The sequence below is a fragment of the Mesoplodon densirostris genome, chromosome 3 (genome assembly GCF_025265405.1).
Source record: "Mesoplodon densirostris isolate mMesDen1 chromosome 3, mMesDen1 primary haplotype, whole genome shotgun sequence".
Lineage (NCBI taxonomy): Eukaryota > Metazoa > Chordata > Mammalia > Artiodactyla > Ziphiidae > Mesoplodon > Mesoplodon densirostris.
Window position 1 is genome coordinate 145,777,110 of NC_082663.1, and position 69,961 is coordinate 145,847,070.

General features: G+C 50.5%; 2 protein-coding genes and 1 non-coding gene across 12 annotated transcripts; 1 reads left to right on the forward strand and 2 right to left on the reverse strand.

The window, feature by feature from the left end:
• Positions 1-241: 241 nt before the first annotated feature.
• Positions 242-29,349, reverse strand: ILF3 (interleukin enhancer binding factor 3). 8 transcript variants are annotated; one of them, XM_060094141.1, is made up of 21 exons: positions 29,165-29,349; positions 25,751-25,894; positions 16,204-16,301; positions 15,414-15,643; positions 15,042-15,219; positions 13,029-13,176; positions 11,534-11,625; positions 11,049-11,144; positions 10,286-10,397; positions 9,766-9,863; positions 9,103-9,214; positions 8,888-8,998; positions 8,336-8,535; positions 7,811-7,978; positions 7,234-7,371; positions 6,950-7,126; positions 6,699-6,852; positions 6,497-6,550; positions 2,714-3,082; positions 1,795-1,923; positions 242-922 (listed from the first exon to the last, which is right to left on the reverse strand). In XM_060094141.1, exons 3-21 carry the CDS (start codon positions 16,204-16,206, stop codon positions 786-788), a joined length of 2,706 nt encoding a protein of 901 aa, XP_059950124.1. In that variant the 5' UTR covers positions 16,207-16,301; positions 25,751-25,894; positions 29,165-29,349; the 3' UTR covers positions 242-785. The 8 variants fall into 8 exon arrangements, with proteins under 8 accessions (XP_059950124.1, XP_059950123.1, XP_059950125.1 ...); XM_060094140.1 differs by lacking the exon at positions 25,751-25,894 and adding an exon at positions 28,288-28,422; XM_060094142.1 differs by lacking the exon at positions 25,751-25,894 and having other exon boundaries at positions 7,234-7,359.
• An 8,775-nt stretch (positions 29,350-38,124) lies between these two features.
• SLC44A2 (solute carrier family 44 member 2) lies at positions 38,125-68,587 on the reverse strand. Of its 3 annotated transcripts, none has more exons than XM_060094149.1 (22): positions 68,459-68,587; positions 52,539-52,587; positions 48,686-48,759; positions 48,478-48,562; positions 47,810-47,894; positions 47,505-47,615; positions 47,367-47,427; positions 47,156-47,279; positions 46,953-47,036; positions 46,747-46,859; positions 45,023-45,154; positions 44,824-44,923; positions 44,647-44,739; positions 44,385-44,469; positions 43,511-43,773; positions 43,331-43,425; positions 42,653-42,756; positions 42,474-42,547; positions 42,315-42,385; positions 42,049-42,137; positions 40,234-40,318; positions 38,125-39,359 (listed from the first exon to the last, which is right to left on the reverse strand). In XM_060094149.1, the coding sequence occupies exons 1-22, from the start codon at positions 68,487-68,489 to the stop codon at positions 39,253-39,255; spliced, it is 2,115 nt and encodes a 704-aa protein (XP_059950132.1). In that variant the 5' UTR covers positions 68,490-68,587; the 3' UTR covers positions 38,125-39,252. The 3 variants fall into 3 exon arrangements, with proteins under 3 accessions (XP_059950132.1, XP_059950131.1, XP_059950133.1); XM_060094148.1 differs by lacking the exon at positions 68,459-68,587 and adding an exon at positions 53,059-53,207; XM_060094150.1 differs by lacking the exons at positions 38,125-39,359; positions 68,459-68,587 and adding exons at positions 39,396-39,768; positions 53,059-53,215.
• TRNAE-UUC (transfer RNA glutamic acid (anticodon UUC)) lies at positions 63,027-63,098 on the forward strand. The gene has a single exon. It is a non-coding gene; the product is annotated as a tRNA-Glu (tRNA).
• Positions 68,588-69,961: the final 1,374 nt, after the last annotated feature.

Here is a 69,961-nt window from a genome sequence, read left to right on the forward strand (position 1 = left end):
CCTTACAGCAGTGTGGGTCTCCGGAAGTCTCTCTGCAGCCCAACAGGAGAGCTGGGACTATGGAGCCGCTGGGACACCGGTTCTACAAGCTGCCAGGAAACTGGGTTGCTGGCCTTGGCAGTTCTCTGGTGACCAGGGACTGCCCTGCCCTCCACACCTTGCCTTCCTGTGCTGGGAACAGAGTGGAGGAACCTGCCCATCTTGCTGCTGGTGGCCCAGACACCCAGGCCTACGACAGGCACAGAGTTTTGTTTTTCTTTATTCGTCTACATTCAGCTCAATTCAGATGTACTGCCTGAATGATCCAGACATACAAAAAAACCCCCACTCTTTCCCACTGGTTTTTAAAATAAAATCTTCACTTATAAAACTGAAACACTAAAGCATTAAAATACAGAAAGCTCGTTTAACTCACTTCACAAAAGCATTAACAGATGACGTATCCCTTCCGTTACTATTTAAAGACAAACTGAGTTAACACTAACACCAACTGTAAATAGACAGAGGGATACTTAATTGCAAGAACTCAAAAAAACTCTACTCAGACGAAGTTGTAATGGCAACTAACAAACCACTGAAGACACGGAGTCCCAAACACAGCTAAATATGGGTCACAGGACGGGTCACGGGAGTGACCAGCTGCACCTCACAACACAGCAACGTGGACAGGGTAGGGCGGAAGGGGCCTGGAGAGGCCGGTTGACATGTTAACTGTGATGCATAAAACTGAATCTTACAACAGGGGAGTAAGTGCAGAAGGTACAAATCTTCACCCCTTGGGGGCTTTATCTGTACTGGTAGTTCATGCTGTGATCTGCGTTTCTGCCGTAGCCCCCCTGTGATGACTGGTAGGAGCTGGGAGGGCCGCTGTAATTCTGGCTGGACCCCGGGGAGTTGTAGTTCGACTGTGATGAGTAGCCTCCTAAGGGAGAGAGGGGGTGGTTAGAGGTGAGAGGCACAGGCCTGCCCTGCGGTCAGAGAGCAGGACGTCGGCCAACACCGGAACTGTGTCTGCCAGAGATCGCAGCAGGGCAGCCATGGAAGCTCCACCTTGTTCTGCTAAGTGCCTTTCCAGGATCACTGGGCCTAGTCGTCCCAAGAGCCCTGAGGTGGGACCATCAGCCCTGCGTTTATGAGGGGTGGGGAGCTGCCCAGCCACGATGCGTGGGCAGCGGAAGCTGTAACCGGGGGCTGCCTGAGCACAGGCTGAGCTCACCACCCCAAACCAGAGCTCCACGTCAGGCTCTGTTTGGCCCTCACTGTTCTCTGTATTTTTTCCCGTTGGTGCCAACATTTAAGAGTAGGGCAGGGCTTCCCTGGTGGCGCAGTGGTTGGGAGTCTGCCTGCCGATGCAGGGGACACGGGTTCGTGCCCCGGTCCAGGAAGATCCCACATGCCGCGGAGCGGCTGGGCCCGTGAGCCATGGACGCTGGGCCTGCATGTCCGGAGCCTGTTGCTCCGCAGCGGGAGAGGCCACAGCAGTGAGAGGCCCGCGCGCCACAAAGAAGGAAAGGAAAAAAAGAAGAGTAGGGCAATTTCTGAACGCCTGGCTTGGGAAGAACCCGACGCTGGAGGTGTGCCTAAGCCCGTGCTCTCACAGGGTCCTGGTGTGCCCGTGTCTTCCACTCCTTGTTCTTACCCCACATGGAAGCCAAGCGGCAGCTGCCACCGGGGCCCCCCTACCTGTGCTGCTATCTGCCCAGGCCAGGCCCCCTCCTCATGGAATCCGTGTGGTCCCTGCTGGCTCTGAGTTTAAGGGGCCCCATGCTGTGCTGCCTGCTGCCCCAGGCCCACCTTGTTTGCCTTGGTATGAGGAGCCGCCCCCAGAACCTCCGCCGTAGCCCCCGTGTGACCCTGGATTGTAGGACGACCCGCCTGAGCCGTAGCTGTTCCCGCCGCTTCGGCCTCCACTACCACTGTAGTCTGGGGGAGAGAAGATAACACAGTTAAGGGGCTGTGGCCAAGACTGCGGCTGGGGCAAACTAGGTTCCTTGTGCGCGGCCTTGGCAGTGGCAGGAGCTCGCCTGACGCCTGGGCCTTGCCCGATCCCCGTCGTGACTGATGAAATTTGGCACACTCAGTCCAACCACGAAGTGCCAGGGGCCATTGGAGCCCTGTAACATCATCATGTTCTGAAGCCCAGGTCCATCCTGCCTTCCCGCCTGCTCCTCCAACCCAGGCTCCCCAGCGGCCTCCTCCCCTCTCCCACCCAGCCAGGCACCCGAGGTCCACCGCCAGGCCCACGCACAGGCAGCACAGCTTCTTTAAGGTCCCCGGCACGCAGCTGCCCGCTATCCTGCCATGCGGGAGTTCACACCCACGCTTCCCCAGGCCTGCTGGGTCTGTGCACAAGGTAGAAGGACCGGCGGACGGGGAAGTAACTCAGGATGTGTTGGGGGCTGTCTCCAGAGCCCATCCCTGGAGGTGAGCTCGCAGCAGCTGGCCCAGACTCACAGGCTCTATCCACCCTTGGGCCCCAGCCTCAGCCCACAGCCTCCGGGACCTCGGAGAAGGCAACAGGGAGGGACCAGCAAAAACCTGGGCCAGGGGACCCTGCTTTCAGGATTTTCCTAACGCCCGCCCTGCAGCCAGCACCACCCGGCTTCCTTCCAGTCCCTCCACCAGAGGTCAGGTTGGGGCAGGGCTGAGCTTCCACCACTCCTTGGGATGTGCTGCTGGCCTGGACCCCTGGCGGCTCTGGAAGCCAACTCACTGAATTTGCTCTCGTAGCTGTAGTCTGATCCGCCCCCGCCTCCGGGGGAGCTGTAGGAGTTTGAGTAGGAGGAGTAGTTGCCTTGTCCATGATTATAGCCTTTCTGCTTGCCCTGCGGGGGGCCGTAGTTGCTGTACTGGCTCTGGTTGTAGGACTGCTGCTGGCCTTGGTGGGACTGGTAGCCCGAGCCGTAGGAGGGCTTCTGCTGGCCCCCGTGCGGCTGCTTCTTCCCGGCGTGTTTCGGGGGCACTGGTGAGTTGTAGCTGTCACCTTGGTAGTAGGAACCGTAGCCAGAAGAGCCACCACCGCCCCCGCCGCCGCCACCACCACCGGCACTCCCAGAATGCCCTCCGTTGCTGTAGAACTGACCTAAACAGGAAGGCAGCGGGTCAGCTGGAGGATCGGGAGACGGGGGAGGGGAAGGTCACAGCTGTGGGCCCAGAAGGCTGACCCACAAGCCCACTGGCCAGGCCGGGAGAGACGGAAAGAGGCAGGAGAGCGAGGAGCAGCAGCTCCGGTCCTTGAAGCAGCCTGGTATGGGCTGGCCCAGCCTTCAGCCCCACTCACCCATCAGCTGACGGCAACAATGGCTCTCTGCCCAAGCAGCGGCACGACAGCAGGCCAGCAGCAGCTTTCGCAGCCGATGTCAACATTACAATGAGATGGGCTCCAAGCGCGGGATGACATTCACGACTAGCTGACTGCTACCCAGGTGTCCCCAACGGTGAGAGGAAAAGCAAAGCCCCAAAGCAGCAGCTGGCCACCGCCACCTCCCCCCTGCTGTGCTGGGAAGAGGCTCTGTAGTCCCAGGCCTGGGTGACCCCAGGAGATGCTCTGTAACGATGCCCCTAAAAGCCAGAGTCGATCCTGGAAGACCAGCTGGTCCAACCTGGGTCTGGGAGGACCGAATGGAGACTTAGCCCAATGACCTGGGACATCTCCCTGGTGTGACTGCCACAGCCTCGTGGGGGAATGAAACACTACGCTGGGTTCAGAACACCCAGGTTGGGCCTCAAGCTACTGCCTTGCGTGGCCCCCCCCAGAGGGCCCCTCCTTACTCCCAGCACAGCTGCCAGGCGCAGGCAGGACCCAGGGGCAGGACTGACAAGCATGCAGCCAGGCCACCACATTCTCAGGCCCTGGAGCGGAGAATGTAACGGTGGGTCCCCTCTCTGGTCACTAGGTACAGACCCCGGAAGACAGGTTTGTCAACACAGCCCCACCACTGAGATGTACTGACGGGGCATGGGTCAGCTGAAGTGAGGCGACAGGTAGAGGAGAACAGGTCACGTGGGTGGCTCTCCGACCCAGCCGGGCAATCCCTAGCACTCACACAGGGGCTGCAGAACTCTTGGGCTCCTGGAGCAGGCGGGCCTGGGCGCACCTGTGCTGGCTGGCCGCTGACCCTGCCACAGACAGCCGGGGCTGGTGCCTGGTGTGGCCACTATGCCCAGGGTGGGAGGACGGGGAGAGGACGCTCCCCACACACCCTGTCCTTCCTTCCCGAATTTAGCACCAAGGATCTCCTGCCTTTTGAATGGGGTTAATTCCTTCCACCCGCTGCAGATGTACGCCCCACACCACTGTGTCTTGGGTGGTTTGAACGATAATTTGGATAGAACCGATCTGCAACATCAGTTAATTTTCTCTAGACCCTTCCACCCACCCCACCCAAAGCCAAAAACACCAAGGAGAAGGACGTGTCCCACAATGCAAGAAAGTAAACGCGCGAAGGCTTCTCAAGGAGGCTGGAGGACGGGAGGTCCCCTGCAGACCCCCTCTCAGAAGCCCACCACCTCGGCTGCCCACGGCCAGCAATGAGTGCCTCCTCGCCCCTCCGCCAGCATGGGAATGAATGAAGACGCCAAGGACTGAGGGCTTGTTACTTTAACATGTATTGATTAAAAAAAAATAATAATAATAATAAAGGGGAGGGGAAATTTTCAACGTCATTTCAGGATAACTATTTCCTGGTATAAAAAGACATTATTCTCAAACAATAACTTTCTAGGAAAAAAAAATACATCATGCAATCAAAGTTTTAAAAAGTTTCACTGAATGTTTCAAACCCCTGGGAACAAATTATGAAGTAACCGTTTTGACCAACTTTTTGCCTGACTGAATAAACGCAAAATTTTGCAAGTCAACGCAGAGGCAGGCCTTGCTGCAAAAAAAACCTGCTGACCAGAGCCAAAACTACACTCATTCCCAAGAAGGACTCCCGGCAAGAGACGGGGGTCTCATTCAAGAGCCAAAACGCCTCTGTGTGCCTCTGCGCACAAGGAAGAAGCCACACAAGCTCAAGCCTGCACCCTAAGGTGAGAGGGCAGAAGCTTTCCAGGCCTTCTGGAATCTGCCGTGGATGTGCGCCCAGCAGCACAGGCCCTGCTGAGGCTTGGCTCTTCACTGGAGAATTGTGCTATGTATTAAGCTCTTCCTGCTTGATTATTTTTAAAGCCCCATTAAAAAAAAAAAAAAAAAAAAAGAAAAGAAAAGAAAAAAGGAAAAAAACCTCTAGAATCCCATGCATTTGCAGGTGTGATTACGACTTGCAAAATTCCACGTTCTCTCTTCCTTAAAGCCTGTCTGTTTCTTGCACTAATAGTGGAAGCACAGTTTTGATACCTTTGAGAGTTCACCTCTAGCTAAAGCAGCCACAGAACATTGCATCCCGGAACAAGAACCCACCAGAGCATTTACAAAAGGTGGAAGAGGTTAACTTAGCACAATATACAATTCCCCAACGTTCCCAACGTTTCACATGCTTATGAAAAAACAAAACAAAAAAAGGCCGGTTGCTCTGGATTCAGATGTGGTGAAATCTTTACTGTCAAAGGCATCAACCAGATTTGGGAATTTGTTAAAAGGTTAAAAAGTCATACAAAACCTGCTGTAAATTAAGACAAAGGTAGATTAAAATGCATTATTATCTGTCTCTTAAATAAAGTAATGCTTTCCATAAAAAGCAAAGGTGGGCTTTTGCCTTGATGCTGACCAACGCTGGCTCTAGAATTCTGTGCAATTCTGCACAAAAAACGCATTCTCTGAAAATTGTTTTCCACTTATTGTGAACTTCAATATGACCAAGTTCAAAGGCAAATCACGATAAAAACTGCCATTGTCTTAAATTCTGCAGGCTAAGAGTTTCAGACAAGCTGCGGTGACAAGCCACGGTTGAGAAACCCAGTGAAGCACAGGGCACAGCACGGACACTTTGGGTTTTGGAGTTCGAGAAAATTGGAGTAAAAAGTTGATTTTGTGTGCAATACTTTTAGATGCTCTAGGAAGACCCAAAATCATGATAGCCGTAGCAGTCTGTGAAAAAGTCACCTACAAAAGGGGGAGACAGAGCAGAGAAAAAAAATTAGAATTCTTTTGAAAAATGGCACAGAGCGCCACATTTGAAATTCATGTTTTAGATTTCTCTGCTCCTGTAACCCCCCAATGAAGGCTCCTTCTCAAGACAAGAGCTGTGCACTGTCAGGAAAAGTATATTCACAGGATTGGTGCTTCGCATGGCTTAAAGCAGAGAAATTTAAAATTCTGACTTTTAATGAACTTTCAAGTCACACAAGTGTGTGCATTAACATTTAAAGAGTAAATTACACTTTTGCAGGATGGGGGGTGCTGGAGGACCGCCTGACCTAACCACCAAGAATGGGTGCCAGCCGCCCTTAAGCCTCAGGGAGGCTCCTGCTGCTGGGCCACCCTGCTCTAACTCAGGCCACGGGAGCTAAGCTGCAGCTTCTCCCCAAGCTCAGACAAAGTGAAACACACACTTACTGTAGCCGGCGGTCGCCGAGTTGCCTCCATACCCGTAGCTGCCATACCCGGCGCCTGAAAGGTAACAGACAGGGTCACCAGGGCAGCAGGTGGGTCTGCCGGCCCCTCTGCCTCTTCTGGCATCTCAGTTGGCCCCAGGGGTCCCACCCACTCCAGGGAGCAGGCTGAGCCCCCTGGGACAGCACAGGACAATGGTCCTCACCAGCATTCATGTAGCCTCCATGGTTGGCGCCACCAAAGCCTCTCCCTCTCCCTCGACCTCGGATGTTCCCTCCTCTTCCCCGTCCTCGGAGATTGGGGGGCGGGGGCACTTCATTGTGCATGGGACCCCCCATGCCGAACCCAGGATTATGTGGCTGGATGGGAAAGAAGATAGACGAGTTACATTCGCCTCCCACTCGAATCACCAGAGAATACACGCCAAGGTCAGACAGCTCCGGGGTGACCGCTCACCTTAGCAGCAAATTTCGGTCCACCTCTCACAGGCACGGGGGCTCTCTTCTTCTTGTTGGCCTCGAGGGCTAGAGGGGCATCGGGGAACAGTTTTTCTAGCGCAGCAAGGGCGGCATATGCTTTGGCCACCTTTTTGTTTGAGCCAGCGCCTTGAAACTTCTGTCCGTCCACCTCGACCTAGGAAGAACACATGCGTGTCTGGGGTGACCCAACACCCACCTTGGGACGGGGGGGAGTCTCCAAAGACTCCAGGCCCCACAGGAACCGACCCCAGGACCACTCACCTCCATGACGAAGCGCTTGTCATGGCTGCCCCCCGTCTCTGAGATGAGCTCATACTTGAGGCCACGCCTCTTCTCGTTAAGTTCCATAACAGGGTTCTTGCCATGCTTGGTCAGGATCGGCCCCTGCTGTTTTACGTTCTCAGGGAAAACAGAAAAGAAAACCAACAAACTCAGCTAAGGGCTTTCCAGCACGTAGAAGAGGGCAGCCGCCCCTATGTCATGGCTGAGGCCCTCCGCTCCATTTACTCTGCTGTCCCCCTCGCCACTCCTGTCTCCAGAAATCATCTGTGGCCTTCCCAGCAATGGGACCACCTCCACCCACACTCCATCTCCCGGGGAAACAGCACATCCTCGACTGCAGGCCACCCCAGTGCAGCCCCAGATGCTGGGTCAACACCAGCAAGGGCCTCTCGGTCATGGCTCAACAGCTCACACCCAACTCCCTCCACAGGCTCCTGGACTAGAAGGTACACTCTCTTGGGGTAAGAGAACAAGGACCAATAACTGTCCCGGTTCACGGGACCCAGGGCCGCCTGCTCCTTCCTGCCGGGCACTCCAGCACCCACCCCGTGTTCACCTCGGCAGTGGGATCTGAGGGGAAGGCAGCGCTGGGGGTCGAGACAGCTTCCACCACAGGTGGAGGGGCCACCACGGCTGGCTTCGCCTCTGTCTCCTCAGCTGAGTCTTCCCCCTTGCTGGAGTCTCTGCCTTCGGCACCCGTGGGCAATCCCATGTCCTGTAACACCTGCAGGAGGGAGACCCAGGCCCCCAGTGAGGGAGGGCTCAACCACGCAGAACCCCTCCCACACCCAGGATCCTGAATCAGAAGCACCTAGGGTGGCGTCCAGCCAACTGGAGGAGCTTTCCTATAGCTCCCAAGACCACCTCGATGCCCGGCCACACTTGGGGGCCCTCTGCCCATCAGCCACAGTGATGATGGCATTCTTGCCACGTGTGACTTGGCTACCATGCGGGAATCTAACCATTTCAGTATACGCATGCCCTCCTTAAGCCTCATGCTTAAACAGGGGACGATGGCTCTGAAGGGGCGCAAGATGAGGGAAGTGTTTTGCTGTTGTACGACGCTGCTGGCCACGCTCACCTTAACGGCCACGTGCAACTTGGCAGTCTTTTTGGAGGGCCCAGAGGCCTCGAATGAGTTGCCGTCTACCTCCACAGACATGGTGAAGATGGGGGCGTGGACTGGACCGGTCTGGGAAACCAGTTTGTACTGCAGCCCCGGCTTGAGCTGGTTCAGTCTCATCAGGGCATTCATCGCTTGGGGAGGCTCTGCTTTCTCCTCTAGAGAGAACACACCAATGTTGCTCTGGAAAGTCAGTCAATTCTGAACCGGGCAGGGGAACCTCTCCTGACTGCGCCCTGATGCACGACGTGGAGGACTGGGCAGCCACATGTGCCGAGGCCTTGCCTGCCCCACTCCCAGGCGCACACCATGCCTGCGGTCAACAGCTGAGGCACGTCCACCCCACTTGTGTTCCATACCCATGCTGTATTTATTTATTCATTCTTAAAAGGACTTAAGTATCACGTCCGAGAAAGAGAAGGTAAAAGGAGGTATCCCACTCACTTTGGGGTGAACCTTAATTGAAGCCACATGGAGGGTAAAACAAGGACTATGAATAAATGCTGGTACCTTTCTTCTGAATCTTCTTCTTCTTTTTGCTGGGGGACTTTTCCTCCCCATCTTCCTCCATTGGGCGTTTCATGGGCGTAATGGCGTAGGTGGTACTGGGGGGTATTTGAACTGAAAGGAGACAAGGACGGAAGCAGCTGAGACTCCAGTCTGGGCTGTACTGGGAGCGTGCGATGATACCGCCCGCCTGGGCATGGGCACTGCGCCATGCTTACCTGTGTAGTCCACTGGGTTTTCATTCTTTGGTTTTTTGGGCATCTTCGAAGGCAAGGGGTCCATACCCAGGACCTTATGGAGCTGGCCAAACGCAGCAAGTCGCAGAGCGTGCTGGAGGAGGGGAAGAGGAACCTGACTCAGCCGCCCTGCGTTCCCAGCCAACGTGTGCGCTCTCACTAATGCCTTCTGGAAGGGGTGGGAGCTGAGGGGTTGCTAACGGTCTCCCCTATAACAGCGAGGGGTCCCCAACAGCCAGGGCCCAGCCTTGCTGTGGGGGAAGGCCAGCCTGTGACCACCCCCCTCGAGAGGATTACAGGAGACCCCAACCTGGGGACTGGTTGCCACACGGAGCCACGTGGTGGGCCTGCAAGGGAAGGACCCCTGGAGCAGTCCGCACAGTAAACACATCTCCCCGCTGAACTCAGTGTCTGAAAACAGCACTCGAGCAGGCTGAGGGGGCAGGCGACAACCACGCGTGGCGCCAGGGGAAAGAAGTAACCCAGATTGGGGCACCCTGTATCAGGCGTGATCCCTTGACCTTCAGAATCCCCAGCCTGAGCCTATGAGTCCAGTGGCTACCCTGAGAATACCCAGTAATGGAACTGGAAGCCAGTGATTACAGACTGGGTAAGGGCTCACGTTGGCAATGGCGATGACTATACCTGCGCACTCTGTGTGATATCTTCCCGTTGCTGTCTGTCTAGATGCCCAATAGCATCAGTGGCTTCTTTTTCACAAGGGTCATAAATGCCAGAACCATCTGAAGGCAGGAAACAAGGAAGATATGCAGAGGATTATCTTTTAGCATCTCCGAAGAGTTGTACTGGCTGAGGGAACCAAGTGCGTTACCCCCCACGCCCCATCCACACCCAGCTCTGGAAAACACACCGAGCTCGGTGACCCACTCAGCATCCAGCCTGTGAGAGAAATAATCCACATGTATCTCAGAGCATGGAGCTCGTGTGGGAGTGGGTCACCACTGCCCCGGATCCGCCCTGAGTCACAGCTGCGGAGCCGGCACAGGGCTGGATATGATGGCGCAAGAGGGTAGTCACATGCTTCATCCCTAGGGGGACACGGGGCTGCTGCTGCCCTAACCCGGTCAGGGGACCCGCCAGGAAGTGGCCTCAGGGCCTCAATCCCTGTCCTTTCCCTGAAACTTGCAAAGCACAAGGCCCCAACCTGGCATCACGATGCCTGAAGCCAGGCACTCCAGCACTCTCCGCAGGGCCTCGCCGGCACCCATTGGTCTGTTGGCTGTGCCGATGGACTTCTCACAGAGAAGCTCGAGGGGCTGAAAGGCAAGAGGGACAGTTAGCCACAGTGTCCAGGAGGGAGTTGGCTGATGCTGAGCGGGGGTGGGGTGGGGTGGGGTGGGGTGGGGTGTGCGCGTGTGTGTGCGTGTGTGTGTGTGTGTGTGTCTCTCTCTCTCTCTCTCTCTCTCCAAGACAGGATGCCTAGAGTGGGTCTTAACCAACTTCTCCTTAAAGGACCAGACGTTACAAGGGTAGGCTGTGTAGGCCAAGAGGCAAAGTTAAAGCTGTTACATAGGTACTTATACTTAAAATGTAGCCATTAAAAAACATAAAAAGCATTCTTAACTATAGATAAACAGGCAACTAGCCAAAATTGGCTTGTGGGCCTCAGTTTGCTGACCCCTGTCCAAGAACAGCTACAAAACCTTCTTCACGGAGTGCAATCTGTCACAGTAAGTGTGCCACCTGGCCGGCCTGTGCCTAGGTTGAGCTGTGCACCTTCCATGGGAGTCTGGTCTTGTTCTCATCCCCCACCCAGGGTGTGGCACACAGCAGTTGCTCAATGAGCAGCTGTGACTGGAGTATCGGCCACACCCTGACGGGGCCCGTTTACCATTAACAAATTCTTGGGATCTGGGAGGTCTCTGAACACATGACCCAGAGTGGCTATAGCTACAAAGGTGCCTTACCCATCCTCTGAGGGGACCCCAGGTGGGAACGCGGGTGCACAGGTCCCTCAGGACCCGGATGACAATGACACACGACTTCAGTCCATTGGCTCTGGCCTAGAGGAACAAAGCACAGGCTCTTCACACCAAGGCACCTCCCTGAACACAAGGCGAACATGAAAAACACAAGTCTCAGGGTGCTACTTTGTCAAGGGTAAACGGTGAACGTTCACAACCATCAAGTGTGTGGTCGGCAGCGATTTCACCGAGTGGACGAGAATGATGTTACTCTTGGCACAAAGCAGCAGCTACCCACCTACTCAGTCACAAGCCTCCTTTGGGGGTGTCAAATTTGTCTATGCGTGCTCCTTTAGCAACTGCACGCCTGCAGGGGCTAAGTTCAGCACGGTGCTCTTCAATGTTACCGAAACTTTATGGTGAAAATTAGCCAAGTTAAAACTTAGGAATTCTCTACCGAAAGACAAATAGAAGAACAAAATGCAAACCTGGAACCACTTGGCGTGTCGGAGGGACGCCAAGGCAGCAAGGCATTTCTGCCTGTCCAGAACGTCCGGGGGATCGTTGACTGATAGCGTTTCTATTCATGGATGGAATAAGAAGACAAGGTACAGTTTGACCAAGGGGTTTCTGTCAGGTGGAAAGGGGATGTGGCAGCTTCCTAAAGGGCAGCTGAGGCTCCCAGAATCTCAAGTCATCTCCACCCTTGACCAGGGAAGGAGACGCTCAAGTGCATTAACTCTGCCCCAAGAGGAGATCGTAAAAATCAGAGGCCCCCTCCAAAAAAACAAAAAAAACAAAAAAATAAAAAACAACAAAAAGAAAAACAAAAACAAAAGTGGGAAGTTACTCTAAAAGGAATAATCCCATGGGGGAGGGGGACAGATAGGTGGATCCTATCTTCTAGTAGAGACTATTACCTTGCTTCCTCCCCAGGATCTCCCAATAAATTAGCTATGCTAAAAAATTCATTAGCAAAAAACGAAAAGCAAAACCAAAAACCCCCAAAAAAAATAGGCGGGGGGGAGTAGAAATGCACTCCCTCTCTGCTTCCCACAGGCCTTCCCCTGAGGCATCTACGGCAAAGGGGACCACCTCCGCCCACCAGGCGGGACTGCCCTAGCCCCAGCCCTTGACAGAGAGAGTCCTGTTGGTCAAAGGTCCAGCGTCCCTAAATTGATAAACTAGAAGGGCTCTGGTAGTAAATCAGGTATCGGAACCGAAGGTAATCAAAGAACAGCAACAAGGGCACAGTGTGAGCCTGTGCTGCAGCAAAACCGGAGCGTTTGTCGTTTCCGCCATCTGTGCATCAGGGGTTTGGATAAGGCCTGTCACCTTTACTTTGAGGTGTGAGAGTTGTGACTGAAAAATGTCCACCCAGAGATGTATGATGGGCCCTGGGTGGACTTTGAATGGTGAAAGCATTATCACTGTCTGAGGTTCAAAAGACCTGATTTGAAAATCGCTCAATTGTTTAAAACTTTATCCAAAACTCTGCATCAGCTCTTTACATTTCAATCACTGCAACTGATAAAAGCAGCCAATGGAAGAGGACAAACGAAGAAGACCTCGGTTCTGCTGCAACACAAGCTGTTTGCACAAGTTCAACGTGATGCTCATGCAGAAACCATCTGGTTGTCTTCCATAATTTAAAAAGCCTATAATCACCAGGGACACGCTTTTCCAAGGCCAGAGACTGGCTCAACAGAAAAAAATCACATTTAACACCGATGAGAACATCCAAGGATTAAGACAAACAAAAATGGTGCAATCCTCTAGGAAAAGTGCTACTCACTTTTAGTGCAACCGTTTTGTCAAACTCCCAGGACTGAAACCGAGTGGGAGATGTGATCTCAGAGTAAAAGGTGGTCAAAGCTACACCGCTATCCTTTTATCAAAGCAGTCTAAAACTGAATAGCACGTTTGAATCATGAGGGAACACCAAGTTGCCAGTGTCCTGCTGGCCTTTCTCAGCCTCCCTACCTCCAGCTAATACTTTCTCCATTTCTTCTCTGACAACAGGGGATGTCAGGTGGATGGTCAGGGACAATGGAGGCTCTTTTGTGTTTTTTATCACAATCGCGGCATCGTCGACAGATTGGAGTATTTCGTACTTGTCATCTGTAACAGCCTACAAAAGAAAAGGCAACTTTCAAACGCACTTTCCCCCCAAGGCTATCGACAGTTCTGTTTAGCTCCTGGTTACTACAGCAGAGAGGCCAGTTTCTTGGACTGTGACTGACAGCAGTGCCTTCAGCTTAGGGGTCAGAACCTTCCTCTTGCTGGACAGGTCTTTGGCCATCTTCCAGGTACTCCAAGGAGGAGGTGACTACTTAGAGGAGTGATTTTCACGGGAAGCTTTATAATGCAACGGTAAGAGAGTTTAGCATCTGGGAGGAGATGAGGGTGTGAATCCTCATTTTGCTGCTTGATTATTGTGTAACTGGACAAATCACTTCATCTCATCAAGATTGTGGTTTCTAATTTGTAAAATGGACTTAGTGACATGGCCGACAGCACAAGGCTGCAGAGGACTTGAACCGGACACTCCGTGGAAAGCACAGCACCCAGCACAGAGTGGGCATCCAGCCACCGCTATTTCCACACCAGGCTGAGCAGCTATCACAGAACGTGGGATGATGGAAACTGTGTGCGGTAAAATAGTTTCATCATATGATGCCTATAAAAGCACGTACTTGCTGCAAATGCACGTGTCTATAAAAGGACGTTCACAATGGTGACTTCTGCTTTCTTCTTTATACCAGTTTATATGCCTTGATCAAGAAAACTCGAGCGTTTTTGATTTTTGTCAAGAAAAACAAAGTAAATACCACATTACGGGGAGGACAAAGGCACTATGGAAATCTAAGTTGACTTTTCTCCACCTCAACACTATGGACGCTCTGGGCCAGATCACTCATGGTTGTAGGGCTGTCCTGTGCACTGCAGGACCTTGAGCAACATCTCCAGCCTCTACCTAGGAGATGCCAGTAGCACCCTTCTCCTCCTGCTGTGACAACTAAAACTACCTCTAGACTCGCCACGTGTCCCCTGGGGTGCAAAATCTGCCCCAGTCAAAAACCACTAAGCTAAATTGATAAAAAATATACTTTCTTTGTATCTATCTTTAAAGACTTACAAAAACTGCCTTTCCTTTAGAAACATTTATGTCAAATTAATTTTCTTCACTTAATATACTTTTTATAGACAAAGATTAAAATTAACTGATTTCAATTCTGACCTCTGTCCTGAATCCCCAGTTGTCAGTCACACGTGACAGTACGTACCTTCACACGTGACAGAACATACCTTCACACGTGAAAAAGAACAGTGTGTCTAAGAGAGTCTTTACTTTCTTCTTCTGCTTACCATGTCACTAAATCCAGGGTAAATGTGTCCCGAAGAGGCACTGAGTGGCAGTGACACTTAGAGGTTCTGAAGCCCCAGACCTCACCAGCTGGGTATGTGGGGTCAGTTACTGAGCTCCCCACACCTCAGTCACATCTTTGAAAATACTTAGATGATAAAGCCCTATCTCAGTCATTACAATGAAATGATAAAGAGCTCTTCTGGCCTGGAGTCCGGTGTAGTCAATGCTCAAGAAATGCCAGAGGCTATTATTTATGTAATACTTTTGTAATGAGACAAATAAATCGGTAAAAAAAATGTTTTTATGTCCAGCTTTGCGTCAGGAAGAAAGAGTCAACAACTGTGCTACCTATTCATCCACTCACCCGCCCATCCATCACTGGAGTCTGGATGTGAAGGTCATGCCCAGTGCGGCCCAAAAACAGTGCAGCCTTGTGCACGGCAGGCACTGGGCCCTTCTTGGCTGCCAGAGCATCTGGGTGGCTCTGAAGCGTCCTGCCTGTTACCTACAGAAGGTATGAGCACAGCAGGTGCAAGGCTGGGTTTGGAGCGTACCTCTTGGCGCACAGCGTGGTTGAGCACCTCTTCCCCTGACCACCCTCCAACCCCAGTGGTGGTCACACTCACAGCGAGCTGGATGGCCAGGTTGTCAGCCACCTTGTCCAGGAGGGCAGTCGTGGGCTTCTCCTTACACAGCAGCACCAGCTCCAGGTCCAGGTCCCCCTTGAGCAGTAGGCCCTTTGCCACGAGGCCAACACGCATCACGCCCCTCAGGGTTCTGGTCACATGCTCTGCCTTCTGCTCCCTGAGGGACAGCCCAACACATGTTCAGTGAGAGATTCCACCTGGCCCGAACCCAGGGGTCGTGGGAAGGCTGGAGTTTCTTAGAAAAGGAGGTGCTCAACCCTACCCTGGCCAGTATCCCTAGAAAGGAGAAAGGAAAAAACAAAACAAACACACAAACAAACAAAAAACAACCACCCTACAAAACCAACTTACCCGGCCCCTTCTTTGGTCTCGTCCTCTGGGGGCACATCCACATTCTCGGACTCGGCGTGATCGCTGCTGCCTTTCTCCTGCTCATCGATCCAGTCGGACACAGCTTTGAGAGCCCGCTCCGTGTGGGACACCATGTTCTGGACTGCCTCCAGCTCCTCTTGTGTTGGATAAACGGAAGAGTGCTTTGCCATCACGTGGCGATCATCATTCACAAAAATTCTCACTGGACGCTGGAAATGTGAAAAATTAGTTAAAAACAATGCAACTTGATGCTTATCTTTTAAGCTGTACAACTGAGAATTATGCATATGAAAATAAAACTATATAAACATATCTGAAAGCCTGAGAAGGCCAACCAAACATAACAGCTGTGCTTTCTCTAGGTGGTGGGAGGAAGGGGGCATTTACTTTACACGTTTCTATATTACTAGAATTGTTACACTATGTACTTGAAAAAAGTCCAATGAAAAATGATTACAGAATCAAATGCTTTGGGGAGGCAAGATAGTGAAGGGGATTAAGAGGAACAAACTATTAAGTACAAAATAAGCAAGTTACAAGGACACAATGAACAGGATGGAGAAGATAGCCAATATTTTATAAAAATTTTATATGGAATATAATTTACAATAAGTATCAAATTACTGTTGTACACCTGAAACTAATATGATATTGTAAGTCAACTACTTCAATTTAGAAAAAAGAATCAAATGCTTTGGGGCAACACTACAGACGTTTTTGTATATGAATGAAGAAACAGTATCTATGATTAAGAAAAAAACTTTCTTACCATTTTTACTTCTTTTTCTGTAGTGTCTGGAAATCAAATTTTTGCTTATCTTTTCAAATTGTGACAGATTTCCTTGGTGTTATCAATACTTCAACTATCTATAAGATCAGAAAATCTTTTTAGTTTCACATATTTCATCAATGAATGAATCTTAGCAGTCAGATATTCAGCAGGATGCAAGCGGCGCTGCCTCAGGAAGGAGGTCCGTCCACACAGCAGGACACATCTTTATTTCCAAGTAACCACTAAGCCACGGTACAAACAACTAATTATAAAATTCCATAAAAATGAAAACAGCTGGTTTCTAGAAGGTGCGTCTCACTTCAGGCCCACACTCAGGTGATTTTTACTTTTTAAAAAATCCCTTTTCGTCGTATCTTTATATAAGTATGCCAATTTTTACAAATAAAAAATAAACCTTTTAACAAGCCTCCAGAAAATGGTACAGGTGAAAATGTTCAGCAAAATCTTGGTATTTGGAGAAGAAAAAGAGAGGGAAAGAGCTCTGGTCCTTGAGGGTAATGAAGAGATGGAAGGAAAGCAGGAAACAGAGGGGCTCAAAAGGTTTCTCTAAACTGGAGAGGCAAGAACCTTCTGAAACGTCAGATGGATGTGGCCACTGCAGCACGTGGACACACCTGTGGGTTCAATTCTGGAGTGGCTGAGACAACTGAAATACACAACAGAAGTCTTCAAGACAAACATAGTTATAATTAGAATTTTGGACTCTAAATAACATGCTGACTACAACCTACTCAATTCCTACTCTATGCAAACAGTCTGGTCCACACTGAAATCTTCCAAATGAGTAAACAACCAAAAAAACTCCATCAGCGTAACAGGCAACAGATGAATCCTCCCATTCCCTCCAGCCACATAACAGCTAGCCCCTTCGATCCATACCAGTTACCAGCCAGGGCAGCAGGTTCATCTCGGAAACGCACCCCCTTCAAGGATAAACTCCGACATGGCTAGCCAGAACAAGAATTTCCCACAATGCTTCAGGACTACTTAGCAATCTCATCAAAAACTTGAAGTGTTCCAAAGTAGAACTTGAAAATCTAAGGGTGGAATGACAGGCGATGCCCCTGCAGAGCCAGGCAAAAGGACAGGTGGCGTCAAATGCTCCTTGACATTGGAGGGAGGGAAGGGAGGAGTGGAGGACCAGTCCCTGGGCTCAGCTCCTGGCTGAGCCTGGGCCCTTGGTAGTCACCAAGTGGGAGCTTTTGCAAAGATGTGGGCCTGAAACTTTGCCAGCTGGGCCACTACCTGTGTTGCCCTGAAGTTTCATTGGAGTTTCCTTCTAACCTGCAACATGAATCTACTCCTCTACCTCTTCAAGGGGACTGTGAAAATTAAATGAGTTGACCTATGGAAAGCATGGAGCATAAATCCTACAGACCCACAAAAACAGCACCAACTTCTGCTATAGACAAGATGTACATCACTGGCTGTTGTAGGGGCGGAGCACATGCAAAAGCACGTCCTGTATTAAGGAAAAGTTGTTCTTCAGTTAGGAACGAATGATATTATGGCTGTGTTTGAAAAGAATGTCTTTGGGGCTTCCCTGGTGGCGCAGTAGTTAAGAATCCATCTGCCACTGCAGGGGACATAGGTTCGATCCCTGGTCCGGGAAGATCCCACACGCCGCGGAGCATCTAAGCCCGTGTGCCACAACTACTGAGCCTGTGCTCTAGAGCCCGCAAGCCTCAACTACTGACGCCTGCGCACCTAGAGCCCATGCTCTGCAACATGAGAAGCCACCGCAATGAGAAGCCCGCGCACCGCAACGAAGAGTAGCCCCCGCTCACCGCAACTAAAGCCCGCGCGCAACAACGAAGACTCAATGCAGCTAAAATAAATAAATAAAATATCTTATTAAAAAAAAAAGACAAGAATGTTTTTATCTGTTAGATACATATTTAAGATAAATTTATGGCTTAAACTACATGCCTGGTATTTGCTCTAAAATACTCCAGTGAGGTGGGGAGTGGAGAAGGGAAAAGGATAAACCAACACTGGAAAATGTTGATACCTGCTGAAGATGAGGATGGGTAGACTGGGATCATTTGTGCATGTTGGAAAATTTCCATAACAGTTTTTGGGTTTTTTTTTTAAGTGAGTAGTAAACAAGAATTCTTACAAAAGTGCAACCATGGCAGGTAATCTAAAATTTAAAGCAAAGCTCAGAAAACCAATTCTAAACTGACAAGAGGCAGGCCATCAGAAATCACAGCTGATTGGTGAGGAGCCCATGTTAAACAGCCACCAGTCCTGGCCATATCTATACTGAAACTTCATCAATCTGATAATGAAGGATGATGTTTAAAACTGTATTTACTAAAAAAAAAACCAAAAAACAAAAACTGCATTTACTTATTCAAAAGTATCCAGCATGCACCTCCCATGCCAGACCTTGAGCTAGATGCTGGGACAGTGATGAACACAGCACGCAAGTCCCCCATTCCTGTGGACCTGGCCAGCGAGTGTACCCTAAAGGAGAAACGCCTTCCCTCCAAATCCAACATGGTGCCCGGAGCCAATGCATCACTGTACATTTACCATCTCTTCATCTTACATTCTTCCTCCACCACAGATATCAGATATAGAGACTTGAAAATAACAGAGCTTAAACTGAGATCCCAGGTGACTAAGACCTTTTTATTCAGGGTTTTGTAGGACTGATATTGTCTAAAATCTTCTAAAAGGAGCTCCTGGAAGAAATTGTTGATTCGGCACCTGATGCACAATTATGGTGGGTGAGCCTGGGTCACGCTGCAGTGTCAGAAAGCAAGGAAACATGCACAGATTACTGCAAGCTTGTCCAAAGGACAATTGAGCTGACCTGTTAAGACTTCCAGTGGCTACATTTGGGGCAACTATCAAAAAAGAAAAAGGAAAAAAAAAAGCTTCCACCCAGATGAAGTTCTCGAACTCAGCAAAACAGCCAAAATTCATCAGCGGTTGCCTCTGGGGGATGGTGGCAGGAAACACCTGGGAAGGGGTCCCAGAAACCTTCTGGGGTGATGGTCATGGTCTACATCTTGGCAACACTGATGGGGACATGCACTGGCCAAAATCCATTGAATTGGATATTCAAGATCTGTACATTTACTTCAAAATAAAAGAAATGTAAATAAATACTGGACTCTAGTTAATATTTAAAGGAAAGACTACAACTTTCTGCTACTTTGAAAAGCATCGTAAAAATAGATTATGTTAATTATGTTTCAATAAAATGAAGTGGACTGAAAGACGAAAAGAATAGAGATGGAGAGATATGTGAAACACAACTAAAGTCAGATGTCAATGGCAGATAGGACTTCCCTGGTGGCGCAGTGGTTAAGAACCCGCCTGCCAATGCAGGGGACATGGGTTCGAGCCCTGGTCCGGGAAGATCCCACATGCCGCGGAGCAACTAAGCCCATGCGCCACAGCTACTGAGCCTGCACTCTAGAGCCCTCGAGCCACAACTACTGAGCCCGCATGCCACAACTACTGAAGCCCACGCACCTAGAACCCATGCTCCGCAATGAGAAGCCACCACAATGGGAAGCCCGCGCACCGCAATGAAGAGTAGTCCCCGCTCGCCACAACTAGAGAAAGCCCGTGCGTAGCCACGAAGACCCAACGCAGCCAAAAATAAAAAAATAAAATAAAATGAAACCTTAAAAAAAAAAAAGATATTCACTGTGTAAAACATCAGCCCTCAAGGACATTTGTGCCCCCCCCCAAATGCTCCCGTCTTCAGCAAACGTCCCGCAGCGAGGTTTCCACCTGCTGTCTTCACTGCTAAAGCTAGGAGCATGGCTGTGGCCTCTGCTCCAGCAGGCTGCCTCACCTGAGAGGCAGGCCCAAGAAGGGACCCCTAAAGGGGCTCACTGGGCTGTGGCTAACTCTGACCACCACCCTTGGCCCATCTGCGATCCTTTCATCCTCTGGCCCTCCTCCCTCAGGCCAGGCCTTAGTGGCGATGGCTTCTGATTCAGGGGCACAAAGCGAGTAAGAGTACTTATTCTGTGAACTAAAACAAACATGTAAAAACTGAAGTCGGGAATTCCCGGGCGGCCCAGTGGTTAGGCTTCTGTACTCTCAATGCCGAGGGTACGAGTTCAGTCCCTGGTTGGGGAACTGAGATCCCACAATCCGCGTGGCAAAGCCAAAAATAAATAAATAATAAAAACTGGAATCAGGACTTCCCTGGTGGCGCAGTAGTTGAGAGTCCACCTGCTGATTCAGGGGACACGGGTTCATGCCCCGGTCCGGGAAGATCCCACATGCCGCGGAGTGGCTGGGCCCGTGAGCCATGGCCACTGAGCCTGCGCATCCGGAGCCTGTGCTCCACAACAGGAGAGGCCACAACAGTGAGAGGCCCCCGTACCGCAAAAAAACCAAAAACAAAAACAAAAACTGGAGTCAATACTTCTTTGCAGGGCAACAAAACCGGCCTCACTTGCCTCTGTGTGCGCCTTGATCTGTCATCCAAATCAGCTTCTTGGAAGCCAGCTGCTCCAGTCCTGAATACCAGAGAATCCACCTCATTTAACCTCCTTTTCAAGATTTTGAGGAACACCGCTGGCAAGAAACCCACAATACCCACCTATATATGCAACACTCCACTGCCCCCTGCCAATCTAACTTTAAACCCAAGCCTTGAAAGGCTCACAGAGCTGCTCCTGCAACCTCATTCAGGATTCAAACCAGGCCCAACTGAAGCCTGATATTTACCAGCCCAGCCTCTCTGAAAAGAAGTCCAAAAAAAGAACGAGTGAAGAGGAAGAATCAGGATCTTGAACAACCTCTGTGTGGTTTGGGGATGTTCTAACATGCAGGGATCAGGTTTCTTTCTTTTGTTCTCAAAACCAGCCCACCCAGAGCATGCAGAGTTACAGAAGTTTAAACGACAGCATGCGGTGAGATGACCACCTCTCTGACCTCTCACTTAACTGGAATATGCCGTTCATGACCACTTGCTGTTGGGAAAGAAACGTGCCCAAGTCAGCACGTGTGGATCAACACATGTCTGTAGAATGAATGAACAGGTGTAGTGACAACACCTCAACAGGTATGGCCCCACCTATCTTCCAGAGTAAATTCCCCCATCCAGGGTATTTCACAAAACCTAGAGTCCCAGTCACTCCTGGGAATGATCCCAAACTGGATGTTCCTCTTAAAGAGACCTAATTAGGCTTTAAAAGGTACAGGACCCAATCCTGGTTCCCTGACCTCTGGAGATATAATCCTATCCTGGAATGCAAAGTGAAATAATACATACAACTTGTAAGTGACTCCTTAAACTTTTACAGATTCACATCACTGAGGATATATGGAAAATAATTTTAATAAAGCAACCCAGCCAGAAGAGTCCAATCTAAAATCTGATTATGGATGCCACTGTGAGAAAATTTTCAACTCAAGACATATCTTAAGTCTAGTGCAATGGTTCCCAGTTCTGTCCCCAACAGTGTTTTTACTGGTCCATAGGGAGGTATAAAGTTAGGAATAAAGATGTTCACAAATATTTTCTATTTAAAGGACTGTCCTTGGGACTTCCCTGGTGGCACAGTGGTTAAGAATCCGCCTGCCAGCGCAGGGGATACGGGTTCTAGCCCTGGTCCAGAAAGATCCCACATGCCGCGGAGCACCTAAGCCCGTGCGCCACAACTACTGAGTCCACGTGCCACAACTACTGAAGCCCGCGCCTAGAGCCTGTGCTCCACAACAAGAGAGCCACTGCAATAAGAAGCCTGCGCACTGCAATGAAGAGCAGCCCCCGCTCGCCACAACTAGAGAAAGCCCGCGTGCAGCAAACAAGACCCAACAAAGCCAAAAATAAATTAATTAAAGAAAGGACTGTCCTCTACTCTAAACTTATTTTCTTCCTATATGTTCAGTATTAAAACATCCTTTTTTCTTATGAAAAGATGGAGATGGAGTATGTTAACTAATTAAAAAGATATTTTAACTGGCAAATTCAGGTTGTTTCCTAAATTGCTTCTGGAACTATAACTGGTCTGTGAGACCCAGGCCTCCAGGCCCAATGACACCGTGGAACAGCCACAGGTCTCAGAAACAGAAGCCCCAGGTTTGCGCCCACCTGGGCTTTCCAACCTGGCCACTGTGGAACCTCCAACAAATCACTTTATCTTTTCAGAGCTCAGTCAAAAATGAGATTAAAACACTACCTACACCTCAGAGCCAGTAAGGATTAAAGGTGACAAGGTGGAAAAATGCTCTATCAGCTGTAGAACTACAAATGCAATGTATTGAAGGAGTAATTTCAGCTACTCTTGGATGAACCAACAGAAATATTTTAACATCTGCCTGTGAAAAAACAATATTACAGCAAAAAGGTTTAATGTGACTCCAAGTGGGAATTATTAAACTCTTTTAGCAACATGCCCTTCAGGCACCAAGGGGGGAAGGGAAGCCAGCTTAGAAATCCTTGAGGGGGGAGGGGCAGGCAGAGGCAACCTTCCCCTGTGTTCCCATGGGAAAGCCTCAGGTTTTTTTTTTAAATTTATTTAATTTATTTTTGGCTGTGTTGGGTCTTCATTGCTGCACATGGGCTTTCTCTAGTTGCAAAGAGCAGGGGTTCTTCGTTTCGGTGCACGGGCTTCTCACTGCGGTGGATTCTCTCTGTTGTGGAGCACAGGCTCTAGGCCCACGGGCTTCACTAGCTTGCGACACGTGGGGTCAGTAATTGTGGTGCACGAGCTTAACTGCTCCACATTATGTGGGATCTTCCCGGGCCAGGGATTGAACCCAAGTCCCCTGCATTGGCAGGCAGATTCTTAACCACTGAGCCACCAAGGAAGCCCTCCCCAGTTTTTTTGTTTTTGTGTGTGTGGTACGCGGGCCTCTCACCCTTGTGGCCTCTCCCGTTGCAGAGCACAGGCTCCGGACGCGCAGGCTCAGCGGCCATGGCTCACGGGCCCAGCCACTCCGCAGCATGTGGGATCTTCCCGGACCGGGGCACAAACCCGTGTCCCCTGCATCGGCAGGCGGACTCTCAACCACTGCGCTACCAGGGAAGCCCCCTCCCCAGTTTTTTTAAAAACTAGTTTCTAGTTAAGAAAAAAAAAAAAAATGACTGTCTCTCAAAGGATGTTAAATATTAACATAACATGAAAACTGAATTATTTTAGTGGGTAAGAGTTTCTTTTTCAAATGAAACTTTTTAATTTTGAGATACTGTAGCTTCTCATGCAGCTGTAAGAAATAAGAGAGATCCCCCATGTACTCTACCCAGTTTCCCCCAATGGCAACATCTTGCAAACTCTAGAACAATATCACAACCGCAATCAGATACAGACTGCTGCTGTCACAAGGATCCCTCCTGTTGCCCTTTATAGTCACATTCACCTTCCAACTGTCCCCCCTCCCCAATGCCTAACCCCTAGCAACCACTAATCCTTTTAAGGTTTCTGTAATTTTAGCATTCCAAGAATGTTATATTAATGGAATTGTAAAGCATACAACTTTTCAGGATTGGCTTGTCTCTTGCAGCGTAACTGCCTCAAGATTCATCCAAGTTGTGTGTGTATTGACAGTTTGTTCATTATTGCTAACTAGTATTCCATGATAAGGATGTAACATAGTTTAACCATTCACCCATTAAAGGACATCTGGGTGGGTTCTAGCTCTTGGCTGTTATAAATAAATATGAAGAGACACTATGAGCCATGGGGCTGGGCTGGTCATTTCCATATTAGGGAAATTTAGACTGGGTTTTTTTTGAATTATGAATAAACAATAAGAATTATTAACCTGCAAAAGCTCTAAATGTACCACTGAAAAGCAAGCCTAACTTACCACACTCATCCTTTACGTACACACACACCACACACTCAGATAAAAGAAAGAAATCAGTTCAAAGGCAAGCAGCACAAAAGCAAGTGGCCTAGAAGATTATCCCAGTAAGACCTTACCCCTGAGCGTGAACCACAATCCTAATGGAAATCATATAAATGGCTGTTTCAAGGAAAATTACCATGAACCTCAAACTGCCAATAGCACCTCTTCTCACTAATCACCTAAGATTAAAAAAATAATCTGGAATAAATTTACAGACTCTAGTAAAAGGACACACATTCAACTTTGTAAATGATCCTTTGTGATCTTATATGGACAAGAAAATATCCCTTGGACAGTAAACTCATTTTATTGTTAAAACTAGAGCCACGGTTTTCAATTTCTTCATTATGTGGACATCCAATGAGAAGAGAAAAAAATTAAATTTCAACTGGACATCATTTCACAAAACATCTGAAAACAGCTGATGTTAAAAGTCTGAATGAAGGACTTCACTGGTGGTCCAGTGGCTAAGACTTCACACTCCCAACACAGGGGGCCCGGGTTCGATCCCTGGTCGGGGAACTAGATCCCAAATGCTGCAACTAAGACCCAATATAGCCAAATAAATAATTTTTTTTTTTTTTTTTTTTTTTTTTTTTTTTGCAGTACGCGGGCCTCTCACTGTTGTGGCCTCTCCCGTTGCGGAGCACAGGCTCCGGACGCACAGGCCCAGTGGCCATGGCTCACGGGCCCAGCCGCTCCGCGGCACGTGGGATCCTCCCAGACCGGGGCACGAACCCGTATCCCCTGCATCGGCAGGCGGACTCTCAACCACTTGCGCCACCAGGGAGGCCCAATAAATATTTTTTTTTAAAAGTCTGACTGAATTTCCAATTGCTATTTATAACAGTATCACCTAAAAAATGATGTCTAGGAAAAATCCCACAGAGATTTAATAGAACATAACAATGGCAAGAAACAATTTCTTTTAGAAAGTCAGCACACTGACAAGCCTCCCCAACAAACATATGCTTACCCTGCTTTCAGTATTATTTCTGTAACACTGTTAGCATCACAGAGGCAGCACCGACTTACCCTAAATAACAAAGTAGGAGGGAAACTAGTGGCTTCAGACAAAATTGTCAAATGCTGCAGCAGAAGACTAAAGTCCGCCTCATCTCTTCAGGGCTGCAACCCCATTTCACTAACCAACAGTGTGTAGGCTCCCATCAAACCACTATTTGCCTCTAATTCTGAACCCTGCCACTGGAAAAAGAAATCAAATCTTTCTTGCCCAGGACTCTGTTAAAATAAAATATAATATATAATAATATACAGAGGAACTTCCCTGGTGGTGCAGTGGTTAAGAATCCGCCTGCCAATGCAGGGGACACAGGTTCGAACCCTGGTCCAGGAAGATCCCACATGCTGCAGAGCAACTAAGCCCGTGCGCCACAACTACTGAGCCTGTGCTCTAGAGCCCGTGAGCCACAACTACTGAAGCCCATGCGCCTAGAGCCCATGCTCCGCCAACAAGCCACTGAAATGAGAAGCCCGTGCACCGCAACGAAGAGTAGCCCCCGCCTGCTGCAACTAGAGAAAGCCCGCATGCAACAAAGAAGACCCAACACAGCCATAAATTAAGTAAAATAATAATAATAATAATACACAGAGCCTAAAAATCCTAACTCCTGAGAATATTCGATCAAAGCAACATGCAAATCAAATATCACCATTTTGTGGGCCATACCTGCTAATACTAGATGGTGACACTTTACACATCTTTCAAGACTGCACAAGGTTAAGCAACTTAATGACAAAACGTAGCAGGAGGGCAAGTTTCCAGGGGGAAGGAATCATTCCTCTGAGATGTAAAAGGTGAAATCAGGAGGAACTGGAGAGAAAGATGAGAAAGGTAAATAAGAGGGAGCCACCTCAGCCCAAAGAAAACTTTTAAATCCTTTTTCAAAACTGAGCACACAGGGCTTCCCTCGTGGCGCAGTGGTTAAGAATCCGCCTGCCCATGCAGGGGACACGGGTTCAAGCCCTGGTCGGGGAAGAGCTCACATGCCGCAGAGCAACGAAGCCCATGCGCCACAACTACTGAGCCTCCGCTCTAGAACCCATGCGCCACAACTATTGAGCCCATGCGCCACAAATACTGAAACTCGCACGCTTAGAACCCGTGCTCCGCAACAAGAGAAGCCACCGTAATGAGAAGCCCGCACACTGCAACTAAGAGTAGTCCCTGCTCACCGCAACTAAAAGAAAGCCCGCATGCAGCAACGAGGACCCAATGCTGCCAAAAATAAATAAATAATTTTTAAAAAGTGAGCACAGTTCCAACTCCCACATGCTGCTGAAGCCTACAAGTGCTGCCTATGTTTAACCAAAGAGAAGAGGCTTATAGACTTGTAAAAGGTTCTTTCCTCATCAGCGACTCCACCTGTCCCTATGTGGCAAACTTCACCAGGGGAGCATGAGCACCATATTTGTGACATCAAAATATTAACAGCCAGTGGACTTCCCTGATGGTGCAGTAGTTAAGAACCCACCTGCCAATTCAGGGGACACGGGTTCGAGCCCTGGTCTGGGAAGATCCCACATGCTGCGGAGCAAGTAAGCCCGTGCGCCACTACTACTGAGCCTGTGCGCTATGGCCCGCGAGCCACAGCTACTGAGCCCGCGTGCCACAACTACTAAAGCCGGCGCGCCTAGAGCCCGTGCTCCGCGATGAGAAGCTACAGCAATGAGAAGCCTGCACACCGCAAAGAAGAGCAGCCCCCACTCGACGCAACTAGAGAAAGCCTGCGTGCAGCAATGAACACCCAACGCAGCCAAAAATAAATAAATAAATAAACCCAAAGTGTTCTCCTTAAACTGAGAAAAGAAAAGATATTAACAGCCAAGGCTTCCCTGGTGGCACAGTGGTTAAGAATCCGCCTGCCAATGCAGGGGACATGGGTTCGAGCCCTGGTCCGGGAAGATCCCACATGCCACGGAGCAACTAAGCCCATGTGCCATAACTACTGAGCCTGCGCTCTAGAGCCTGTGAGCCACAACTACTGAGCCCGCATGCCACAACTACTGAAGCCCATGCGCCGAGAGCGTGTGCTCCACAAGAAGCGCCAACGCAATGAGAAGCCCGCGCACCACAATAAAGAGTAGCCCCTGATCACAACTAGAAAAAGCCCGCGCGCTGCAATGAAGACCCAAAACAGACAAAAAAATAAAATTATAATTACATAATATATATGTATATTAGCAGCCACTCCTGCCAATATTTTTTTGTTTGTTTTGACAAGAAAAAAATTTAAGAAAAATAAGAGACAGCCTTAGATCCCTCACTCCCAGGAATATGGGCATCTCCTCGAGTACAATGGAAGTAGTTAAAGGAATTTTTACCTACAGGCACTGGACAATTTCAATCAGAAAAAAATAAAGAAAAACTGCAAATGATTAGGCACCACTCCACTCCAGAAACAGGGAGATTCCCAGGCTGGCCCAAGCTTCAGCAGGGTAGGGAGACCCTGATAAATCAGTGCCCAGTGCTAGCAAGGCCAAGCCTGGCAGTAACTGCCTGCCTCCAAACAGTTCAGACAACGCTAGGGTCTGCACAGATTCTATTCACAAATCCCAGGGACCAGGAGCTGTCCACAAGGCCAAGAGACAGCTCAGGGGTAAAGACCCCAGGACTAGTGACAGGGATAGTAGCACCTGCCAGTGCCCTGGGGCCTCCCCCCCGCCACATTCCAGCTGTGAATGAGCCTCTGGTTCCCACATTTCATTCACAGTCTTGAGCGGCTGCTGTAGCTACATCCCATGAGACCACACACAAAGTATAGTGGCAGCACTGTGAGCAATCCGTGGAGATTCCAGACCACAAATACCTGAGGAAAAGAGCCTAAAGTCGTAAATTTCAGTCCTAACTTCGGGTGACACCTTGTGTTTTCCTGTGGACTCCAAATATGCCAACCAGACCACTCATTTTAAAGACATCACAGTCCTAAGCAATCATAAAAAGATTCAGAATCACTGAAATACCTGAGTCTGGAAAAGGTTAACCAATGCTTCCTTGCTGATCGATCAGGTCCCCAAGGCAGAATCCCAAGCAACTTTCAAACGGTTTTGGAAATATTGAGAAGAGATGGCTTACTCTCCCTAGGTTTAGACAGTGAACTGGGGGAGAACATGCTGATCACTGTACACCCCAAGTAATTCCCCCAGGCGGAGTATTACCCGGGACAGAACCTCAAGAGCAACCCCAAGAATCTGTCACTCAACTACCTGAGAAAATAAGGTAGAAAAGGGAAAGGGTTTCAAGCTCTCATGCTTGGGTCCCAATCTTGCAGATCACAGGACACTCAGATATCGCACCAGATCACAGTTTTGGGGGAGACTGAATGCCAAGTCCGAAGCAATCTGGAGAAAAATTCAACATCAATGAAACACCTGAATTAAAAAGAAGAAAAGCTTAAACCCTCCGCCAAATCTGGCTCCTGATCTGGGGGAGGCCTAGGTAGCCAGAGATTTGGGAACCCCATGAAGCCTCCTTTGCAATCCAAATAATGACGGGGTTCCAGGGAGGGGGTCTGCCTCCCTGCCCCACGTAAGGACAAAGGAGGCGACGTTTCCCGCCTCGGGAACCTGGGACCCTCCTGGAACTCGGGGCGGGACTGGGACAAAGAGGAGGACAGATGGGAAAGGGGGGTCGCCCCCGCAGCGTGGGTCAGGATGCTCCCGGCCGGAGGGGGGTGTGTGCTGCCGGCACGTGCGCGCGTGCGCGCGTAGCGCCACAACAGACAAAGCCCGGCTCGGGGGAGGCGGCGGCCGGGGGCCCGGTGCGCGCGCACCCCCCGCGAGAGGCGCCGCCGCCGGCCGAGGGGCCGCGAGGGGGGGCGGATGCGCGCGCACCGGGCCCTCGCCGCCGCCATTTTGTTTCCTCGGCACAATGGGGGAGAGTAACGGCCGAGCGCGGGAGCAAGGCTGGAAAGGAAGGAATGAGCCAGGCGCCAGGGCGAGACGACTGGGCGGAAGCGGGGAGCGCAGGGCGCCTCAGGCCTTGTCACCGCGACTATTCAGCCGAGCGCGCGCTGAGTGGGAGGACGGGCGGGGGAGGGGAAGAGGCGGGAGCGGGCCCGGCCGCCGCCACATTGACTCTTACCTTGTCCGCGTCCCCTTCTCCGACCGCAGCCGCCGCCCTCCTGCCAGAGCCCGCCGGGGTCTCGCCCCAAAAGCCACGCGGTGCGCACCGGGCTGCTGAGTCCAACTGCAATGGCGAGAAGACGAGGAGGAGGAGCCGGAGCAGGGGCCGGGGGCGAGCGGGCGGGCGCGCGCCGGGGAGGTGCGGGGCCACGTGACCGGTCGGAGCCCCGCCCCTTCGCCGCCGCGTTGCCGCTCGACGCAGGCCCAGCCGGAGCGGGAGGGAGGGACAAAGAAAGATAAGGAGGCGGGCCCTAGTCACGTGACAGAACCGTACGCGTTACGTGACGTCTGAACGTTTCCCTCCCCTTTCCACGCCTCTACTTGGTCATGTGACAGTGGCAAATTCAGAGTTCTCCTTGGCCACGTGACAAGGACCTTGGCGCCTTCCCGTTGTCGTATTGGTAGGCCTGCGTCATGTGACAACATCGCGGCTCTTTTTTTCAATGGCGGTTTTGAGAGGCCATTACCACGTGAGGCAGGGCGAGCGGCTGTCTCTCTGCGGCTGCTTGTTTACGCGCCTGCGCGGACGCCATCTTACACTCGTTGAAGTACGTTGGCGGAAACGGGTCTTAGAAGCTTGCGTGTGAGCGTACTCATAGTGGCTTGTTCTCGGTAGAGGAGGTTCGGCCTCCAATCGAGGGATTCCCGCGGAACTTCCTCCCCACTGTCCGCATCTCCTGCGAGAGGCCGAGCAGACTCGAGGTGTGTGTGCGAGGAAAGGGCGGGCCGAGCTCCTCGTTGCTGCCCCGGGACTGGTGCCAAGCGAGCGCCCGGGGTCTTTGGTGTTAAAACTTTATCCGGTGTAGCGCCCAGCCGGATTGCCGAGCTTCTGAAGGGCAGAACCGAGTTGGTCGGGATCTTCCAGTCGCCCACTCACAGATGGAGAAACTGACGCCCGATCCAGAAAAAAACCCAGCTGGAGACTTAACGGTCTTTGGTGGGAGAGCTGGGGCTGCGACAGAGATGCTCGGCCAACCACTTCTCAGGGCTCATAAGTAAAGCTACCGGGGACCGAGCGCCTTTTCTTTACAAGCCTGGTGTCGTTGAATCCTCCCGAGCGCTTCGTGAGATCCCCGATGTACAGCCTATGCATAAACTAAACCCCACTCATCTCCATTGTCAGGATCAAGTTGGCGCTCGACAGGCGTCGTTGTTAGGCAGGTTGTCGTGTGCGAGTCTGTGATTCAGACACTGCCGAGATTTGGAGCAAGGAGTAGTTCAAAAGGTTTCCTTCCTAAAGAAGGCGAGAAGTCGTTCAAAACTTACGGCGTAATAACGGATTTTCCTTGCAAAAACGTAGGGATGGTGCAGCTAATTTGTTAAGAATGCAAGATCCAGGGTCGCCCTAGGTTTGAGTCTCCCGGTGTGACCAAGAATAGTGCCCCTCCCTGAGCCTCCGTTTTGTTATCTACAAAATGGTGATGATTTCTTTTCTTAAAAGCACCTGGCACAATTCTTTGCGCAGAACAAATGCCCCAAAATGATAGTTGTTATTAACAAGGTAAGGTGTAAAAATGTGATTACAGAATGAGTGCATGCTGTACCTATCACTTTTCATTTTTGTTTACACTTAGATCTTGAACCAATAATCTATTCATATGATATAAATAAAATGTCAAATGTGCAAAACGATGTGAGAAAAAGTCAATTTGTCTCCAGACACCCTCCTTTTTGGCAACCATTGTAAAGTTTTTTTTTGTGCATCTCTCCAGAGATGTTTTAGTTCCAGAGATGCTTAATTATGTTTTTATTAGAGTTTTTCTCGTAAATAATAGACGCTCTGCATCTTGCTTTTTTTCCCCTGACTTGGAGATCTTTCTTTAAATAAAGCTTGCGATTGAAAAAAGTTTTGGTTAAATTAATGGGGCAGTATTCAGACAAAATTAGCTAAAATAAATTTAGATTGTTCAAGGTCACCATGACAATAAAGGTAATAACTTGGCTTTAACACTGAATTAGAGATCAGCTATTCCTCTGCGTGACACTTTGAGGGAAGAGGCTCAGAGGTGGGGCAAGTTGACTAAGCTAATAGCGCTACCAAGTGGCAGAACAAGGAAGGTTTCTAGTTTTCTGATTGGCAAGCCCATAGACCTTTCTTGGGAGGGACCCAAGGTTACTTTTTTTTTTTTTCTGGCTACGCCACGCACCTTGCAGTATCTTAGTTCCCTGACCAGGGAGCGAAACTGGGCCCACATCAGTGAAAGCGCTGAGTCCTAACCACTGGACTGCCAGGGAATTCCCAAGGTTACATTTCTGAAGAACTGGCTTTTGAGGATCTCATTCCTCTAAGGTAGCCCTTACCAAATTCCTTTGATATATGGGCAGATAAGATCATGATTACAGGCCAAGGCTCCATGGAGGAGCCCAGGATGGACCTGAAGAGTTTTTGAACCTCAAAGGGTTGCTGGAGTGGCTGGCATGGAGTGAATGCTAAAGAAACAGTTGTGGTTGTGATTGTTACCTATTGGACTGGTGCCCCGTCAACCAGATTCTTTCAGTGATGTGGTCCATTAAAGTGCAGGTGAGGTGATGAGAAAACCAGAACTCCCTTAGGAGTGTATTCCTGTGGACCCACCCGTACGCCATCCACCAGGAGCTGCTGGGTAAGAGGTCTTCAGCCCGGCCTTCCTTGTCCATGTTCTCTCCATGGTCACCATACAAGATGGAGACCCAAGATGTCATCTTCCCTCTCATCCCTACACCTCCACCCTGACCCAACCTCCCACCCTTGCCTTTCCATTACTCCATGGTTAGCAACCCCCTGTATGCATAACAATTCTCTCACCTCCTTGCCTTAGCTGACCCCTGCCCACTGTCATCTGGCTTTACCTTCTCCTGTCTCCATTACACACACTCCCTCATTAGTTGAAGAGTGAGGTCTGTCCCTCTCCTCTTGCAGTCCCTTGATCTAAACAGGTTCTGCCACCCTCTGGGACTTTAGTGTCTTCACGAACATCCTCTCCATTCCTTGCCTTCCTCAACTTCAGAGATTTCTCCTACTTCAGCCCCCCAACCCCAAAGTCCCCTGATCACACCCAAGAACTCTGCTTGAAAGTTTTTTGAACCACACTTCTGCTTTCCCACCGTCTCAGTAGAGTGAACATAGGTTGACCGCTGTGCTTTGGGGAACCACCCCACTCCCTTGCTCAATCTGTAGTTTAGTTGTTGGGTCCCCACTGCTGGACTCTGAAACTAGCCCGATGGCCTGGCTACAATGATTGGCTTAGCAGTAACTGACCAAAGTCAGGCTAGTCAGAGCCAGTGAGCACCAGCCTTGGGATTTGGGGGTAAAAGAAACCTTTATTTCTCTGATCTCTAAGCCAAGAAAGTACAAGGTGTGGTTGGGGGACAGGGAGTGTTTAACAGAGAATGAAACTGACATGGAAGAAAGCCGAGCCAAAAGATGGGGCAAGAAAATATTATGATGTTTCCTCCAAAAATTAAACATAGAATTAACATGTCATCCAGCAATTCCACTTCTTATCTCTTTTTTTTTTTTTTTTTTTGGCCGTGCCACAAGGTATGTGAGATCTTACTTCCCCGACCAGGGATCAAACCTGCACCCCTGGCATTGGAAGCATGGAGTCTTAACCACTGGACTGCCAGGGAAGTCCTGGCAATTCCACTTCTGAGTATATACCCAAAAGAAATGAAAGCAGGGACTTGCAATACTTGTACACCCATGTTTGTAGCAGCATTAATAGCCAAAAGGTAGAAGCAACTCATATGTCCATGGATGGATAAACAAAATGTGGTCCATCCATACAGTGGAATATTATTCAGCCCTAAAAGGAAAGGAAATTCTGACACATGCTACAACATGGATGAACCTTGAGGACATTTTGTTAAGTGAAATAAACCAGTCACAAAAGGACAAATACTGCATGAGTCCACTCATTTGAGTCCTTAGAGGAGTCAAGTCCATAGACACAGAGTAGGATGGCAGGTGCCAGGGCTGAGGGAGGGGGAGGGGGAGTTAGTGTTTGATGAGGACCGAGTTTCAGTTTGAGAAGACGAAAAAGTTCTGGAGGTGCCTGGTGGTTGCCCAACAATGTGAATGTGCCTAATGCCACTGAACTGCACACTTTAAAATGGTTATGGTGGTAAATTTAACGTGTATTTTATGACTGTTTTGTTTTTTTGGCTGTGTTGGGTCTTCGTTGCTGCGCGTCGGCTTTCTCTAGTTGCGGTGAGCTGGGGCTACTCTTCATTGCGGTCTGCGGGCTTCTCATTGCGGTGGCTTCTCTTGTTGCAGAGCACGGGCTCTAGGTGTGTGGGCTCAGTAGTTGTGGCATACGGGCTTAGTTGCTCTGTGGAGTGTGGGATCTTCCCGGACCACGGATCGATCCTGTGTCCCCTGCATTGGCAGGCAGATTCTTAACCACTGCACCACCAGGGAAGTTCCCACACAGTTCTTCTTCAGTCCCTTATATCTACTACATGAAGTGCATGGCTGAGCGCACTCAAAATGGCTAGTACGTGGGTCACCCACCGCTGTGCCCAAATCAGGCCAACCTCACAGATCAGTAATATAATATTTATCCAATCCTAAGTGTAGAGCTTGGTAAATTTTTACATAACATACATGTGTGTAACTACCACCCCAGTCAAGACAAGGAACATTGTCACCACCCCAGGAAGTTACCTCCTGCCCTTCCCAGCCAATTGCCAGGCCTTTTCTTACAGCACCAGGGTGAACATTACCTGTTCTAGAATGTTACAGAATTGGAAGACATCTCTGTGTCTGTCCCTTGCCTGGGCCACTTTTGAGATTTCTGCCAGCTTGTAACTGGCCCGCACATCTGTACCTCCTTTCCAAAAGAGCAGCGGTCCTCTCCCCCTGGCCTGGCCTCATCCTGACTCATTCTAGATCCATACCTCTCAGAGAGGCAAACTGCAGCAATGAATGCTGGCCACCAGAGCTGGTAACTTACAGACTGTCTCTGGAGGCAGAGGAGCTGGCCTTAGAGGCCGTGCAGCTGGGAGCAGCTGCTGGGACCCAGTGAGAAAACCATCCCACGGGCCTGTCCTCATGGAGCTGACCTAGAAAGGGAGGAAGGCAATAAACAATGAGCGAAGTATGTAAGATGTCTATAGTGGCAACTGCGAAAGTGGCGAAAATAAAGCTGGGGGGTGCAGGGCCAGGGTGGGTGCGATTTTAAGTCCGATGGTGTGCAGAAAAGCCCTTACAGGGAGCCAAAGGACCTAGGCCAAGCAGATTACTGGGTAGAGTCTTCCAGGCAGAGGGAACAGCCAGTGCAAAGTCCCAGAGGTTGTCTGTGCTTGTGGAAGGAGCAGCGAGGAGGAGGCCCGAGGGGCTGGAACAGGGCCAGTGAGGGAGGAGGGGAAGAAGCGCCATCCAGGAAAGGGCGAAGAGGTCCTATAGGGGCCCCCTGGACCCACATGGAGACAGTGGCTTTCACTCTGGGTGCCTTGAACTCCATAGGAGGGTTTTGGTTTGGTTTGGTTTGGTTTTTTTTATTGGAGTATAGTTGATATACAACTGTGTCAGTTTTTTTATTGGAGTATAGTTGATTTACAACTGTGTCAGTTTCAAGTGTAAGCAAAGTGAATCACACTTTGTATATATATATACATATATCCACTCTTTTTTCTTTTCTTTTTTTTTTTAGATTCTTTTCCTGTATAGGCCATTACAGAGTATTGAGTAGAGTTCCCTGTGCTGTACAGCAGGTTCTTTTTAGCCACGTAGGAGGGTCTTGAGCAGCGGAGAGATAGGATCCATCCTTCATCTCTCCCTTGCCCATACCCTCAAGTCCCTGCCCCTCTCCATTAGCCCCAACTAAATCTAGCTTTCCACCTGCACCTCGTACCCCGGTGAGTTTGGGGGGAGAAAAGAAACTCCCACAACCCTCATAACATTCCTTGTTCACGCGGTGCTCTCCCGCACGCAAAGATGATTTCTCACGCCTTCATTCTTCTCACAGCCTCTGCCATCTCCCCATGCTCTGCTCTCAGCTGATGACTTTCCTGCTTATTTCAAGAGCAAGCAGTTGCTCCCATGCATATTCTTCCACCACGAAAGCCATGAGCACTTGTGCCCACATCCCTGCCTTCCCCCAGCTCCAGATGTCCCTCTCTGGCTCTCCTCAAGTCCACTTTTTCTCCTCCCCTCCCCAGGGCTCAGACTGGCCTCTGTCTAGGGCAGGTGGTCTCAGCCAGTCCTGGGGACTTGAAAGGCCATCCAAAACACTGAGCACTCCTGATGGCATGCCTGCAGCCTGAAATTCTCCCCTGTGGTCCAGATCCACCCACGCAACCATCTATGTGACAGCTTCCCTTGGAGATGTTGTGTTCAGTGGGTCCAAAATGAACCTACCTGGGACTTCCCTGGCGGTCCAGTGGTTAAGACTCTGCACTTCCAATGCAGGGGGTGTGGGTTCGATCCCTGGTTGAGGAACTAAGATCTCACATGCTGCGTGGCGCAGCTAAAAAAAAAAAAGAGAGAGAAAACAAAACAAAAAACCCAACCTACCTACCCAGGTCCCTTCGGGTCCACTTTATCATTTCTCTGCACCCTTGCCAGGGCTTTGTGTGGTTTTGCACCACTGCCTGTACCTGCAACTCTTCTTCAGAGAACTACCCCTGGGCTCTGGACCACATTGCCAATGCACCTTTGCTAGCACATTCAGAGAATCAGAAGTGCCTGGGAGCTTACCTTCCCCCGGGGGCCACCTTTAATCAATGACTTACCAGTGCAGGCTGTAACTCAGCCTCCAGAGCTCCCGGGCAATCAGGCGACATGTGCCCTCTGCAGGACTCTGCCTGGGCTTGCTTCCACTCAGTGCTGTGCTTCCTCCTGCTTCTTTGGCTCTTTTCCTTTTTTAAAAAATATTTATTTATTTATTTATTTGGCTGCGCCAGGTCTTAGTTGAGGCACGTGGGATATTTGTTGCTGCGTGCCGGATCTTTTAGTTGCGGCATGCAGGCTCTATCTAGTTCCCTAACCAGGGATCGACCCCAGGCCCACTGCATTGGGAGCTCAGAGTCTTAACCACTGGACCACCAGGGAAGTCCCAGCTCCTTTCTTTCACATTCCACATGTAATCAATCAGGTCAGCTCCTCTTCAGATGATATCCAAAATGCACACTTTTTATCACCAAGACACATCAGAGCATGTGCTGGGACTAGAGCAGTAGCCTCCTCTTTGGTCTCCCTGCTTCTACTTTTGCTAACACTGGGCACTTTCCAGATCAGGCACTGTGCTAAACCCTTTACATTCATTCAGCTGTTTCATGCCTCTATACTGAGTGCCTGCTCCATCCCAGGCACTCCGCCCAGCCCTGCGATAAAGTCTCAATACTAAAGAATAGGCAAGATCTGACATTCTGGGTGGGGAGACTGACAATTAGCAAGTGAAAATACAAAGAAGTAATTGCGGACTGTGACAAGTGCCATGAGGAAACAGGGTGATGTGGTCATCGCTAAGAGAGGCCAACTTTTTTTTTTAATTAATTAATTAATTAATTTTTGGCTGTGCTGTTCTTCATTGCTGCATGCGGGCTTTCTCTAGTTGCGGCAAGCAAGGCCTACTCTTCGCTACGGTGCGCAGGCTTCTCATTGCGGTGGCTTCTCTTGTCGCGGAGCACGGGCTCTAGGCGCGCATGTTTCCCGCATGTTTCCGTAGTTGTGGCTCGCGGGCTCTAGAGCGCAGGCTTAGTAGGTGTGGTGCACGGGCTTAGTTGCTCCGCGGCATGTGGGATTCTGCCAGACCAGGGCACGAACCCGGGTCCCCTGCATCGGCAGGCAGACTCTCAGCCACTGCGCCACCAGGGAAGCCCCCAAGGCCAACTCTTGATGAGCAGGGAAGGCTTCCTGGAGTTAAGCGCTGAGCTGAAGGCAGGAGAATGAGGAGCAAGCTGTAGAAAGAGCCAGGTGGAGAGCATTTCAGGCACAAGCCCTGGGGCCAGGGCGTCTGGATGAGTCAGCAAGAGGGTGTTAATGGGGCGGATGGGGCAGGGCCTGTGGGCTGCCATGAAGACTTTGGCTTTCACTCAGTAAAAGGGAGCAATGGAGAGTTCTTGAGCAGAGGGGTGTGAACCCACTCGGGTGTTAGCCGGCGCCCTTCCGCACCCGTGGGGGAAACAGTGAAGGAGTGGGGAAGGATGAGTTGATAATGAAGGCTGGAAGCTGAAAGTATGGGGGGAGAAGTGAGCAGGTTTAGGAGCTGTTTTGGAGGCGGGCTTAACAGGAGCTGAGGGGTAAGAAAGGAACAAACCTAAAAGATCGAAACGAACAAGGAAACCCAAAGAACATCTGGACAGGATAGCGGGTGAGGGCTTTGGAGACCTGACCTTCTCAGCCCCTTTCCTGCTGGGGTCACCTTCAGACACGTCGCCCAACTTACCTGCCTTAATTAGTGAATGGCGACAGTACATAAGCAGATGAGAAGTACTCCAAATATGGTAGTTATTTAAGAAACAATTCCGGAGGCAGGAATGTAGGAGGGAGAAAGGCAGTTAACATGGTGGAGCAGTTGGCCCAGAGGTGACAGTAAGCGAGCTGGCACCAAGGGGGCAGTAGTGAGCCTCCAGGTTAGCAGGGTCGGGCAGCTTGGCGGGTCTGAAGCCCTTCAGACTAGACTATGGTGCCCAGGTGCCCGGCCAGGGACAAAGCAGGCCTGGGGGCACATGTCCAGGCTGTGTGATGAGGAGGTAGGCAGGTCAACTGCCACCTTCTGCGGTCTGAGGATCAGAGCTTAATAAGGGCTATTTGTTCAGGAGAAACCTGAGCTGCCTGCATGGTGGAATTCAGGCGGAGGCCAGCAGACAGAGGCTTCCTGCCCTCCCTCCTTCTCCCTGGGGAGAGTAGTCCCAGATCAGAGGATCCCAGGGCGGTTGAAGCTGGGGTTCCCCCTACCAGCCTCCCACTTGCCCCACAAACACTCCAGGCTCCGGCTCTGTACAATAGGCACTTTATTAGTGGTTGGAATGCAGTTACAAGTAGAGGGGTGTACGGACAGAATGGGGGAGGGGGCGGCAGGCACTGGAGACAGAAACCCCAGGCTGGGATTTCTCCAGATCCCGGATTGGGATCCTGGATTGGATTTGGGGGGAGGGGAGGGCTTGGGATATGGTGAAGGGGGAACCAGCACACCCGTTCCCCCCGAGTTCGATAAATTTGGCAAAAGGATCCTCAAGGCGAGGTGACTGGGCGGGGGGAGGGGTCCCCCCATTTGCCCAGGGCATCTGCCCATCTCCCCACTTCCTCTGAAATCATCCCTTGGGTGGATTCAGTTTCTTTTCTCTCTTACAAAGAGAGCTGTGTCAGTAACTGGCAGAGAAGGGCGGCGGGGGGCGGCGGGATTTGGCCCAACCTGCCAGCCAGCCGGTTTCCATTAAGCCGCTCTGAGCGACCTCCTCCCCCCTGTTCCACACCAGCTTGATCCCAGCCTCCCTCCCCGGACAGCCTGCCTTCTGTGCCAGGAGACACCCCTACCTGGCACACCCCCACCCCCACCCCAGCCATACCCGAGGAGGGGACATTGGAAAGCATTCCTCAGTGGCCCCATCTCAGCCGTGACGACAGATAGAAAAAAAGCTAACAGACCCTTTAACGCACGTCGAGGTTAAAAAAATAATAATAAATGACTGCAGCAGCCGGTAGCCAGTTGTTCAGCCCCAGAGAAGGGTCCTGGCATCCTGGCCGGAGCAGACGCAAGTGAAAGGTGGCCTTCCTGTGGCCACCGCTGCTGCAGACACAAACACTGTCCTGTCATAAGAGGGGGACAGGAAGCGGAGGGCAGCCCACAGAGGGCCCTTGCATGTCAGACATCAAGAAGCCTCGCTGGGCTTCTCATCTGGGCCAGTGGGGGCTGGAGAGACTCATCGCACAGTCTTGGTGGGGGTGGGCGGCCGTGAAAACGCGGACTGGCCTTAGCATAGGGAGGTAACTGGATGATGGGGAGGGGCAGGAAGGGGGTGGCAGTGATAGGACTTCAGGTCAGCCCGATGGGCTGGGGGTTCTGACCCAGCTGCCAAGCACCCATTGTGAGACTTCCGGGAAGGGGTAGGAGGGCGGGGCCTTTAGGACTCCGCTGGCTTCTTGTTGGTCTTGTTCAGAAGCTTCTTGAGGGTGAGAGACATGAAGTAAGGCCTCTCAGTGGTGCCATCGTTCCTCTCCAGGTCCTCCACTGCAGAGAGAGAGGCCCCAGAGCAGGTGGCATGAGGGGAGCCCACGGGCAGGGGCCTCAGGGGACAGGGTGGGCGGACGGGGGCCACAGAGAAGCCTCAGAGGGTTAGGAAGCAAGACATGCTGGGACTGGAGGGGGCAGACTGGAGCAGGCTGGGAACTCGACATACACAAACACGCCCACACACACGCTCCCCACTCCCAGGCCAGGAAGCCCCGCGTGCACCCCCAATCTACAGGGAGGAAACAAGGAGGCCTGCATGGCCTCCAAGCCAGCCTCCCTCTCTACTCCTCGACTTCGCCCCGCTTCCCCTCCTCCTCCGCACTCCCCTTCAACAGGATGTCTCTCAGCCCGGGCGACATGAAGTAGGGTCGCTCCTGAGAGCCGTCATTCCTTTCCAGGTCCTCACCTGGGCTCCCCCCAGGAACCAGCAGGGGGGAAATGGGGGTGGTCAGGAAGGGAGGGAAAGAGGGAGGCAGGGAAGAACAGGGAAGCCAGCAGGCATGGAGGAGAGGAAGAGAAAAGAGAAAAAAAACAAAACAAAAAAACACAGACAGATGGAGAGACCAGAGTTAGTGGCAGCCACCGATCCCACCCGCCCCGCAACAAAGCCGGAAACTCCGAAGCTGAGGGCCCAGGGGCACAGAGTGTTCTAGTTGCAGCCTGGACCAGGGGACAACAGGATGGAAAAGCTCTGAGCGCAGGGGGAAGCTGAGAGGGGGTGCGCCGGGGCCCTGCGACGAGGGACAGCCAGGCCCTAGGGGAGGCTGCGGACACTGGGTTGGCGTGTGTACCCCCATCGGAGGGAGATGTTCTGCCCAGAGGGGAGAAGGGAGTCAGGGCCCAGGAAGGGTGGGGATGAGGGGTTACTCACAGAAACAGAGGAACAGTGTGTCCACACACATGCCGTAGACGCTGAAGAAGCCGTGGGCAATCAGATAGGAGCCGATGATCACCGTCTAGGCAAGGAGAGACAAGCTGTTTCCACCCCAGTGCCTGCCCAGGGCAACCCCCCACTCACCACCATGTCCCTCCCCAGCTGGGGTTATGGCATTTCCCTGCTGATAAGCCCCTCCTCTGGACCTCCCCGGTGGTGCAGTGGTTAAGAATCTGCCTGCCAATGCAGGGGACACGGGTTCGATCCCCGGTCCGGGAAGATCCCACATGCCGCGGAGCAACTGAGCCCGCGCACCACAACTACTGAGCCCGCGTGCCACAACTACTGAAGCCTGCATGCCCTAGAGCCCGCGCTCAGCAACAAGAGAAGCCACCGCAATGAGAAGCCCGCGCACCGCAACTACTGAGCCCGTGTGCCACAGCTACTGAAGCTTGCACGCCCTAGAGCCCGCGCTCAGCAACAAGAGGAGCCACCGCAATGAGAAGCCCGCGCACCACAACGAAGAGTAGCCGCCACTCGCTGCAACTAGAGAAAGCCTGCGTGCAGCAACAAAGACCCAGTGCAGCCAAAAAAAAAAAGGCCCTCCTCTTAGGCCTTCCTCTGGCTGCAATTTTATGCATCTTCAGGGCAAGACAGGTTTAATGCTCACAACCCTACTAGACTGTGTCTATCCCATTTATAACTATATCCCCAGTTGGGACTTCCCTGGCAGTCCAGTGGTTAAGACTCTGAGCTTCCACTGCAGGGGATGTGGGTTCGATCCCTGGTCATGGAACTAAGATCCCGCATGCCATGAGGTGCGGCCAAAAATATAAATAATTTTAAAATTTTTTGTTAATTTAAAAATAACTATATCCCCAGCAATCTGGAAACTCACGGGGCCTTGGTAGGTACCTGATAAGCATTTATTGACTGAAGTGAGCAGACTTCAGAGAGATTACATAACTTGCCCAGAGTCACTCAGAACTAGCAAATAAAGAACTAAGATAAAAATCGAGGTCACATATATACACTAATGTGTATAAAATAGATAACTAATAAGAACCTGCTGTATAAAAAATAAATAAAATTTTTTTAAAAAAATCGAGGTCACTGGGCTCCAAGGCCTGCACTCAGATACTGTACTGCTCTTAGGGTGATGACCTAACCCCTCCATGGCCGCATCACCTCCCTGCCCTTATCTCCACCTCCTTGCCACTTCACTCCCTCCACACCAGCCACACTGATTTGCTCACTGTTCCTGGCATAGTCCTGCTTCAGGGCTTCCGTACTTGTTCCCTCTGCCAGGATGTTGCCTGCATCTTCTTCAGATCTTAGGTGTGACGTCACTTCCACGGGGAAGCCCCCTGGACTCCCACACCTGCCCACATCCTCCACCACAAGCTCTAACAATTGGTTCCCTGTAATTCTGCCCTGTGGCACGCACAAGTTTGCAAGCATGCATCCAGTGCGGATCATCATTGGTTAATGTCGATTTACTCCTCAACTGTAAGGCCTTTTTCTTTTTTTTTTTTTGGCTGCACGGCATGTGGGATCTTAGTTCCCCGACCAGGGATCGAACCTGTGCCCCCTGCAGTGGAAAAGCGGAGTCCTAACTGCTGGACCGCCAGTGAAGTCCCAAACTGTAAGGCCTTTAAAGGTCATGCCTGGAACGTGGTCGGTACTTAATGTTTGTGTCCTGAATTAACAACTCCCTACCTCTGAGCCCTATCCACATCTGTCTAGTCAAAGGAAGCTAGGCAAGTCCCAACATCTTCTCCCCAACCCCTGTCTGTCCCCAAAAGTTCATACCAGTATAGGGACCCAGTAATAATTGAGGGGTGGTGCTGTGTCCTGCACGATCCTGATTCGGTGGGTGAAGAAGAAGAAAGCCAGGATCCCTGGAGAGGGGGAGGAAACCGGGATGGTTGAGGGTTCTGGATAAAGGAAATAGCCCCCCTCAAGAAGATCCCAGAGAAGAAGACAGTTATCAGAGAAGACGTGGGGGCCTGACAGCAGCTCACAAGTGGCCCCCAACAGGCTCCCGCAGCTGGACAGGCTGGGTGAGCAACACTCACCCACACTACCCACGACCAGAAGTTTGCCCAACAGTAAGAGGAAGTCGGTAACTTTGTCCAGGACAGCCACCCTGCAGGGGACAGTAGGAAACAGGCGTGAATGCTGGCTCAGGGCCTGGGGGAGGAGGGAGGTGGCCAAAGGACAGTGTTTTCCCTGACCTGATGATGTTTCTCATAAGCAGGAAGAAGGCGTTTCTGGCTGAGGTGCAGAAGTTGGTGCCGTAGATGGCAATCTGGAGGGAGGTGGGAGGGACGGATCAGGCCCAGTGGGTGGGGAATGAGGGCTCCTCCACCCAGCAGGAGCTGGTGGGTTAGTGCCTGGTCCCAGGCTTACTCACCATGATGTAGGCATTCCTGTTGAGGAATCTGATGAATTTCTCCAGGCACCAGAAGCAGCATTTGAGACAGGTCATGAGGAACTTTGCAAACTTGTTCTCCGCAGCTAGTAGATGAGGGAGAGATGCAGAGGTGGGTGAGAGGAGACCCCACTCGGCCTGTTAGGAGTCCCCTACCTCCTTGTTACACACACTTGCCATAGTCCAGGGCCCTTAGAGCCCACCTTCTCAAAGAGATGGGGAGAGGAGACTTGATCCAGGATCTCAGGCCCAACCCACAAAACGGGCGTTCAGCTCAGCCTCCAAGACAAGAAGCAGTGACAACCCACACTGCTATCCTGGCCCCGCCTCCAGAGCAGAAGCCAATCCTTGATGCCTCCTTGGCTCCACCCCAAAGTACAACCAATCCCAGCCCAACCCTCTCGTCAGGAACCAATGGTGGCCCAGTCCTCTTGTTCCCACCCCCTCAGCAGTAAGAACACCCAGTGGGCTCTTTCAGCCACCCCTCCATCACAGGAACCAATCACTCAAGACCCTCAGCCCCACCTTTTCCCCACCATAGGCAGAAACAAATCTCTGTCCCACCACCTTAGCCCCACCCCCCCACAAGAACCAATCCTAACCTGCCCCTCAGCCCCCCACCCACCTCGGGAGTTACTGCCAACCATCTGTGGGCCATACCTTTCAGGCGCTGATCCAAGTACTCGAGTATCACTCGGATGATCTGCACGATGGCCAGAATGAGGGAGCCGAAGGCCAGAGAGCCTGTGTGATACCTTTGGGCCGAGGGAGTGGTCAGTGGTCCAGCCAGGCCTCTTCCACTCCAACTCACCCCTACCCCCAGCCCACCTGGGGCCCCACCTGAGCGCCCGGCCGAAGGCAGAGAAGAGTGGGAAGGCAGGCAAGTCATCCGGCTTGTTCAGGGCCCAGTAGTAGGAGGCGAAGGCGCCAGCTAGCGTGACCTGGCCCAGCGCCAGCACGAAGTTGGCCAGCCAGAAGAACATGAAGGCATTGAAGATCTGCAGGCCCAGCAGGGCCCGGTGGTAAGTCGACTCACCACCGTAGAAGGCGAACTGGCAGTGGGCTTCAGGGCACAGGCGGGATTCATTGGAGGAGGGGAAGGTCTGTGGGAGGGACGCAGAGCCTGGTCACATCATAGGGGCTAGGGGTTCAGAGTGGGCTCTGGGCATCAGGTCAGACCTGTCAGGTAGGCCACGAGATGGGACAGGAGTCATGGGAAACAGAGTTAAGTCAAGGAATTGGGGGTTTAGGATAGGGGCTTTCAAAAGGGCTTCTAGAAACAAGATTAGGGATCATCATCCCAATGGGTGTCAGAGAGGCGGGATAAGCTATTTTGGGGATCAATGGAGTGGCCATGTGGACAGATCACAAGTGGCAGAGATCAGTATGAGGACCACAGAAGGCAGGTTAGGGGCTTGTGAAAGGCAAGGATGGGGCTCTAAAAGAAGAAGTGACCACCACTGGGTTAAGAGAAGGGTGTTGGGGCAGGAAATGAAGCCAAGGGGTGGGGGAAGGTGGGTAGATCAGCACTTAATGGGTGGGGGGGAGTAGGTGCCAGGCTGGATCTCTTCCTCTCCATGCCACCCACATCTGGCACAGGACATACAGCATGCACCAAATGTTTGCTGAATGGTCCCCAAGTGGGGATGAGAGGCCTTCAGATCAACTGTGGGCTGCTAGGGAAACAGCCACCCCCCCACTTCCGGACACCCACCTCAGGGTTGCAGGTTTTCCCAGCAACTGAGCAAGCGGTGTCATTGAAGATCTTATAGACAGCTTCGTTGGAAGTGGACAGAAAGCTAGAGGCTCATTAAGGAACCCAACGTCTGGGATTAGGGACCACAGGGGCATGTGGAAAAGAATCCATTCCCACACCAGGATTCAGGCTTTGCCCCCAAGATGTAGGTCACCTCCAGGCAAGTGTGGCACTTAGCCCCCAGCCCCGGGGTCGGAGATCGGGGTCTGACGGTGGATACATAGCAGTGCTAGCCCAGTAGGCGATGCAAAGGCACAGCAGGAAGAAGGTGACCAGTGGGTACAGCAAGGAGCACATCACGTATCCCACAGCCCTGGGAGGAGTAGAAACATAGACATCAAGGCCCGAGCAGCCCTGGGACCACCCCAGCCTGACCCCCTGGCACCCCGGCACCCACCTGCTGGCTTCTTTAATGAGTGCAATGGCGATGAGAATTCTCTTCCGTAGAAAGATGAGCAGTAAGATGATAATAACCTCGAGGATGCTCAGAATGATCACTGCAGGGGGGCGGGGGGGGCAGAGAGTAATCAAGTCTGCCACCTGCCTGGGCTCCCCCCTCCCACCCAGGCCTCACTGAATGGGGAGCTGGGACTCACTGAAGGCCATCCAGGTCTGCCGCAAGTGCAGGTACACGCGGAGGTCCGTCTGGAAGCCAAGGTCCACCAGGGAGATGTCAGAGCCGGCCTCGCCACGCAGTCGAGCGTACTCCATGTAGCAATGAAATATTCCTGCATGGGGAACCACCGTGCTACGACTGACCTCAGCCCTCTGACGGCTCCCCCGACATTACAAAGCATGTACAACCACACCCATTTAACAGAAACAAGAGCCAAGGCTGAGAGGGGCTGCCATCGCTTGCTGCTGCTTCAGGGCCTTTACTTGCTATTCCTGCTGCCTGGTTCAGCCTCTCCCCAACTGGATCCTCACATCCTCTAGTCCCTGCTCAAATGTCACCTTCTCATGAGATCTTCTGGGACCTTTTCCCCCATTTAGAATCATACCCTCTTACATTCCAATTTCGTATCCCCCTTCACAGCTTTGACATCCCAGAGGTTTTCTGGTTGGTTTCTTGCCCATCTTGCCCATACCCTCTGGAATATAAGCTCCACAAAAGTAAGGATTTGTCCTGTTTTATTCACTGCTGTAAGCCCAGGACCTAGAAGACTGCCCAGAACATAGGAGTCATTCAGTACATGATGGATGAATGAATGAGTGAATAGGTGTCAATATGCTGTGTGGCCTGAGGCTTTCCTGACCCCTCTGCCATCCTGTAACAATGATTCGTGGGTGGGGAGGGAGGACATGGGTGCTAATATCCAGTGGGGTAGCATTAGGGGTTTTCACCATTCCCCTTAGCTCTGGTAGAAGAAAGTTATAAAGTACAGATAAAGTACAAAAAGCTAGTCACCAAAACTGCCAGCACCCAGCTAGAAACGACTATAAACGAATATTTTGGGAATTCCCTGGCAGTCCACTGGTTAGGACTCCATACTTCCACTGCAGGAGGCATGGGTTCAATGCCTGGTCGGGGAACTAAGATCCCACGTGCTGCGCGGCATGGCCAAAATAAAAAAAAAAAATTTTTTTAATGAATATTTTAACATCTGTGTCTCCAGTGTAGGTTGCACATCCAGCATCTTTCCTCTTGGAAAGTTTAAATGAATAAACAGAACATGAAGCACTGGCTTCTGAGCACTGCCTCTGAGTTCCGCAGGCCTCAGGCCCTCCCGCATCTAATCCGCAGACTGTCTTCTTCTCATTAAGTCTCCTAACTAGTAAATACTAATTATCCTCAATTTATAGAGAAGGAAATTGAGGCATGGGGAGGCTGATTCACTTGCCCAAGGTCACAGAGCAAGGAATTGGCAGAGCCAGCATTTGAACCCTGGGCTTTCTGGTGCCAGAGCATGTGGCCTTAACCACTGTGCAAAATGGTATGCTTTAGAATGAATTTGCTGTCAATGAAATACAGATCCAGTCCTGCTTGGGAAGATTATGATTTAATGGTTGTTTCCGAGTACCTGCTCTCATAAACAATGTGGAGATGAATATCTTCACAAATATTCCAAATAAAAGATAGAGGATGTCTGATGGCTCAGGAGAAGTTTTGTTTTGTTTTGTTTTTCGGCTGTGCCACACGACTTGGAGGATCTTAATTCTCCAACCAGGGATCAAACCCAGGCCCCATCAGTGGAAGCGCCAAGTCCTAACGATTGGACCACCAGGGACAGATGATTCTTGATAGGCCAATGACAGCTCAAAGGGCATAGGCATTTTGCAGACCGTGGGGAGGGGAGGACACAGGGAGGGAGAGACGTACCGTAGCCTAGGACCAAAATCACCATGACGATCATCACCCAGACCATAATGCCAGCCAAGAAGCGGAGCAGGACGATGAACAGGAGGCTCAATACCATGGCGATGACCAGGCCTCTGGGGGATAAAATGGGTGCATGAGCAGACCCCATCCCCTCACCAGTCTCAGACAGGGCAGCCCAATGAGGGCTACCTTCCCTCTCAACTTACATGATAATCCAGTACCAGGAGACTGTATAATCTTCAAATATCCGCATGGCCAGCTGTCGGGCCTCCAGGACTCCATTGGCCTTCCTGGGGGAAGGCAGACAAGGCTTTAGGTCGGACCCCGCTCCCTGATTGGGCCAGCCCCAGGGGATGCCCCATCCCACCCAGGAAAATGTGATGCCAGCATGGTGGGTCATGGTCCTCACTTGGCGCCTTCCACCAGCTCTGTGATGTTTTTCCGAGAGCCATGCCCATCCTCATAGGTTGTCTCGTTGCCCACCATGAGGACCCCCTTGTGGCTGTGGATGGCTGGGAAGCACCGCCGGGCCACTGCACAGAGCAGGGGATAGGACCAGTCAGGCTGAGCCCCTGAAACATCCCCATGCCCCTCCCAAGCTCATGGGACCCCAGACTCACGGGGTTTGCTGGGGGTGAGGACAGCGGGGCAGTCGCCATCTCGGAGGACCTCAGCCACACCCTGCCAAGAGACGGAGGGGGTCAGTCCTGCAGGCCAGCACTCTCGACCTGTCCCTGCCTGGGCAGTTATCTGCTTACCTTGTTGTTCTGGAAGCCAGGCACACAGAACTGCTTGTAGTACTCAAAGTCCTGGGATCTGTGAGCGTTCAGGTAGGTGAGGTAACGGTCAGGACATTTCTCCACGCAGATCTTGGGGGTGGGCAGGAGGCAGGGGTTGAGTGGGGTCTGGACAAACACCTGATTGCCTCTCAAGACAGAGGTCCCACCCCCTTCCCCCTATTCACCAGGGAGAAAAGGCTGGGAGAGAAGCTGCCACTACAGGGGGAAAAGGACCTGATGGTGGAAGGGGGGGACAGGAAAGAGGTGGGGAGGGGACAAGTTACCTGGGGCGTGGGACACTGGAATTCCAGCAGGACCAGGGGGCTGGCACACTTCACAATGTTGAAATAAAACAGGAAGGGTTTGTTCCTGGGGTTGAGGAAGGGAGATGGAAACTGTCAAGACTTCTCAATCAGCCTATATAGACTATCTTAATGAAAACAACAGCAACAATAATAACCGCAGCAGCAGCAACTCCATGCCAGGTGCTCTTCTAAGCACTGGACATGTGCTGGCTCATCTAACCATCACAACAGCCCCATGAGAGTGGGACTGTCATGATCCCCATTTCAGAGGTAAGGAAAATGAGACCCAGAGAGGTTGAGACACTTGCCATAGGTCACACAGCCAGGGAATGGCACAGCTTGGATTGAACTTGGTCTTTTACCTCACCTATTCATCACCCGCGGACATCAGATATGGGACTGTCTCCTCTCTGTCTCTCCCCTAAAATGTGGGCCACCAGAGGACAAGCCTTTGAATGTCTCATTTAGTGCTGTGTCCCCAAGGCCTAGAACAGAGGCTGGGGATGGCAGGAGTTTTATAAATACTTGTTGACTGGACTAGTGGATGGATGGAGGTGAGGAAAGCCTAGAACCTTCTCCCCAGTGCTCATGAAGCTCTCCCGCACACTCCTCCCCAGACCCAGCAGGCCCCAAGGAGTCAGACTCACTCATTTTTTGTGCCCTTCTGCCCGCAGAACTCGCCTCGGCTATCAGTGGGGTAGATCACTTTTCGAGGGTCCCCGTGAGTCCAAGCTGTGGAGGGATCCAGAGATGCCGAGGGGCTGCCACTCCTTAGCACCAGCCCCACTTCTGCCCCAGAGGTGGTGGCTTGCCCTTCCACCCTGGAACCCCAATCCCATCCCCTCCTTTGCTCACCTATGATGCCTACAGCCACATAGCCCACAATGGCCAGGAGGAGGAACACACAGCAAATGACGTCTGTGCAGCCTCTGGGGAGCAAGAGACTGTGTCAGGGTGGGAGTACTGGTGCCCTGGATATCATGGACCCATCCTGCCTTGTACACATATATAGGTATGTGTTATTTGGACACATGTTCCTGAGTGGTACCAATGCTGTGCCAAAGGGCACGTGCATTTTAAATATTAATACCTTTCATTGCAGCACTATTTACAATAGCCAAGATATGGAAGCAACCTAAGTGCCCATCCATAGATCAATGGATAAAGATGTGGAGTATATGTATACAATAGAATATTACTCAGCCCCCCATAAAGGATGAAATCTTGCCATTTGCAGCAGCATGGAATAGATCTGGAGGATATTCTGCTACGTGAAATAAGTCAGACAGAGAAACAAATAACGTATGCTTTCACTTATATGTGGAATCTAAAAAATGAAACAAATGAACAAACAAAACAAACAGAAAGAGACTCATAGATGCAGAGAACAAACTGGCATTTGTCAGACTAGAGGTGGGCGGGGGATGGACGAAACAGGTAGAGGGGATTAAGAGGTACAAATTTCCAACTACATAATAAATAAGTCAGAGGGATGTAATATACACATAGGGAATACAGTCAGAAATACTATAATAACTTTGGGGACTTCCCTTGCGGTGCAGTGGATAAGACTCCGTGCTCCCAATACAGGGGACTTGGGTTCGATCCCTGGTCAGGAAACTAGATCCCACATGCATGCCACAACTAAGAGTTTGCATGCCACAACTAAGGAGCCCTGGAGCCACAACTAAGGAGCCCACATGCTGCAACTAAGGAGCCGACGAGCTGCAACTAAGGAGCCCACCTGCCATAACTAAGACCCAGCACAACCAAATAAATAAATAAATATTTTTTAAAAATATATTGTAACAACTTTGTATGGTGATGGGTGGTAACTGGTCTGATTGCAGTGATCATTTCATGATGTATAAAAATATCAAATTGGGCTTCCCTGGTGGCACAGTGGTTGACCGTCTGCCTGCCGATGCAGGGGACATGGGTTCGTGCCCTGGTCTGGGAGGATCTCACATGCTGCAGAGCGGCTGGGCCCGTGAGCCATGGCCGCTGAGCCTGCACGTCCGGAGCCTGTGCTCCGCAGTGGAAGAGGCCACAACAGTGAGAGGCCCGTGTACCGCCAGAAAAAAAAAAAAAATCAAATTACTATGTTGCACACCTGAAACTAATATAACATCGTAAATTAATTATAACTCAATAAAAAACCTAAAAACTAAAAAATAAATTTTAATACCTCATGCTACACTGTCCTCAAAGCAGGTTGCAGCAATGTTCAGCTCTCTTTTGATTAAATGCCCATTTCCCTACATCCTTGCCAGCATAGCATATTAATGTTTTTTAAAAGTGAAGCTATTTTGTGGTGATCAGGTTGTAATATATAGAAATACTGAATCATTATGCTGTGCACCAGACACTAACATAGTGATGTAGGTCAATTATACTTCAAAAATAGACTAACTCATAGAAAAAGATATCAGATTTGTGGCTACCAGAGGTGGCAGTTGGGGAGTGGAAGGGGGCATTGGATAAAACTATTCAAAAGGTACAAACTTCCAATTATAAGGTAAATAAGTGATGTAATGTACACACGGTAAACATAATGTTGTATGATATATATGAAAGTTGTTAAGAGAGGAAATTTTAAGAGTTCTCATCACAAGGAAAAGTTATTCTTTTCTTTTTCTTTTCTTTCATATCTGTATGAGATCATGGATGTTCACTAAACTTTTTGTGGTAATCATTTCATGATATATGTAAATCAGATCATTATGCTGGGGCTTCCCTGGTGGCACAGTGGTTGAGAATCCGCCTGCCAATGCAGGGACACAGGTTCAAGCCCTGGTCTGGGAAGATCCCACAGGCCGCGGAGCAAGTAAGCCCGTGTGCCACGACTACTGAGCCTGTGCTCTAGAGCCCGCAAGCCACAACTACTGACCCACATGCCACAACTACTGAAGCCTGAGCGCCTAGAGCCCGTGCTCCACAAGAGAAGCCCTCGCAATGAGAAGCCCGCGCGCTGCAATGAAGAGTAGCCCCCGCTCGAGGGAACTAGAGAAAGTCCTCATGCAGCAACACAGACCCAACGCAGCCAAAAATTTTAAAAAATTTTTTTAAATTAAAAAATCAGGGCCTCCCTGGTGGCGCAAGTGGTTGAGAGTCCGCCTGCCGATGCAGGGGATGCGGGTTCGTGCCCCGGTCTGGGAGGATCCCATATGCTGCGGAGCGGCTGGGCCCGTGAGCCATGGCCGCTGGGCCTGCGCGTCCGGAGCCTGTGCTCCGCAACGGGAGAGGCCACAACAGTGAGAGGCCCGCATACCGAAAAAAAAAAAAAAAAAAAAAAAAAAAAAAAAATTAAAAAATCATTATGCTGTACACCTTGAACTTATTCAGTACTGTATATCAATTATATCTCAATAAAACTGGAAGAAAAAATGAAAACAAAAACCCATAAGTTTCACCATGTTAGCACTTACTAAAAAGAAAAAATTAAACTATTGTTATTATCATAAGATTAAATATGAACATGATAAAATTTAAACCATACAGGAATGTACATAACCAAGAACTGTCTCCCACATAACCCTCCTCTCCAGGAGTAACCTGTGTTAATGATTTCTAGTGAGTTCTTTATTCACTGGTACAAATGTTTTCCAAAAAAACTTTGTTTGGTTAACTCAAGTATGATTATGATACACCCACTGTTTGTGTCTTATTTTTTTCATTAATATATTGACAGGGATCCAAGTGACTTTATAAAGGCTCTTGTACATTTTAACAGCTGTGTCATAAAATAACCTAAGGATGCACTGTAATGTATCTAACTAGTTCCAAGAGATGCAACTCAGATTGTTGGTTTTTGCCATTTTCAAAAAGGCAGCATTATCATACAATTTTGCCCATCTATGCAAGGTGTACTGGGAGAATTTTTTTCATAGAATTTTAATCTCTGGAACAAAGAGCTGTACATCAAAAAAAAAAAAAAAAAAAAAAAAAGAAAAAATCATATTTCCAAATTCCCTCCAAAAAGACTGTATCAATTAGTTTCAGAGCAAAATATGTGTCAATCTTTTTTTTTTAATTGAGGTAACATTGATTTATAACATTATGTAAGTTTCATGTGTACAACATTATATTTCTACTTCTGTATACCCTAGTGTGTCAATCTTTTTAGCCTCTGCCAGTCTGTGATGGGGAAATTCTGTTTGGTTACTGTTTTAAATTACATTCCTTTACTTTCCAGTGAGTTTGAGCATTTCTCCATAACTCCACTGTTTAAAGTATTTCTTGTTCTATAAATGATTTGTTCCAGTCTTTTGCCTGAATTTTAAAAATTCATTTGTAAAGACTTTGTATATTAAGGAAATTCCTTTATCGTTCTTTTATCACTTTTATCTTTAAGTTCTTTTATCGTTAAGTTGCAAATATTTATCACCAGGTTGTTGGAGTACAAATGTGGAGGTGTGTAAAGAAACAGGGGTGGGGCTTCCCTGGTAGTGCAGTGGTTGAGAGTCCACCTGCCAATGCAGGGGACACGGGTTCGTGCCCCGGTCCGGGAAGATCCCACATGCCGCGGAGCAGCTGGGCCCGTGAGCCATGGCCGCTGAGCCTGCACGTCCGGAGCCTGTGCTCCGCAACGGGAGAGGCCACAACACTGAGAGGCCCGTGTACCGGGTGGGGGGGGGGAAGGAAAGGAACGGGGATAGAGGCAGTGTTAGTAGAGACCCCTCCCCTCTTAGGAACCCAGACGGCTTACCTGTTGTAAATGGGTCCTTTGAAGGTGGGGTCATACTTCTGTGGTGTTCCTGAAATTCAGCAAGATTGAGCTGAGTGATCCAAGATGAGGCTGGCAGACCACCCTTCCCCAGATGTTCCTAGGGGTGTCTTGGCCACGGAGAAGTAAGATTCAGAGATCCTGAGGATTTTCTGTGAACAGCCCGATTTATCACCTGGCGACCACTCACTGGGAGGGGGCTGGAAAAAGGGCTACCAGCGAGCCCGGTGGAGAGGGGAGAGTCCAAGGTGGGATCTGGAGATGGTTCTCACAGGAGTCCTGGGGAGGCTGCGAGGACAGACCCTTCGGATGAGGGAGTTTGCAGGGACCTCTGGGCGGGCGTTGGGGTGAAGGGTGCTGCCAGGTGACGATGGGGGGTTGGAGGGGTACAGGCCGAGATCTGCAATTCCGCTCCCCCCTCGTCCCCCCATCCCGGGTCCTCCCGCTGCCCCCTCCCCCTCCAAGTTGCCAGGCCCGGGCGCGGGAGCGGGGCGCAGCCTACCGTGCTTCCCGTAGTAATGCTGACTCTCGCCCCCCATCCCTGCGGGCGCCCTGCCCCGACGGCCGTCTGCCGGCTCGCGCTCCTTCTCTGCCCTCGGGTCCGGACGCGCAGGAGTCCCGAGGGAGGGACCGAGGGACCGACTGACGGCGGCTCCTCCCAGCAGAGCCAGGCGGGGCGGCCCAAACCGGTCAGACCGGCCTTAGCAGAGCTGCTGCCTCGGACCGACTGGACCACGGAACGGAGGGAGGGAGAGAGGGAGGGAGGAGAGGGCCGGGCGGGGCGGCAGCTGCTCCAGTCACTCACCCGCCGCCCGATTTAGCCCTCTCCGCACCGCCCCCACCCCCGCCCAGCCCCCACCCGGGGAACTCTGTGGCTTCACCCTGCGGCCTGGGCTAGCTCCCTGCCCCTAACCAGGCGACACCGCCCTAGAACATCTCTCAACACTGGAAGGCGCCTAATTACTGTCCCATTCTCCAGGTATGGAAATTGAGGCATAGGGAGGTCAATGTCTAGCCAGGTACAGCAAAACGGGCAGATGGCTTAACCCGAACAACCAATGACAGAGTATTTGGGCTGAAAACTCTCCAACCTGTGGATGCATTTTTTTAAAAAGTAAATGCCAACAGTTAAATATTGTGACAGTCCATATAAAAATCCACATCCCTGTCTCTGGAAAACTGCCAGATTAGGACTGACAGCCCCCAATGCCACATCCCTTTCTGGCATTGCCCCCAGCTGGTCCCTTTGTGGCCCCCAAGGCTACACACCTCAGCTTGCCACCCTTGCACACTCTCACAGTCGATAATCCTGAAGCCACTGCTTTGAAGAACACGTATTTATTGAGCGCCTACCGGGTACAGTGGCATGTGAGAGACCCAGTCTTGTGGGTCTGCTCTTGTGGAGCTGATATCCTACCAGGTGGCCCTGGATTTGAATGTTCCTGCCCCATCTGAGCCCGAGGATACTCAGGCCAGGGCCTTGCCTTCTCTGAGCCTCAGCTTCCTCAACTGTGAAATGGGTCTAAAGCATAAAACCAAAACCAGTCAAAGACCAGGCATGGGATACCAAGAAGTATACAATTGGCATGGATGTAGTATATTGCCAGTGTAGGAATACTCAGCTGATATGGATGTATACAGTAGGTATGGGGGTACTGCCAGCATGGGGTATATGGCCCACATGGAGGTATACAATTCGGGGTGTTTAATAAGTGTGGGGTGTACAGTAGGGGTAGCAGTATACAGCTGGTGGGAGGTATACAGCCAGCGGGGAGTTGTACAGCTGGTGTGAGGGTACACAGTCAGCATAGCATTCCCAGTCAGCTGGCTACACCCCCTACACCAACCATCCACCCCTGCACCAGGTGTATACTCTCTTGATCATGTGCCTGTTCAAACTGCATCTCCCAACAGCCCTTTGGGCCAGTTGTATACTTCATAGTACAACGAGCTCTACAGGTGACATGGCATGATACAGTCGGCGTCAGGGTGTAGTCAGCAGGAAGAGATATCCAGTGTGGAGCATACAGCCAGCATGGGGTTATAAGAGGACAGTTGGTGCTCAATAATCGTACCTGCTGCCACAGAGTCAGGCACTCCCTGATGGGACTCTGGTCACCAACTCAGCTTGTCCCTAGAGAAATGTCACACCACCCCCCCAGTGACTTCTAGCTGTGGAGGCCCCACCTGCCCCCTGGCCCACAGGCTTCAGCAAACAGGCGAGGCCCAAGGCTCCAAGCCATGCCCTTGGGTGACCAGGCCTCCCAAAGTAGGCCTGTAGTTGCCACGGTCCCTGCCAGCCCAAAGGCCGGCTGGTCCCACCCCACCCAGTGCAAGCAGTGCCCAGGCCACAGCCTCTCTCTTCCCAGATACGCTAGGTCCCCTGGGGACACTCTTGCAAACTCCAGCCTTCAGCCACCAGCTCCGCCCTGCTGATGCTCAAATATGGGTCCTTGGGGAGGGCCTCACTCCCGAGCAGCACGACCCTGGGACACCTGCCCCCCAGCACCCTACATGGGGGTCTCATGGGCACCTCCCACTCAGCATGACCACATCGAGCCCCCATTGTCCCCCAAGCTGCTCTGTCCTCCTGAGTGCTCAGGCTGGAAACCTGGGACACCTCTCTGCTTCACATCAGCTTTGCCTTCAGAATCTATTCAGGATCCAACCACTCTCACCCCCTGTTTGGCTCCCACCCTTGTCACATGGCTGTCGTCTCCTGCCTGGACAGTGCAGGTGCCTCCACCTTGGTCTCTCAGCTCCCACACTTGTCCCCCACTGTCCATTCCCCCACAGGGGCCAGAGGAGCCTGTGAACACCCGAGTCAGGGCACTCCCTCCTCTGCCCTGAACCCTCTATGGCTCCCATAAGCCCAACCCCTCACCATTCCCACAAGGCCCTGCCTGCTCTGCCCTGTCCCCTCCTCCCTGCCTTCACCCCCTCCCACTCTCCCCTTTCCTTGCTCTGTTCCAGCCTCACTGGCACCCTGGTTATACTGTAGGTTATACTGGTTACACTGTATACTGTTTTTTAAACTTTTTCACATTTATTAAAGGTTTTGACAATGAGGGCTTCATAAAATGTCATGAAATTCTATTTGCCATCTAACCGTCTACTTCTAAATAGGAGACAAACACTAGTATAGCAACTATTTTAATGTGGAAAATTTTTTAAATTTTTTGAGAGAAGAATGATGTATATATATATATTTTTTTCCTTTTTGAATTTCAACCCCCAAAATATTCCCACAAAAAAATCGGGGGAGGTTGGGCTGGGTGTCCTTCAATGGGCATCTGTTGCCCAGGAGGATGGTGGACTTGCCCTCACCCAGGCCACCACCAGCCCATGTCCCCCCTGATTAGACTATAAACTCACCAGACACAGGCTCACCTCAGGACCTTTGCTCTGACTGTTCCCTCTCCCCAGACAGCTCTTCCCTGAGACAGCCATTTGGCTCCACCTCCTTCAAGCTCAAACATCACCTCCTCAGAGAGGCTTTCTCTGACCATTCTGTCTAAAACAGCACCCTTGGGGGGAAGAGGTTAAGAATCCTCCTGCCAATGAAGGGGACACGGTTTCGAGCCCTGGTCTGGGAAGATCCCACATGCTGCGGAGCAACTAAGCCCGTGCACTACAACTACTGAGCCTGCGCTCTAGAGCCCACGTGCCATATCTACTGAGCCCACGAGCTACAACTACTGAGCCCACAAGCCTGGAGCCCGTGCCCGGCAACAAGAGAAGCCACCACAATGAGAAGCCCGCACACCACAAAAAAGAGTAGCCCCCGCTCACCGCAACTAGAGAAAGCCTGCGCACAGCAGCAAAGACCCAATGCAGGCAAAAGTAAAAATAAATAAAATAAATAATTTTAAAAAATAAAATAAAATAAAACAGCACCCTTTCCCCCTTCTCTCCTGTTACCCTATTTTATTTTGTTTCTGACTCATTTACACATTGACTATTGTCTGCCCCCATGTCTGTTTGCTGCACAAGGGCAGGGATTTATGTCTGTTTTGTTCATAACTTTGCCCCCAGCGCCCAGCATAGCATCTGGCACAAGACAGGCACTCAGTCAGAGTTTGTTAAATGAATAACCACGATATATAATCCATGTATAGTATAGCTAAAACTGAAAATAAAAATGCAGCTTTGAGTTTTCCGGGTGCATGTATTTAAAAAATAATTTTCGAATTTTATACATATAAGAATTGAATACATGATAAATGTGGAATTTCCAGTTGGCAGGGAAAGGATAAATCAGTCAGTAGCCTTGACTGCTCATTTGGAAGAAGATAAAGTTAACACCACTCCCACCACATAGCAAAACAAATTCCACATGGATTAATCATGCAAATATATAAAACTCAAAACTATGACAAGTAGGATGGGAAAACACAAGAGCATATTTCTACCATCTGATAGCAGGTGAGACGGGTAAGGTGGGTGGGGGAAGAGAGAAAGGAGCGCTGGAAGTTTCTTATGTCGGCCAAACTGGCAGATAAGAACAGCTGGGGCTGGGACTTCCCTGGCAGTCCAGCAGTTAAGAACCAAGGAATATCTTTCAGACACTGGTGCAGAGCTCTTTACAATACAGGTGATCCTATCAACAACCCATTTTAGGGAACTGCCTGGCGGTCCAGTGGTTAGGACTCAGGGCTTTCACTGCCGAGGGCCCAGGTTCAATCCCTGGTCGGGGATCTAAGATCCCACAAGCCGCAGGGTGCAGCCAAAACACAACAATCAATTTTACAGCGGAGGAAACTGATGTTCACGGAGAGGAAGTGGCTCCCCCAGTCACCTAGCAACAAGTGGTCAGTCCCTACTCCAGTTTTGATGAATGAGTGGGAGCCACTGAGGGTGTCTGAACAGGAGCATGATGAGGCTGGGCTGGGGAGGGGAAGATACATGGGGAAGTCTCAGACAGCTCTCAGGGAAATTGGTGGCCGTGGATGGGACAGATGGGCTATGGCCTTCCTGTGTAAACTTGAGTTATCCCTCTTTGAGATGGAACTAAAGAAGCAGAGAGAGGCACCTGGTGTAGCCTTGGCTCAGGGCATTGCCTTGTGGGTGGCTCAGGAAATATAAGAGAACAATGGTACTGTCATCTGATGGGTTCCATTAGCTCTCATTTTAACACTAGCCAAGTGGGGATGGAGGGAGGGGCAAGGCAAATACTAATGGTTTGATAATTGAGCCTGAGGATGGAAACTTGCTGAATCTCTGCAAAAATGCTGCAAAATAACAGTGGAATGCCCCAGTGTCTCCATATTTCTGACCTGTTTACTGTGTGCCAGGCACTTTTCTAAAACGTTACACGGTTTACCTCAGCTCACCCTTATAGCAACTTTGTGAGGTTGATCCCATCATTACCCCCATTTGACAGATGCAGAAACTGAGGCCCAGGCAGAAACACATGCTGGTGGCCACAAAGATGGTGAGCAACAGAGCTGGGCCACCCAGCTCCTGAGCTAGTGTTTTCTATGGCTGCTGTAAGTAATTAACACCAACTTGGTGGTTCAAAACACAAATTTATTATCTTATGGTTCTAGAGATCAGATGTCCAAAGTGAATCTCACTAGGCTAAAATCAGGGTGCTGGCCAGGCTGCGTTTCCTTGCCTATTCCAGCTTCTAGAAGCCTCCCTCATTCCTTGGCTCATGGCCTCCTCCTCCATCCTCAAAGCCAGGATTCTCATTAAACCCACATCCGCTTCCATTGCTACATCTTCTCCTCTGACTCCCCTTCCTCCCTCTTTTCTTCTTCTTTTTGGCCACACCACGTGGCATGCAGGATCTTAGTTCCCTGACCAGAGATCAAACCCATGCCCCCTGCAGTGGAAGCGCAGAGACTTAACCACTGGACAGCCAGGGAAGTCCCCCTCTTTTCTTTATAAGGACCCTTGTCCTTGGGGCCACCTGGATAATCCAGAATAATCTCCCCATCTCAAGATGCTAAATTTAGTCCCATCTGCAAAGTGCCTTATGCCGTGTATGGTAACATATTCATAGGTTCCAGGAATTAGGACATGGAGGTCTTTTGGGGGGGACCATTATCCTGCCTACCACAGTGTCTTTTTTTTTTTAAGATTTTTTTTTCTTTTGACGTGGACCATTTTTACTGGTGCTTTTTTTTTTTTTTTTTGCGGTACGCGGGCCTCTCACTGTTGCGGCCTCTCCCATTGCGGAGCACAGGCTCCGGACGCACAGGCTCAGCAGCCATGGCTCACAGGTCCAGCCGCTCCGCGGCATGTGGGATCCTCCCAGACCGGGGCACGAACCCGCGTCCCCTGCATCGGCAGGCGGACCCTCAACCACTGCGTCACCAGGAAACCTGACGTGGACCATTTTTAAAGTCTTTATTGAACTTGTTACAATATTGCTTCTGTTTTGTTTTCGTTTTCTGGCTGCAAAGCATGTGGGATCTTAGCTCCCCGACCAGGGATCGAACCCACACCCCCTGCACTGGAAGGTGAACCACTGGACAGCCAGGGAAGTCCCTACCACGGTGTCTTAACCATTTAGGCCAGGGGTTGACAAACCATCTGTCCCCTGTGGGGCAAATCCATCCACCATGTTTTCATATGGCTCAGCACTAGGAATGGTCTTTCCATTAAGTGGCTGAAAAACACCAAAGGAAGACTATTTTATCATGTGAAACTCAAATGTCAGTGGCTATAAATCAAGTTTGCTTGGCACACAGCCATGCTCATTCGTTTTCATATTTTTTTTTTAATAAATTTATTTATTTTGTTTATTTTTGGCTGCATTGTGTCTTCGTTGCTGTGCCTGGGCTTTCTCTAATCGTGGCAAGCAGGGGCTACTCTTCATTGCAGTGCACATGCTTCTCATTGCGGTGGCTTCTCTTGTTGCAGAGCATGGGCTCTAAGCACGCGGGCTTCAGTAGCTGTGGCACAAGGGCTCAGTAGTTGTGGCGCATGGGCTTAGTTGCTCCGTGGTGTGTGGGATCTTCTTAGACCAGGGCTCGAACCCATGTCCCCTGCATTGGCAGGCGGATTCTTAACCACTGCACCACCAGGGAAGTCCCCGTTTTCGTATTGTTGATGGCTGCTTGCTTTCATGTTGTCTGTGGTCTATGGCAGACTCGAGTAGCAGGCATAGATCGTATGTGAAAATATTGACTCTCTGGCCCTTTACAGAAGTTCGCTGCCCCCTGGTCTCTAAGCCATGAACCCACAGGTGTTGAGGCCAAGTCTGTGCCAGCCTGTTTCATGTGCTCTGCTTATAACAACCGGCAGTGGTAAAGGCATGTCATCCATTCCCGGCAATGTGGGTGGAGAAATTGACAAGCCCTTTCCCTCTCCAGGCTAACGTTTTCCTGTGTGGAGAATGGGACTCATCCTTGCATTTACTGGTAGCTGTTGCCAGGGCTTGGTGCTCAAAAAGCACTTAGCACAGGTCTGGGGTACAAGGCTTTAAGAAATGGTAACCAGGGGAATTCCCTGGTGGTCCAGTGGTTGGGACTCGCTTTCGCTGCTGAGGGCTCGGGTTTGATCCCTGATCAGGGAACTAAAATCCCGCAAGCCACGGCACGGCCAAAAGAAAACAAAAAAATAAGAAAAAAGAAATGCTAACCAGGAGCATGGTACCATTTGACAGAGGGGGCAAACTGAGGCCACGTGCTCAGACCACATAGCTGGTGAGGGATGGAGCTCTGAATGAAACCAAGGTCCCTCTGGCTCCAACCCAGGCCTTTTGTGGGCAGATACTGGCAGAGGCAGAGCTAAAGATGTGACAATGGTGGGGGAGAAGCCATGGGAAAGTCGGACCGTTAGACCAGCATCGGGGAGGGGAGGCGGCCGTTGGGTCCCAGCCTTGCTGAGTACGAAGGCCAGCCCACCCAGTTCAGTGGGTGTAGGAGATAAGGAAACAGATACAGGCTACCCAGTCACAATGCTCATGCCAGCAGGACATCAAGTGCCACCCAGCCTGAGGCTTCTGGATACAGGCCAAGTCCCCAAGGCCTACAATGGCCAAAGGCCTCACCCACGCAGCCTGGCCAGCTCACCACTGCCTTCCCAGAAATCTCTGCCTGGGTAATGGGCATCCCAGCTGCCCAGAAAAATCCCTTTGACAAAAGGTTGGGGTAGGAAAGCTAGAAGTGATTCTACTGGCCACCATGATAGGACCAAAGATAGAGCACCTGCTGTGTGCTGGGCACCAAAGCAGATATTTCCTTCTAGGAATCCATTTTATCCTTTCAATGAGGCTCTGAGGGCAGATGGCATGATAAAGAAATGGAGGCACAGAGATGCTTTGTGACTTGTCTGAAATCACACAGCCGGCAGGAGCTGAGATTTTGAACTCTGGTCCTGACACCATGCTCTCTCTTTTTTTTTTTTCCAAAAATTTTTTCAATTTTTTTTGGTCGCACTGCGAGGCTTGTGGGATCTTAGTTCCCTGACCAGGGATCGAACCCAGGCCCTCCCTTGGCAGTGAGAGTGCAGAGTCCTAACCACTGGACTGCCAGGGAATTCCCTCAATTTTTATTTTATATTGGAGTATAGTTGATTAACAATGTTGTGTTAGTTTCAGGTGTACAGCGGAGTGATTCCATTATACATATACACGTATCTATTCTTTTTCAAATTCTTTTCCCATTTAGGTTATTACACAGTATTGAGCAGAGTTCCCTGTGCTATACAGTACGTCCTTGTTGGTTATCTATACCATGCTCTTGAACTGTGTGTTCTGTGAATAACTCCGATTAACTAGGTATTTACTGTAGACCCAGCTCTGAGCTAAGTGCTATACCCACATGAGTTCACTGAACCCTTGAGGCAGCCCCGAGAGGGAGCTGATACTGTCATTAACCCCATTTTCTGGATGGAGAAATTGAGGCTCAGATATGCAAAAGGTACAGATATGAAAGGTTCAGGGATACTAAAGGTCTCTGCTAGTACAGAGCTAGAAGAATGGAGCTGGGACTGGAACGGGGCCAATCCTGGGTTCCAGAACCTGGCTGAGAGTCAGAACTCTGTTTAACTTTTTTGTAGATGTGTTCATTTATTTAGCACCTTTTTGCTACAAGGCGATTCATGTCCCTTGACTAGTGCTATCACCTCTGGTCTGGTTTCCTGGCTTCTGCCATTGCACCCCAGAAAGGCCAGGGGGTACCTGTGAACCCCTGAGTCAGGATAGGTCCCTCCTCTGCTCAGAACTCAATGACTCCCACCTCTCTCAGAACAGAAGCCCAGGGAATTCCGTGGCAGTCCAGTGTTCCAGTGGTTAGGACTCCGTGCTTTCACTGCCCAGGTTCAATCCCTGGTTGGAGAACTAAGATTCTGTAAGCCACGTGGCACGGCCAAAAAAAAAGAACAGAAGCCCAAGTCCTCCCATGATCCACAAAGCCCTGTACATCTGCCCATCCCCTCTCTGCCCCCACCTCTTCCCATTCTACCCCCTTGATCTCTCCACTCCAGCCACACGCGCCTCTTGGCTGCTCCTCAAATACACCAGACATGCTCCAGCCCCAGGGTCTTTGCACATGCCTTGCCCACTGCCTGAAACATTCTATACAGCTCCCTCTCTCAATCCTCTGGTCACCTCAGGATGACCTTCTCTGATCCTGTTTGAAATTTTAAACCCTGCTTCCAGGCCCTATATCACTCCTGTCCCTCCTTCCTGCTAAACTTTTCTCCAGAGCACCTTCTCTGACATTGTGAGAATTTTCCCCATTCATCTTAGTATCTTGTCTGGGTTCCTTTCTACATTTCAGCTTGACAAGTGCTGGATCTCCAGGGTCTAGGACAGAACCTGGCACATGGTACCTGCACAATAAATATTTGCTGAAGGAAGTTATGAATGAACTTGCTTATGTTAAGTAACCTGTATGCTTATCAAATTAAAACAAAAAAACAACTTCAGGCAGAACAAGCCTTTGGACTAAGAAAAATACCTCTCCCTCTCACCCCTGGCCCAGAGCCCTCACTTCCTCTCCCTGGGGGCAGTTCCTCTCACTGGTTTCCCTTCTAGACACTGTCCACAGGGCACATACCTAAGCAGATTTCTAGATGTTTATCCCTCATCCCCCCTGTTTTGTTACACACCCTGTTCCTCACTTGCCTATTTCACAAACTAACATAATTAGACATTGTTTTGCATCTGCAAGTTTCTTCATCTCACAAGGTAACATAGTAGCCCACCCTAGGAACAGTACCCTTTCTCATTAAACCAGCCTGAGGAGCTTTAAAAAGATACAGCTGCCACACATACACACAGAAATAAATAGTCTAAGCTCTGGAAAGAGTCTTCTTGACTGTCTTACCTCTGGGGTGAGGACAGCTAGCTGAGGGTATGTGAAGGGTTCTTTCACTTGGAAAGCTAAAATCTTCTGTGCGGTTGAGGGCTTATTTTTAATTTTCAGCCCCTACCCCCAGCCCAGCAGAGAGAATATATTAATTTTGTTATAAAAGAACTTCAAATCCTGTTTAAAAATAATCCTCCCTGGGAATTCCCTGGTGGTCCAGTGGTTAGGACTTGGCACTTTCACTGCCGTGGCCCAGGTTCAATCCCTGGTGGGGGAAATAAGATCCCGCAAGCTGCGTGGTGTGGTCAAAATAATAATTATAATAATTATTATTATTCTCCCATTGGGGATTGACTGGGAAGGGGCAGGAGAGAACTTTCTGGAGTGATGAGAAGGTTCTTACCAGAGATCTACAATTTTTTTCTGAGGGCCAGATATTAAAATTTTTAAGCTTTCTGGTTCAAATGTCACCTCTATCACATATTCTTCTTCTAAGAACACTTTAAAAATACAAGAGCCATTCTTAGTCCATTGGCTTTACAAAAACAGGCCACAGTGCAACAATGTAATAACAATACCTTATGCTACTGAGCTGTACCCTTAAAAATGGTTTAGATGGTAAATTTTATGTTATGTATTTTACCACAAAAATTTTTTAAAATATATTAATAATGATAGGCCCTCGGGCTTCCCTGGTGGCACAGTGGTTAAGAATCCGCCTGCCAATGCAGCAGACATGGGTTCAAGCCCTGGTCCGGTAAGATCCCACATGCCGCTGAGCAGTGAAGCCTGTGCACCACAACTACTGAGCCTGCACTCTAGAGCCTGCGAGCCACAACTACTGAGCCTGCATGTTTAGAGCCCATGCTCCTCAACAAGAAAAGCCACCGCAATGAGAAACCCATGCACTGCAACGAAGAGTAGCCCCCACTCGCTGCAACTAAAGAAAGCCCGAGTGCAGCAACGAAGACCAAATGCAGCCAAAAAGAGAAAAACAAATACCATAGGCAGCCAAAAATAAAATTAAAAAAAATAATAATAATGATAGGCTCTCCTTGGGCATGAGGGGATTCAGGAAGCTGGTAATATTTTTTACCTGATCTAGGTGCTGGTTACCTCATACATTTAGAATCTATACCCTTTTAGGTATGAATTTTCTACTTCAATAAAAACTTTAGGGAGGGGCTTCCCTGGTGGCGCAGTGGTTGAGAGTCTGCCTGCCGATGCAGGGGACACGGGTTCGTGCCCCGGTACGGGAAGATCCCACATGCCGTGGAGCGGCTGGGCCCGTGAGCCATGGCCGCTGAGCCTGCACGTCCAGAGCCTGTGCTCCACAACAGGAGAGGCCACAACAGTGAGAGGCCCATGTACCGCAAAAAAAAAAAAAAAAAAAAAAAACTTTAGGGAGTTCTCTGGTGGCCTAGTGGTTAGGATTTGGTGATGTCACTGTCATGGCCCAGATGTGATCCCTGGTCGGGGAACTGAGATCCTGCAAGCTGCACGGCAGGGCCAAAATATATTAAATAAATAAAATGAAATTTCATCTTAAAAAAATGTTTAAAATATTCCCCTTGATTGGTTCAATATAAGAGGGTCCACCCACAAATGCACAGCTTAATGCAACCATCAGCAAAGATTGAGGAGGGTTTCCAGGTGCTGATGTGAGAAAGGGATCATCTCCGACATATATTAAGAAAAAGGAAAAAAAAGCAACACTATGTGAAACAAACACCTTTTCATTCAACAAATATTTGTTGAGCACCTACTATGTGCTATGTGCCAGGCACTGTGGATACACCTTCAAACCAAACAGACATGCCTTCTTGCCTCATGAAGCTAGTACTCTAGGGATTTGCTGACATTTTTGTAAAAGGGGAAAAAAGCCACTAAATAAAGAATATGTATATAATTACATGCAAAGGTCTAAGGCCTAGACTTTGTTTGGAAGAAAACACAAGGTGTTGTAATACTGAGGCATCCCAAGATGCTGCCTTCCTCTAGATATGGTGTCTGATAGGGAAGGAGCTTTCTGTCCTGCCCAGTCTTGTCCAAATATGTGCCTCAACAGATAGGGCTGCTTCTCCAGCAGCTCATAGAAAAATCCATGTCCCCAGTATCACCAGTCCCAGAGCCCTCCTGAGCACGTACAGTTTACCAGGCACTGTGATGTTGGGAGAGGGAGCAAGAGGGAGATTTTTCATGATAAAGTTTGTATCTTTTGTTTTCTGAAGCATGTGAATGTATTATCTCTTCCTCTGAAAAAAGTTACAATTAACAATACCCTCTTCCACAATATTTTTAACAATTAAGATGCCAGAGGGCTTCCCTGGTGGCGCAGTGGTTGAGAGTCCGCCTGCAGATGCAGGGGACACAGGTTCGTGCCCCCGGTCCGGGAAGATCCCACATGCCGTGGAGCGGCTGGGCCCGTGAGCCATGGCCGCTGAGTCTGCGCGTCCGGAGCCTGTACTCCGCAACGGGAGAGGCCACAACAGTGAGAGGCCCGCGTACCACAAAAAAAAAAAAGATGCCAGAGCCCTACTGCTGGCTGAGTTGAACTCTCTAGCGAATGAGCCATGGAATCTGCTTTTAAAACAAGCACCATGACTTTTTTCCCAGTCCCCGAACCCCATCAGAGTCTATTGTTTTAGGTTCTAGAATCTTTTTCCATGCTGCTCATGCCAGGAGTGGGCTGGGAAGGATGGCAGTGCCCTTTGCTGACATCCGTCGGGGTCAGGAGCCATTTCCTGGCTTCCTCAGAGATGCTGCCTTCCTCTAGATATGGTGTCTGATAGGGAAGGAGCTTTCTGTCCTGCCCAGTCTTGTCCAGATATGTGCCTCAACAGATAGGGCTGCTTCTCCAGCAGCTCATAGAAAAATCCATGTCCCCAGTATCACCAGTCCCAGAGCCCTCCTGAGCACGTACAGTTTACCAGGCACTGTGATGTTGGGAGAGGGAGCAAGAGGGAGATTTTTCATGATAAAGTTTGTATCTTTTGTTTTTTGAAGCATGTGAATGTATTATCTCTTCCTCTGAAAAAAGTTACAATTAACAATACCCTCTTCCACAATATTTTTAACAATTAAGATGCCAGAGCCCTACTGCTGGCTGAGTTGAACTCTCTAGCGAATGAGCCATGGAATCTGCTTTTAAAACAAGCACCATGACTTTTTTCCCAGTCCCCGAACCCCATCAGAGTCTATTGTTTTAGGTTCTAGAATCTTTTTCCATGCTGCTCATGCCAGGAGTGGGCTGGGAAGGATGGCAGTGCCCTTTGCTGACATCCGTCGGGGTCAGGAGCCATTTCCTGGCTTCCTCAGAGATGCTGCCTTCCTCTAGATATGGTGTCTGATAGGGAAGGAGCTTTCTGTCCTGCCCAGTCTTGTCCAGATATGTGCCTCAACAGATAGGGCTGCTTCTCCAGCAGCTCATAGAAAAATCCATGTCCCCAGTATCACCAGTCCCAGAGCCCTCCTGAGCACGTACAGTTTACCAGGCACTGTGCAAAACACTTCCCACCAGCCAGTACAGTCTGCCCAGCCCTACAGATGAGGATACAGTCTCAGAGAGGTCTCCAGCTCGCACATGGCCACAAAGCTTGTATGTATCAGAACCAACCAGGATTTGAGCCTATGTCTGTCTGATATCACCCACTAAATTCACAATAACTGATGGGAAGGCACTGGGGTACAGGGGAGGATTTGTGAGCCACTCTTTCCAAAGCACGCTGTTCCCAAAGGAAATCTCATTATCTGGCAGGGACTTCACAGGGCAGAGCAAGGGCCCTAGGTTTTTGGTTCTAATGAGAATGGACTACTTACAAACTAAGCAAGCCACCCCCCCCCGCCCACTCTAAGGATTCAAGCCATGTGGCCCCTCTGGAGGAGGTGAGGGCCTGGCTGCAAGACCCAGCTGAAGTCTCCATCTCACACTCTCCGGCCTCACAGAGAGAAATAATTAAGCAACTGTGTGGTTTGTTTGCTGTTCCCTCTGCCACATTTTGCTTAAATCTTCCCATGGCTGGCTCAACCTCCAGCCCTTGGTCGCCTAAAATAATCCCAGATGATCCTCCCCCCACCACACACACACACACACACACACACACACACACACACGCACACTCCTACCTAAAATTACCTATTTATTCAAGAATTTTTCCACTCTGTTGACTGCTGTGTTCTCCGTGTCTAGACACTGCCTGAAGGATGCTCAATACATATTTGTTGATGGAATGTGCTTCTAGTGCCCAGCACAAGGTCTGTTGGGCTCATAGGTCCCTTGTCTCCAGTGTGTTCCTGGCAAGACCATGCATGGCTGGCTCCCTCTGGCCAAATTCAAGGCTGGGTGAATCATATCACTGTCCACTCTGCCCCCAGGCTTGCCTCAGGGAGACCAAAGATCCCTCAGGTGCTGCCCACAGGCAGGCAGGACCCCAGGCAGAGAATCCCAGATCAGAAACAGCCAGCCATGCCGAAGGGATGCACAGCACGGGCAGCCACAGGGTCTGGAGCTTGGGCCAAAACCAAGAGCAGGAGGTCTGGGCTGGCAGCTTCAAGCAGAGAGGGGAGAGGCTGTGCAGTTGCCAGGCCCTTGGCTGGGCTGGGCAGGGAGAGCCCAGCCTCTCCTATCTGTCTCTCTTTGCAGCCTCTAAAGGCCACAGTCCCTGAGGGGAGGGAGGCACAGCTCTAGCCAGCTCTTTTTTCTTGATTATTTTTGAGCGGTTTCCGGCCCCCTCCCCAAGGCCCTTCGGTCTCACAGTTTCCAGGAAGTTTCAGGCACACAAGGAGGGGTGGCAGAGCCTCTTTAGCCCAAGGCAGTGCCACGTGGGCCGTGTGCCCACCTGAGCCCCGGGGACCCAAAATGGAGGAGAAAAGAGAAACTGAGGACCGCACACCCCTCCGTGGAACCCTGGGAAGGGAAGCTCTGCAGGGCGTGGGTGGGGAGGAAGCCTCATCTTTGCCCCATCCCATAGGCCCAGAGGCGAAGGCCGCCCTCAGAGGTTCGCGGAAGGGGGTCCCTGTCGCTGGGACCCCTCGAAATGGGAGCGAGCATCCCCGGCTCCTTGCACAGGGCGGGGAAAGTTTCTCAATTGTTTCCTGTTTCCTTCCTGTCCCTTCGCCGGTGGCGCCCTTGTTTCCGCCCTTCCCGGACGGCGGGCGAGACCCGATCGCCTCCCACCCCAGCATTGGGTCTGCCTAGTCTTGCCTCAGTTTCCCCATCTGGCCGAAAGCCCGGGACGGCTACTTCTAGGGGAATGTGAGCAGGAGGAAGAAGTGGATAAAGGGAGTTGGAAGAGGAGGATTTGCGGAGGTTGGGGCCCTGGTCCTTTTCCGAGCTCCGGTCGCCGTGCCTCCCCTCCCCCGCCCTGCATCGAGCCGCCCAGATAACGGGACCTCCCCGGGCGGAGCATGCGCCGTGTGTCCCGGCCCATCAGCCGGAGGGGGAGCAGGGGCTCCCGAGAGGGGATGCAGGGCGATCTGGCGGGAGCAGGTGGGAGTGGGCTCGGCGCAGAGCAGGATGCAAGGCCGGGAAGCAGGAGGCCCCCAGCTGCAGCGCGGGTGTTTAAGATGTCGGATGTTTCCCCCCACCAAGGCCCCCGAACTCAGCAGAGGCGGCCGCGGGCCAGGGGCGGCTCCTACCGTAGGCTCCGTCCTTCCGCTCGTCCACCATGGCCGCGGCGGGCGGGGAGGGGAGTGTGAGCCAGCGCGACCCCAGCCCGGCAGGGCGAGAGGCTCCGCGGGCTACAGCGCCCCGCCCCGGGCCCGGGCCCGCCCCTCCCACCTGGTCATCCCCTCGCGACCCCACCAATGGGAGTCCCGAGCGGGTGGGGGCGGGACCCAGGGGCGGGGTCGGGCTCGAGAATGGGTGGAGCCCCAACCTTTGTTTCCTATCTGGGCTCTCGAGAGACCCTCTAGGTTCGTTTAGTGGGCAAGGAGCAGTCGTCATTCATTCAATCATCTATCCATCCACTCATTCGCCAGATAGATATTGAGTGTCGACTGTGTGCCAGTGAACAGACAAAAAGATGCTATTTTTCATTCATCAGATTGGCAAGAATTTTAGAGTTTGGTAACATCAAGCGGGGTGAGCTGATGCTGTGGGTCAGAATGTTCTCTGGCAGAAAGATTAAATCCAAACCGTTTCACCCTATACGATTCCTCTCTGCCACTGATCCTGGAGAAACCATATGCACGGCGAGTACGTGCCAAAAGGTGTTACCTGCAGTTTTGAGAGTTCTTATAAAAAATGGTGGAGAACATGTATGTCCACCAATTGAGGGGTGCATACAACACAATACAACAGAAGAGAACACCATACAATGTATGAAAAGAATGAAGTCATCAGGGAAATGCAAATTAAAACTTGATAATAACACCACTACATACCCACTGGAATAGCTAAAACTCAAAATACTGAGGGTACCAAGTGTTAGTTAGTATCTGGACCAAATGGGGTTCTCTTACACTGCTGGTGGGAATGTAAAATGGTACAACTACTTGGAAAAAAGATCTGGTAGTTTCTTATAAACGAGCATCAACCATACGACCCAGACATTCTACTCCTAAGTATTTACCCAAGAAAAATAAAACCAAAACCACTAAAAAAAGAAAGAATAGAAAAGAAACCCACAAAGATGTGTATGCAAATGTTCATAGCAGCTCTATAATAGCTTTATTCATAATGGCTCCTAGCTTGAAGCAACCCAAGTGTCCAGTGTCCATCAATGGGTGAATGGTTCGTCAAACTATGGTCCATCCATACCATGGAATACTCCTCGGCAAGAAGAAGGAATGAACTATTATTGGTAAGTGCCACAGCATGGATGAATCTTAAAAAAAAAAAAAAGACATTATGCCCAGTGAAAAAGGCCAGAGACTTTGATAAGAAGTTCTAGAACAGGCATAGCTAATCAACCTATGGAACATGGATCAGAGGTGGCCTTTGCTGTTGGTAGTGATTGGCAGGAAAGGCCATAGGGTGACTTCCTGGGGGGGGCAGAAACAGGACTGTGGTTAAACAGATGGTTTCAGTTTGTCACAGTTATTTGACTTCTGCCCTTTCTTAATATATGTTACATTTTAAAAGTGGGAAATATCTTAATAGTTTAAGAAAGAAGGAGGTGGCCCTGCAGGTTAGTACAA

Excerpts from the sequence above, each read along its gene's own strand:
- ILF3 (XM_060094139.1), bottom strand. Across the intron at positions 13,177-15,041 it reads ACCTGGCCATCCAGCTCGCT|GCTGTTACAGATGACAAGTA; the intron begins GTGAGTGTGACC and ends TTTCTTTTGTAG. Across the intron at positions 9,864-10,285 it reads TTCAGGCATCGTGATGCCAG|ATGGTTCTGGCATTTATGAC; the intron begins GTTGGGGCCTTG and ends TCCTGCCTTCAG.
- SLC44A2 (XM_060094150.1), bottom strand. The coding sequence starts at position 53,095 with ATGGGGGGCGAGAGTCAGCATTACTACGGGAAGCACG. Across the intron at positions 47,616-47,809 it reads TCCAGTGTCCCACGCCCCAG|ATCTGCGTGGAGAAATGTCC; the intron begins GTAACTTGTCCC and ends CCCACCCCCAAG. Across the intron at positions 43,774-44,384 it reads GGAAAACCTGCAACCCTGAG|ACCTTCCCCTCCTCCAATGA; the intron begins GTGGGTGTCCGG and ends TCCCTCCCACAG.